The sequence below is a fragment of the Ipomoea triloba genome, chromosome 15 (genome assembly GCF_003576645.1).
Source record: "Ipomoea triloba cultivar NCNSP0323 chromosome 15, ASM357664v1".
NCBI lineage: Eukaryota > Viridiplantae > Streptophyta > Magnoliopsida > Solanales > Convolvulaceae > Ipomoea > Ipomoea triloba.
This window is the reverse complement of record NC_044930.1, coordinates 20,089,230-20,161,318: the sequence shown is the minus strand read 5'-3', so window position 1 is coordinate 20,161,318 and position 72,089 is coordinate 20,089,230. Positions and strand designations below refer to the sequence as shown.

Genomic DNA, 72,089 nt, shown 5'->3' with positions numbered 1-72,089 from the left:
TGAAGAAATAGGCAGTGGTGTAAACTGTAAACTTGTAAAGAATGGAATCTATGACGGTACACTCAAAGGAAGATATGAAACTGGAAATAAAATAAAATAAAATAAAACGAGAGGGAAAAGGGGCTGAGAACCCCTAGCCCTCTTAGGTTAGTAGTAGAGCTCTTGCACGCCTCTCACTCTCTCACCTGTGATTCTGTTAAAGTGTGGAATCTCAGCTGCTCCGATTCCTTGGCTACACTTTATTGCAATACTTTTTTTTTGGCGAATCAGAAACATAGTATTAATTCAAATCAATACATAATACATCACAAATGAAAGATGGAGGGTTCAAAAACCACTCTGAACAATCTGACATAAAAACAGACTGCCTAGCTAACAGATGGGCGGCCTGATTCGCAGATCGTTTGACAAAGACTAAACTACTCTGAGTGAACACACTCAATAAGTTTTTAATATCTTGCAGCAGTGGGTGAAAGGAAGAGCTTCCCATGTTTGCAAGCGTGACACAGCTACCTACGCCGACATGTGTATGTGTACAGGAACGGGTGCGAGAGCTACCCCCTGGTGCTTTGCCGGAAGCCCTTCATCCATCTCAATATATGGAAATTCCTCCTCTTCCTATTGATCAGAAGCATCCAGCAGCGCCACGCCAGTAGAAAGAGTTAAGCTACTAAGCTAAGCTGCTGTTGGGGAACTCGGTAGAAGCGATTTGCCGCTTCCGCCTTTCTTAGTGAAACTCTCTAAAATGTAGGAGTTGGATCCATTAGGTTCTTCGATTTATTCAGAAAAGAAACGAGAGACAAGAAAACATCTTTGATTACGATTAAAAGGAACAATCTCAAATAAACCAAGACCAAATTTCGGGTCATTTCTTGGTGAACATGATCTGCCATAATCTCTTCGATCCCTTTATTTATGTGCCAGAATAGAGAGAGAATTGGTAGGAAAGTGGCCATGACTTGGAGTGAATCGATCTCAATGATCACTCTATCCTTGTTAAAAGTTTTAAGCCAACTAAGAGATTCTCTGATTGCTATTGCCTCTGCCTTGAGGTGTAAGATCCTTTCCATTTGAAGCCTCTAGCAGCTACAAAGGAGTCTTGATTATTCCTAAGCACACATCCAAATCCCATGCAAACTTCCTGTTTATTAATTGCTGCATCAACATTTAATTTTAGGAAGCCATGATGAGGTTTAGTCCAATGTTCTTTTGTTCCCCCATCCATTCGAACATCTTGCATGTGTGTTGTAGCTTCCTTCCAATCTACATAGTATCTTTGTGCTCTCGTGACCATGGTAATTGCTGACTCTAAGGGTTTCCTCCATAAGATGTTATTCCTCAAACTCCATATGTTCCAACATACTATGTATATAATGCACAATTGGTTGCTTGTTATAGAATCTGCCACATTGTTAATCCAATCATGGAAGCTGTCCCAAGTTTCAGGTGGTGTTTGAATTCTGAGATAGTTCCAGCAAGCACTTGCATAATCAGTAATCACACTCAACAAACAAATGAAAAATGGATTCTCTTTCTCTATTGCACAAGAGGCACGTATCAATACAATTAATATGTTTCTTCCTCAGGTTATCTTTGGTAGGGAGACACATTGTGCATGCTTGCCAAACGAAAGTTTTAATCTTTGGAGGTACATTACTTTGCCAAACGCTACTCCACTTTTGGATTTCCTCCTCCCTTTGTTCGCCACTTAATACTCTATAGCAGCTCCTCACCGAAAAGTTTCCATTCTCTTCAGGGGCCCATATGGTTTTATCTTGCACTTGTTGTCTAGGTAATGACATTTTTATGATAAGATCAGCATCCCTGTTATTAAATATGCTTCGAATGGTGTCTACGTCCCAATGAAGTGTGTTGGGAACAATCAAACCTGCCACTTTAGAGTTTTCCATGAGAGGGTAAGGGTAGGATATCACTTTTGAGTTTGACTTGTTAGGCAACCAATTATCCCCCCAAATCTGAACTGAATCCCCATTCCCAATCCTCTACCTTGTATGTTTTCGGATAATGTCCTGTGTAGCCATCATACTGCTCCAGATAAAAGATGGGTTATAGTAAAGTCTTGCTTCTCGAAAAGATGAATTTGGATAATACCTTGCTTTGTATATTTTAGCTACTAGGGGCTCAGGATTTTGAGCTAATCCATGCATGTTTGCAAAGAAGAGCCAATTAAAATCTTGAAGATTTTTGAATCCAAGACCACCCCATTTCTTCGGTCTACAGAGTTGATTCCATGATTTCTAATTTATACCTCTAGTTTCACCCACTCCCTCTTTCCACCAATAAGAGTTCATAATGATTTCTATGTCTTTAACAAGACCCTTTGGCATTAAGAACACACCCATAGCATACGTAGGGAGAGCTTGAATGACTGTTTTCAAAAGAATCTCCCTTCCGCTCGAGAAATAAATCTATGATTCCAACCATGAATACGATTGACTATACGTTGTTTAATGAAGCTTAGAATCTCTTTCTTATTCCTGCCTATCATCATTGGGAAACCCATATAATTGCCATTACTCCCTCCAAGCTAGGTTCCTAGGATGTTCCCCATTGATTCCCTCATATCTCTAGAAATGTTTCCACTAAATGTTAATGTAGATTTTTCCAGATTTATGCATTGCCCTGAGGCCAATTCGTACTGCTGTAGGAGATGTCTGAGATTATATGCTTCATCCGGGCGAGCCTTGACGAAGATGAAGCTATCATCTAGAAAAAAATAAGTGACTAATAGGGGGGGAGGCATTTCTTGCCACTGAAATATCATGTAATTGACCCCTCTTTTCATAGTCTCTTATCATTGCACTAAGACCTTCCGCCACTATGATAAACAAATAAGGTGAGATCAGATCACCTTGCCTCAACCCCCTCTCTAGTTTGATAGGCCCTATCTCTTTTCCTTTCTTCAAAAATATATAATCCACTGAAGTTACACATTCCATCACTAGACGAACCCACCTTTCATCAAATCCCATTTTGAGCATAATATCATGAAGCAACTACACCTCTAATCTGTCATATGCTTTGCTAATATCTAGTTTCAGAGAATCATATCCAACTTTGCCTTGGGATTTCCTTTTCAAGTAATGTTGCATCTCAAATGCGATCATTATATTATCTGTTATTAGATTACCGGGAACAAAGGCACTTTGAGAGTCTGAGATTAGAGTCTGAGATTATACCATTTAGGAGAATTTTCAGTCTATTAGCTAATGCTTTGGCAAGAATTTTGTAGGCTACAAAGCATAGAGCTATTGGCCTTATTTCACCCATGGATTCTAGAGTAGTCTTTTTAGGAATCAATACAATTTGTGTTGTGTTTAATCCAGCAGGTAACTTGCCCGTGTCCATAAAATCATTACAAAAGTGGACGATATTCTCCCCCAAGTATCCCAGTAAGTTTGAAAGAAACCCGGGTTAAAACCGTCAAAACCCGGACTTTTATCAGGGTGCATTCCAAAGGCTGCTTTCTTGATCTCAATACTCGTAAATTTCCTCAGAGGATTTCTATTTTGAGTACTAGACACTTTATGGTGAATATAGTTTAGAACTAGGTTACAATTGCTAGCCTTACTGGAAAAAATCCGAGTAAAGTAGTCTCTTACTAGTGCATCAAGTTCTGGAACTTGTTCAATCCACTCTCCTCTCTGGTTACGAAGTCTTTGAATTTCATTGTTCCTCCTCCTCTATTTGACAGCATTGTGAAAGAATCTTGTGTAAGGAAAATGGGATTACAATAATTTATATTGCTAGACTTATAATTAAGGTAATTATATTTAGAAATTAAAAAATAAAATTTTAATTTTGTTTGATTAATATAGTGCATAAATATACATATGTATCTAAGCAGATTTCTAAATATTTATGAATAGACATTTATTTAATTTATAATTTTATTTTCTTAGTTATATTTCATATTGCCTTAATTATATCTAAGGAATCGCATATAGAAATTAAAAGAATTTAATTTTAAAATTTGAATTGGTGGTTAATATAGTCCCTAAGTATATGTAGGTATTTAGCTATATTTCTAAATGTTTATGAATTTTTCAACTATGACGGAGCATTTAGTTGGAGGGAATTGCAACTTCATTCTCATCTAATTCCAAAAGCAAGTAAATTCTTTTGTTTGGTTTGAGGAAAATTGCAATTCCACAGAATTTTAATTCCCTCATTTTCATGGAATTAGAATCTTATGCCCCTCTTGATATTCCAATTCCATGGTTTTATGGAGAAAAAAGATACCCTTGAGACAAAATTATCACTCTCTTTTTATTTTTTAACCTAAAATTGATGTCTAGTCTCTCACTCTTTATAATAGCGTAATGAACCCTTTCTATGATGTTTTTTGGATATTTGATTTAGTTTAGTTGCGTTTGTGGTTACTGCAAGTGTTGTTGATCTGTTGTGGCGAAGTTTTTTAATTGTGTTTAGTTTATGTTAGATCACTGGTGATTTTCCAAAGTGCATGTAATCTTATAATGTGTTGATGCATATAGACTGTCTGAAAGTGCACGTGATCTTGTATACTTGTGCAACAATTGTACAATCCATTTGCATATAGTTTTTCTTGAAAGTGCATGTAATATTGTGTATTAGTGCAACAAATGTACACCAGTAGCTATACATTTGTACATGTAGGACATAATGTTGCGTTAATTTAAATTACTTGTACACACAGGTGAAGTTGATTCTTATCGTTTGGATACTTCTCCTGGTTTGACAAAATATTACATCCCTATTTGTGAAGATTCAATTAAACCTTTTGTTGGGAAGGTTTTTCATGATTTAGATTCTAGTGTTGCATTTTATATTAAGTATGCATCGACTGTTGGGTTTCATGTTCGACACAGTACAGTGAAAAAAATCTAACGATGGTGTGATTGTTTGGAGGTATATTCTTTGTAGTCAAGAGGGGTTTAAGAATGTTATTTGTTGGGATAAATCTTTAACAGTAGAATCTAAGGGTGGTGTTGAGTGTTCTGTTAAAAAGAGGGGGAGATTTTCAAATAGGGTTGGGTGAGGGGGAGATTTTCAAATGGTATTTATGTTATCCACACGTTTGAAGAGCGTCAAAATCATTCACTGACATCATTAATGTCAAAACAATTTCTCAAGGCAAATAGGAAGATTAGAGTTGGTCATATGAAGTTTGTTGTTGATTGTGTAAAAGCGAATATTAGACCAATGCATGGTTTTCGGTTGTTCAAGGAGATGGTTGGTAGTTTCTCAAATGTTGATGCAACAAGTGTGGAATTTCAGAATATTAAAAGGGACATAAATTCATATGCTTCTAAGGTGGATGCTCAGATGATCATCACCAATTTCTTATAATAATAATAAAAAAAAAAGTATGCCCAACTCTTTTTTTTTTCTTGCATTTGATGTTGATGAGTATGATCAATTATCCAGAGTTTTTTGGGCTAATGCTGTTTCTATGAAGAATTTTACCCTTTTTGGTGATTTTGTGTCACTTCATGCTACATATCAAACAAACAAATTAGTTTTGTGTCTTAGTTGATAATTCTTAAATTCTGTTATGTTATTGGTCATGTTTTGTGTTAAAGTGCAAGTATGCATAGTTATAGGTGCATCAAGTTTACACCATATGTGCACGTACTGTCTGACAGAGTTGACCTTATTTTTTTCCAGGTATGATATGGTATTTGCACCATTCACTAGTCTTAATAACCATAAAAAGTCTATTACTTTTGGGGCTGGATTGTTGACGAAAGAGGATATAGTCATACTTAGCTTGTGGCTGTTTGAAACGTTCAAGGAAGCAATGGGTAGTGAGACAACCTTGTTTGTTACTGGCCAAAACCCAGCAATGAGGGTTGCATTTCCACAAGTGTTCAAGGAAGCTAAGCATAAGTTTTGTATGTGGCATATTATGTCCAAGGTAGGAGATAAGGTTGGTCTTTCATTGAGTAAAGTTAAGTCTTTTACAAGAAAGCTTAATTCTGTTGTGTGGAATCATTTTTTGGAACCAGCTGAATTTGATCATCAATGGAGTCTAGTTATGGAGGAATTTGGGTTGTTGGAGAATAATTGATTTGTCAAATTGTTTGATATTCGTCGATTTTGGGTTCCTGCATATTTTAGGAATGTCCCTATGAATGGTTTAATTAGGACTACTTCACGTTCTGAGAGTGAGAATAGTTTGTTTGGGTCGTTTACTACTCCGCAGTCCAATTTGGTTGAATTTTTTATGCATTTTGACCGTGCTATTAACTGTCAACCTCACTCTATTAATAAACTCAATAGTGATTGTGAGAGAAGTATTCTAGAGTTGAAGACGCCAATATCTATGGAGAAACATGCTACATATGTGTATACCGTGTCTAATTTTTACGAGGTCCAATCTGAGATTTGTGCAACATGTTTTAATTGTCTAATTGTTAATGTTCAGGAAGATCAAGGTTTTTTGTACTATGATATCAAAGACGGAGACAATCGAATGTTTAGTGTGGTTCATAATGTTGTTGAGGTCACTGCTTCATGTGGTTGTAAAGTGTTTGAAAGGGTGGGGCTGCTGTGTAAGCACATTTTTTGTAGTTTTTAAAGACTTGAATTTAGAGTCAATTCCATTGAGATATGTAGTTAAGCGGTGGACAAAGGATGCATCTTTGGGTTGTACTTTTGATATTGATGGTGTTGTTGTTGATAAACATATGTACCACTTTGAAAATTGAGGGACAACATTTACACTTGGGAAGGGCAATATATGTATCGTTTTAAAAATTGATGGGCAATATTTACACCACTAATAATTCAGATGTAACATTGATAATTGACATATTTTGGAGGGACATAAATTACAATTTTCCTTTAAAATTTTGTGATATTGTATAATACATTGTATATGCACATTATATTTATTAATACGTATTTAAGCAAATTATATAATATAATTTCCCTAATTATATTTTATATTGTTAAATTTATAATTAAGATAATTGCATTTAGAAATTAACAAATTTTATATTTTAATTTTGTATGATAAGTATAATGCATGTGTATGTGTGTATGTATGTATGTATTTAAGTGAATTTTTAAATTTTTATTACAAAGTAATACTCATTTAGTTAATTTTATAATTTCATTTTCTTAATTATATTTTATATTTTATTAATTAAAATTAAGAGAATTTCATTTAAAAATTAAAAGAATTAAATTTTTAAATGCATATGAATTAATGTAGTCGATAGCTATATTACGTATTTAGGCAGACTTCTAAATATAATTTTTTAATTAAGAGTATGAATTTAGGTCGACTTTAAAATATATTTTCTTAATGAGTAACCAATATAGCAATTAATGTGCATAATTAGCAATAATCACAATTCTATAAAATGTGTACATATTTTCATAATCAAAACTACTCTAGATCGTCCAATTCAAATAGTAACTAGGTAGGCACGCGAACCTAATGGAAAATTCAAAAAACGCTCTCGACTCCCAACGGTACTCGGAGGAATCCGATCAGCTTGAGCGAAGCACGCGGAAGAGAAAGGTGACTGATGATGCCGCCGGCACTGCGTCGACGGAGCCGACCGAGACTACGCCCCTGGAGCAGCTGTCGCCTGCGGAAGTGGAGGTTGTCTCTGAAACGCCACTGAATGATCCCACGGGTACGGCCATGCAGATCGAAGGCGATGGCGGGATTAATCACGAAGCAGTGGCTGACCATGCTACTGAGTCGCCACCGCAAGCGTCGATCATGGATGCCTTGCCTAGATCTTATCGTGATTCAGTGGTGGGCAGCGGCTCAGGAGCGGCTCCTTTTTTGCTGGCGAACCTATCAGACGACGAGGTTGAGGCCGATCCGATGGGGAATGAAGATCTGGGGCTAGAGGATTCCGATCCCCTTTGTCCTAGGATTCGATTCACTGCGAAGGAGAAGGATCAGATCAGGGCACCGTGGAGGCAATCTTTGATTATCAAAGTGATGGGTCGCCGTGTAGGTTATGCATATCTTCTGCATCGTTTGAACACGATGTGGCATCCAAAAGGACGTATGGAATTAATAGCGTTGGAGAATGACTACTTTCTGGTCCGTTTCGGGATGGTGGAGGATCTGGAATTCGCTAAATTTGAAAGCCATTGGATGATCTTAGATCACTACCTGATTATAAAGGATTGGGTGCCAAATTTTGACCCTTTTGAGGACGCAATCGAGAAGGTGTTGGTGTGGGTGCGATTTCCGAATATCCTAGTGGAATATTATAATCTCCTTTGCTTGAGGAGAATCGACAACAAACTTGGGAGAACCGTTCGCATAGATCACACGACAAGTTTGGTTTCTAGGGGGAAATTAGCAAGAGTTTGCGTTGAAATCGATATCACAAAGCCGCTTCTTCCAACTTTTACTTTGGAAGACAAGGTTTGGAAGGTGGCGTACGAGGGCATTCATCTGGTGTGTTTCTCTTGTGGACTTTATGGCCATCGCCTAGATTCTTGCCCTCACACTCCGGTGGAACAAGCGGGAAACGAAACAGACATGGGTCAAGAGGTGGCTGACTAGGGAGTGACTACGCCGCATAATGCGCATCAGGTCGTGAACACTTTTGCAGGTAGTGCTGCTGCACAGCGGACGAAACCTTATGGCTCCTGGATGATTGTAACGAGAAAAGACCGGCGCCAGACTGGGAGAGCTTCGGGTACTGGTAATCAGTCTGCACTTGCTGGTCGTAACACTCCCATAGGTGGAGCTACAGAAGATCGTGGAGCCTCAAGATCCCGTTATGCGCCTTTGGAGAATGCCGATGGCTCTAATACCGTCCCGGAGAGAGTGACCCACGATCAGCCGCAACGCCGAGCTGACAAGCAACCTGCTGTGGGCGGTTCGAATGTAGCGCGACAGCACTCGACGGCTCGCAGGGCAAATGTAATTGTTAATGAGCGACAAATAGCCAACGACAGGGCTACGGGCTGACCTGAGAACCACCTCGAGAGGGAGCCTGTGAACAGGCGTCAGAGTGCTGCCGTTTCGGGTTCCAGGCGTGCAGCTGAGGAGGATGAACACGTGGTTGTCCGAGGAGAGAACGGGGGTCAGGTTATAAATTCCACCAGGGTGAACAATGGGGAATCTCCAGAGATGAGTCCGGCTGCGTCGACAGATGCATCGTCAGAACATCATGCTGATCCTCCGGATGATTTGGATGTGGAAGGCAATGTTGTTATGGAGATAGAGGATCCTAACGGGGATAATCAGATGGAGGGTGGCATTGCCACTACCTCTGTTTGAGTCTTCGTTTCGTCTTTCGGTGTTTGTTTTTGTAGTCTTTCCCTTTTTTTCCTCTTGCTGTTTGTTTTTATGAATTGCATAGTTTGGAACTGTCAAGGCGCGTGTGGGCGGGCTTTCCACCGTGTCCTGAAAAACCTTATTCAGACTCACAAACCAACCATCTTGAGCCTTGTCGAACCTAAGGTGTCGGGTGCCCAAGCAGATTTGATCTGCAAGAATATGGGTTTCTCGGATTGGGTTCGGGTCGAGGCAGTAGGCTTCAGCGGAGGCATTTGGACCTTTTGGAATGCTCCGTTGCAGGTTTCGATTATTTCTACTCATCCTCAATTTGTTATTTTGCAGATTCGGAGCGATCAATGAAATCCTTGGTTCTATGCGGTGGTCTATGGCAGTCCGACTAATCTTCTACGTCACCGGTTGTGGGCTGAATTAACCATTCAAAAACACAATCTACACGGGCCTCTTTTAGTCGCCGGCGACTTTAACTCCGTCACACACCGGGATGATACTGATAATTACACCACTTTTTCGTCTCAACGTAGCGCTGAGTTTGTTGAATGGATCCATTCGGAAGGTCTCGTGGATATGGGGTATACGGGTCCCAAATTTACTTGGGTTAAAACCTTGACGAATGGTTCTGCAAAAAGTGCCCGTTTAGATAGAGCTCTATGCAACGTCGAATGGAGACAACTCTTTCCGGAAGCGGCTGTATCTCATCTTCCTCGGGTCGCCTCGGATCATACCCCGATTCTGATACGAGCAGCTGCTCGAGCTCGTACTGATAGGCCTTTCCCTTTTAGATTCCAAGCGGCCTGGTTCACGAATGCAGGGTTACATGAGATAGTTGAGACCGCTTGGAATCCTAATGTTGATTTTTGCACTAACATTGCTCGTATGGGTGTCACTCTTGCAGGATGGAACAGGAACGTGTTCGGCAATATTCATCACAAGAAAAAAGCAGTTTTGGCCCGATTGAATGGTGTTCAGCGTCGGCTCGAGACTTCTCCACATGGCGGTCTGCGTAAACTTGAGAGGAAAATCCTCGAAAACTACCACGATATCCTATACCAGGAGGAGCTTTTGTGGTTCCAAAGGTCTAGGGAGGAATGGATTTCTTTGGGTGAAAGAAACACGGCATACTATCACGCCGCCACAGCAATTCGCAGGGCGAGAAATACAGTTAATGCACTTCGAGATGAGGACGGCTCTTGGATTATGGACCAGGTCACGCTAAAATGCCATGTGCGGGCTTTCTATAAGGATCTTTTTTCCGGTGATACTCCGGTTTTACCACATGCGGCTTTAGGAGGGGCCTTCCCCACCCTTTCGTCGGAGGTTTGGGGACATTTCAATAGAACAGTAACGAAGGACGAGGTCCATTTTGCTCTAATGGCGATGGCACCGTTCAAAGCTCCGGGCCCGGATGGTTTCCATGCTGCGTTCTATCAACGACTGTGGGGTGTCGTGGGTGATAGTCTCTTCAATTTAGTCCAAATGGCTTTCACGAATGGGACTTTCCCCAAGGAGCTAAATGACACACTTTTAGTTTTTATTCCGAAGGTTCAGACACCGGAGACGATTAAGCAGTTCCGTCCGATCAGCTTATGCAATGTAAGCTATAAGCTTATTACGAAGACCATCACAAACAGGTTACCCTAAGTTAGTGGGACCTTTTTAAAGCTCGTTTGTACCAGGTAGACAAATCACTGATAATGTGGTTATCTATCAAGAGGTTATGCATTCCATGCGTACTAAACGGGGTCAACTTGGCTATATGGCGATCAAATTGGACTTTGAAAAAGCATACGATAGACTTTCTTGGAATTTTATTGAGTCCACTCTTCTGGAAGCTGGTTTTGATCGGCAATGGATTATTTTAATTATGAACTGTATTCGAACGCCTAGCATGTCTATTAATTGGAATGGGGAAAGACTCCAACATTTCAGTCCAGAAAGAGGGATTAGACAAGGGGACGCCATGTCACCTGCTATTTTTGTTCTCTGCCTTGAGAAATTAAGCCAGATAATTTCCTTGAAAGTTGACTCGGGGGAATGGAAAGGGCTTCGTTTGGCTCCCTCTTGTCCCACTCTATCCCACCTGTGTTTTGCAGATGACACAGTTCTTTTTACGGAGGCCTCTTTGGAGTAAGTGGAGATTGTAAAAGACGTCTTGCTTCAGTTTTGTGTGGTGTCTGGCCAAAAAATTAATTTTGCCAAGTTACAGGTTTTTTTCTCTAAGAATGTGGCTTCGGATCTTGCTAATGATATTGCCAATAATATGCAAATTGAACAGACTGCCGATTTAGGGAAATACCTTGGCGTAAGGTCTATCCATGGCCGAGTCACCTGCCATCACTTTTCTGATTTACTTGACAGAGTTAATGGAAGGTTGGAGGGCTGGAAAACCCGACTCTTGTCTATGGCTGGTCGTGTTACCCTGGCTAAGGCGGTTCTCAACGCCATTCCCTCATATGCGATGCAAACCTCCGTGCTGCCCACTGGAGTTTGTTTGGAGATGGAGAAGCGCACTAGAAAATTTATATGTGGAAATTATGGCTCTGATGCTCAATCCAAAATACATCTCGTTCGTTGGAACGTGGTTACGAACCCTATGCATGTCGGTGGTTTGGGTTTATACAGATTGCGGGAACTCAACACAACTTATATGGCAAAGCTTAGATACCGACTCCATACTGAACACGATAATCTCTAGGCACGAACGATTTTGAATAAATATACTAATTCCCGGAGACGACAGTCGACCAGCAACATCTCGAGTGTCTAGAGGGGTATCTTGTCAGCACAACCCATCATCGACAAGGGTTTGGTAAAACAGGTTCGCAATGGTCGAACTACTCAGTTTTGGATGGACAAATGGCTGATGCCTTTCCCTTTGCACGCTCATCTCCGGACTACGCTGAGTCTGCCAGAGTTGTATGCACCGGTGAACGCTTATTGGGAAGAAGGTCGTGGCTGGAAGTGGGAAAGGCTTTTAGGTCTCATTCCAGATGATCTCCTCAAGTTGCTCGCTGGTTTCGTGCTGTTGGATGATGATACCATGGAAGACGAGGTTGGCTGGGGGTTGGGGACATCAGGCGTCTTTTCTTTACGATCAGCTTATGAAGTCTCTACTGCTTCATCGCAACAGGATGGAACGACAATTTGGAAAAAGATTTGGGGGCTACGCGTCCCTCAACGGCTTTATTTTTTTGTTTGGCTTGCTATGCATGAAAAGATTTTGACAAATGTTGAGCGAGGAAGAAGACACCTCACGTCTAACACTGGTTGCATCTCTTATGCAGGTTTTGAAGAATCCTGCACCCACTTGTTCCGCCAGTGCAAGGAGGTTCGAGGGATTTGGGAAGCTGATCTCGGGGCACGGACGATTCACGCCCTACGCCGTCTTGATTGGGCGGATTGGATGAAGGCGCAGCTTACGGGAGACAGATCTATGGGTCTTACTGCCGACTGGCCAGAACGGTTTGCGATTAGATTATGGTGGATCTGGAAATGGCAAAATGCCAATATCTTTAAGAAGGCAACATGCTCTTTGCCTTTTAAGCTTGCATGGCTGAGACGACAAGAGGACGAGATTGCTGGTGCCTTTTCGAAACATGTACTACCGGTGGCAACCAGTATGAATTCTGTCGAGAGGTCGGGGACTTGGAGGATGCCGCCCGGAGGTTGGTTTAAGCTGAACGTGGATGGCAGTGTCGCCAACGCTACTAGTGCGACAGGCTGTGGAGGGGTGTTACGAGACGCAACCGGTTGCTGGGTCCAAGGCTTTGTTTATCATATTGGAAGGTGTTCGGTTGCGGAAGCTGAAGCTTGGGGAGTGCTTCAAGGACTTCGGATGGCGGCTCGTAAGGGAATCCCCAACCTCATTGTTGAGAGTGATTCAAAGGTGACTATCGACCAATTACGAGGTACAACTCCTTCTTTGGGTCAGAACAACAATGTTATCGCCCGTTGTATTACTGAGGCAAAAGGTTTTGGCGGTATTCGCTTTGTACACGCGTTTAGGGACCAAAACCGAATCGCAGATGCACTAGCCAAGATGGCTCTCTCAACTCAGAGCGGTTTCCACACTTGGTCTGAACCTCCTAGTGAGTTAGAGTCTTTAGTCCTTAATGACAAAGTGTCAGGGGGAGTGTACTGAGTGTTGCTTTATGGGTGTCCCCCTCCGTTTCTTGATCAAGAAAAAAAAAAAAAACTACTCTAGATATCATTTAAATAATAGGTGCATGTTTGATAAGTTCATCGTAGACTTTGTGGTTCAACGTATGGATTTATGATATGCTTTCAACCATGGTTGCAGTAGGCGCTAGGCGCTAGTCGGGCAGTAGACTAGCGTCTAGCGCCTAAGCGGTCTAGGCGGTGACCTATAAAAATAAAAAATTAATTCATATGTGTGGGTGTATGTCATATATTATATTATATATATTATACATATATCTCTTACTTATATAAATAAATAAATGTAAATATATATAAATATAATAATAAAATTAACAAGGTCGACTCGCTCGAGTTAACTCGGCTAACTCTGCCGAGTTGGGCGAGTTAACTCGGCCAAATTCGGCCCAGTAGGTCACCAACTCGGCCTAGTAGGCCGAGTTAGGCGCTAGGAGACCTCCTAGGCGGCCGGCTACCTAGGCGGACGCCTAGGGAGCAATTTGCCTCAGTCCTGGGGTCCCTAAACTATTGCGATTATACTACGAATGAATTGAACTAATCTGTACATACTTATTTTGTGTAAAAGTCCCATAATTAATTGTTTTGCTCGATTTATTCCTTTAACTATGAAAACTGTTACCTAAATTAATCTTCTATTAGATTTTATGTTAATCTCCATTTGACACTATGGTATTCTCGTCATTTCTGTTTGAGAACGCTGAATTAGTTATTTTATGTTAAGGTTAAAAGAAGTCAAAATCCCCAAATCCATAGGAGGTCCTCTTCGTCCTTCTTCGCAAGTCATAGCAAACAACAACATTTACACAAAGCCCTATCAAACAACGACATGGTTTTCAAAGGTGTTGAGGTTGAATCGAGTAGTCGAAGGCCTGGTAAGATTCTATTAGCTTTTCCTTCCCCTTCCCGTTAGTTATATACTCATGTGAAAAGAGTTGCGTTTTACTATGAAATGTAGTTTGAACATTATGAGTTGGGTCATACTTGTTTCATATTAAAGAAAGTGTATCTTGTTTTTTGTTTATAAGTTTAAGTTGTCTCCTGCATGGTAGGCACGCCAGTACAACTTGAGTACTAAGTAATGAAGTTTGCATATTGTATATGCATGGGACCAGTTGTGGATTTAACGATTTATACATATTAGGTCCACAAAGATAACTAAATAGTCAAATACAACACCAAACACCAAATACATACTTCAATTAAGATAACATCTTCTTTTCACTCCCCCCATCAACACCTAAACCACATAACTTACTAAAGAACATGGAAATACTTATTATAATTACTGTCACTATTACAAAGCTACTACCTTTTTTTTTTTGTTCTAACACTAATTTTCCCATCTTCTTCATGAACATTGTGTTTCTCATCAACTTCTTCACAGATTGTCAATTAACGCTTGAGCCTGACAATCTCTTCCTCATTTTTATTGATCATCCTTAGTAGTTCTAGTATAGTTGCTTTTGATCTTTCACACATCGGTGGATCAAACCACCTCACAGATCCACATAGTTGCATTCCCTATTCACAGACAAAAATTGAATTTTTTCATATAAACCAAATCACTGAGTTCTTCCCATTCAATAAAATAAAATAAAATAAAATACACATCGTTTCGCTTGAACACTCTCAATATCTTCTCCCCGAATTTTAGTTCGTCCATGAAGTTCGATGTAAAGTATTTGAACTCACGTCACAACGACACCTTTGGAAATTTGATGATGAAGAGTTAGACATTATTTCAGCTTTGGAAGATATACATAGGCGTCAACAGATTGAAAGGATGAGATACCCCTGAGTCAAATCTCAAGGAATCAGAACTTGTTTAAGTCATCATTGCAACCTATCAAGTCACCTTTGCAAAGCCTTCTAGAAGGAGGCACATGGGATCATTTCAGAGGCTGATAAGAAGAAGATAAATTTGTAATATGTTCTTTTTGGATCTATAGAACACTCGAGAAAAAGGACAAAAGTTGTTATGCAAGAAAAAAAAAAAGCGTACAACTACATCATTGTGGAATTTTTGGCAGCATGAACACCTGTCAAAATAGAGTGCAACGGGCATATTCCAATCAAGGTTGTTTTACCAACTTGCCTCCACCTCTATCCTATAAATAGAGGGCTCCGAAGCTGAGAAGAAAAAAAGCGAATGCATATATGAGATATATACGAGAAACAACATATGAGGTTGAATGTGAAACAGGTAGTAAAAAAAAAAACTTCTAAAAGTGAAGAAGGATGAGAAACAACAAGAAGGTTGTAAGTTGTCTCAAGCTGAAAATCTGAAGGAGGAACATCAAAGTTATACTTAGCACCTCTGAAGCTTCTAGTCCAATATTTAGAAACAAACAACCTCTATTGTAGTCATACTGTCGTGGCGACGATCTTGCTCAAGGAGATTTGGTGGACGATCCTTAGAGTGAAGATCAAGTGTTGAAGATTTGGTGGGCATAGCCAGGTCGAAGGAGCACCACATTCAATCACAATACTTGGTCGATGATCTATGGTTGGATCACTTTCTATTTGAGGCAAAAAAATACATGGTGGAAACTTCCTTAGAGTTTAAGGAAAAGATGTAGGCAGAGTTGCCGAAGCACTTAAACATCTCTTGTGTATTTACTTATCGCTTTACATTGCATATTTACTTGCTTTGTACTTTTGTGAAGTAGTTAATCACACATTGAGCACCCTTCAATGTTTAGAACTAAAAACAATACTATATTCACTTAACATTTCTACAACACATTTTCTCAACTTCATAGTTAAACATACTCTTGATAAAGGAAATTTTTTCAAAGCTTGTTCAAACCCCCCCCCCCTCTCTCCTGATTCATGGTGATAACCCTATGCATGACCTCACTTTGGTCCTCTTTATTAAGAAAGAAGTGTATAGGATTATGTTTGTGTGGTAAAAAACAAAATTGATTTGGCTTCTTATTCTGTATTTTTCGAGATATGCCCAATGTATTTAGTTCTTTCTTGTGCTTTGTTGTCCAACTTCTTTTTTGTTTGGTGGCTCTTTTCCATTTGCTTGCGTTTGAGTTTCTAGTGACTTCTTTTTGTTTCTTTTGGGTTGCCTTTGTAGCTTTTCCTTGCTTTGCTCTATGCTCTTTAAAAAAAAATTCTTGTCTTTTTGCTCGGGGGTATGCCCCATGTATTTGTAGTTCTATGTTCCCCGTCCTTTTCGTTCTTTTTTTATCCCTATTGTTATTTTTGGGGTTCTTGTCTTTTTGTTTTTCTCTCTTGCACTTTGTTGCCCACCTTTTTCGCTTGGTGGCTCTTTGTCGTTTCTCTCGTTCTATTGCTTTTGGACTAATTGGCTGGTTTTTGTTTCCTCCTTTTAGCCCAGTTGTTATTTTTTCTTCTTCTTGGTTTTTGTTTGTGGTTACTTTTGTCGTTGTTCCTTTGTTTTCAAAAAAAAATTGCTTTGTCTGTCTTTCTTCTGGGTATGCCCTATGTGTTTCTTTGCATGGTTGTTTCTTCTTGGTTGCCTTTTTCTTGCTTTTATCTTTTGTTTATCTCTTAATTTTAGAATTATGTTTTCCTTGATTTATAGCTTCATAACTCCTTTGTAACCAAGGTATGCCCCATTTATTTGTTTTCTGTGGTTCTTTTTGCTTTTGATTGCTTCATGTGACTCTTGATCTTTTTGTGAATGACAAGTTGTTTCTCTTGCATACTTAGTGTTGGAAACATTTGAAGACTAAGGTTTTCTTTTGTTTGCTCCCAACACTAATTATATAACCTATTTTTGTGGGTAGTTTGCAACCTTGTTCGCAAGCTGCTAATCACCAAAAACATGTCTGCACATAACTGCGTGAACGTGGACCCATGATCCCCTTTTCTCTAATTTGTGTGGCTATCTAAGGAGAAGTTTGTTATATTTGTAGTATATAAACAATCCTTTCCTTTGCTGAGAGACACAACAAGTCCTTCATGCATTATTCTTCCCCTTTCACGCTATTCTTTCCCTTCTGAGCTAATTATTATACATAGTAGGTTGTGACATGCTGCTCTGCTTGTGTGTGCCTGTCGAAAGCATAGATTCTCTGGTCTAAATGCTTTTAAGGTAGTGTTTCTAACACGACACACATTTCCTGCCCTCTTTCACACCTAAATCTCTCTCAGCACATAGCCTATATTAAACTTGTACTTAGTAGAGGTTCGTAACCTTGTTTGCGTCGCACATACACGAAACAAAAAATCCAACAATTAAAAGCATTTATCCAGTTATCAACCTATGGCGATGCCAGCGAAATCAAACACTGATGTCTCCATCGTCGAACCTTTGACTGGTGGACTCAATTACCGAAGGTGGTCAGCAAAAATAATCATGCTCTTGGAAGACAAAGATGTTGACTACGTAATCCATACTGATTACTCATCTCTTAGCCCAGCTACGCACTCCACGTCTACACAAACTCAAAAAGCAAACTGAGAAGGACGATACGCAGGACACAGCTGCTGACGCCACTCCTGATCCGAAGGCACCTGCACCAACGCTTTCAGCTAGATCATCACAGATTAGTGCAAAATTTGAAAAGGACAACAAGACTGCTCGAGCAATAATTCTGCAACGTATGTCAAATTCGTTATTTGACATGTTTTCTGGCCATAAGTCTGCCAAAACAATTTGGGACCTATTGCGCCAAAAATATGGCACTGACGATGCCTAAAGAAAGAAATATGCTGTGGGGCGATGGATGAATTTTAAAATGGTAGACTCGAAGTACATAGTTGAACAGGTACACGAATATGAAAACTTGGTTACTGACATGAATGCCGAAGGAGCTGAGGTAAACGATATCTTCTTGACTGATGCACTCATTGAGAAGTTACATGAGTCCTGGTTGGATTTCAAAAATAAAATGAAGCATGAGAGACAAAAATGCACCCTACAGCAGTTGGTCAACAGCCTAAACATAGAAGAGGAAAATGGCATAATGCTTAGGTTTGTTGCCTTCCTTGATAGTGTAAAAGCTAACGTTGTTGAAACAGGTGTTGGCGCTGAGAGGCCAAAACCTAGCGAGCAAAGGAATGGAAATAAAAGAAACTTCAAGAACAAAATCAATAATAATCAGCCAAGGAATGACAAGATTCAAAAGAAAGGCAAAGATGTTGGATGCTTCGTTTGTGGAAAAAAGGGCCATCGAGCTGCTAAGTGCTACTACCGCAAAGGAATTGAACAAAACAATCAAAAACCAACACTGGAGGACCCAAGAACCAAGCTCACCTGTTGGAAGACACGGAGAACACTGAAGTGGTAGCATCGGTGATAACTAAAGCCAACATAGTGGGAGACCCAAAAGAGTGGGTCGTGTACACAGGTGCGTCTCGCCACTTCTGCAACAACAAGGACATGTTCAAAGTGTTTGAACCTATCACCGAAGGAGAATGATGTAGTGAGAGCGGGGTGTGAAAATGGGTGTAAAGTCGAACCACGAGGATTGGATTTTATGGCACGTAAGGATTAATCACCTAGACTCTAGTCACCAAGGTCTTGAAACCCATAAGGATCCAAGCAACCATTTTAAGGATTAAAGTATAACAACTAAGAAGTAATTTTGGAATTATGGATATAAGGGAAAACAAGCCTAAACTAGGATTAAAATCTATTGGGAAGAATGGGTTAGATTAGGTGTATTACTCTATTGATGCATTAACACTTGAGTTGGGGGATGAACAATAACCCTAGGTTCTTGATGCTAGCACAAAAGAATCCAAGTTTCCACAAGGATTAGAACAAAGGTTGCCCCATTCCCATGGTGTATCAACCTAAGTTCTTGAAGAACAAAAGCTATTTAAGCCCCAAATCTACCCCTATTTCCATAGAAGAGAAAATGGGTTTGAGATTGTATTGGCTTAAGTCTTCCATCCAACTTCCATTGAAATGAAAGACTTTCCAAAGACAAGCAATAATCATTGCGCAACTAATCATTGAAAGATAAAATCAAAATCCAACTCAAACTCAAGAACCCTAAATGGGTGTTCATCCCCTTTATGCAATAATCATCTAACTAGCATCAATAAGAGCAATAAACACCAAATCTAACCCATATGAAAGACTACTCACTCATATTTAAGGTAAACATAGCAAGATTCAACAAGGAAAGCATAAATATGCAATAAATGTAAAAACACTTGAAGAAGAGGAAGTAAGAGTTTTACTATTAATGATGGAGAGATGTTGTTGGAATCCCTTCCAAAACCACCAAAAGATGCTTGCAAAGTGTTCTACAATGTCAATCTAAGCTATTCTAAGCTAAAAATGGCTAATGAAAATATTAGAGAGAGAGTCTAAACTAGCTAGGGTTCGGAGTCCCTAAAATTACAGCAGAAACGCGCTTAAACAGAACATCACAGACCAAAACGGGCAGGGACACGGCCGTGTCATGGGCCGTTTCGGTCTGTGACTTTTTTCGTTTCTGGGCCGGACTGAAACGGCCATGGACATGGCCGTGTCATGGGCCGTTTCCCTTCATTTTCCAGCTTTTTCTTTGTTTCTTGCTCCATTNAGTGGAATCCTAAGCTACCAAAAATTGATTTGAAGCCATCAAATGTGCTCCTTTTTCTACTTGTTGCGGATGAGTAGACCTTTAACACAAAATCACACAATCAAGTAACAAATTCCACTCAAGTGACAATACTTTACTATAAAAATAAATAGGAAGTGGGGCAAAAAGGCATTTAGAAATAGAGTTATCAACTCCCCCACACTATAACTTTTGCTTGTCCTCAAGCAAAGACTAAGGACAAGTCACTTTCCAAGCTACTAACATTATTCACACTTTCCTCCTGTACAACCAATCAAACCACAAACCAACGCATGACAATCCGTCCTTTTTCAAGAATCATTTAGGCCTTACAAATAAGTTTCCTTCCCAAGCCAATAACCAAGCGCCAAATTATTAGATTATGTGAGGACCCTGTGTGCACAAATGCTAAGTTGAGATTATGCAAAACATGGCTAAGATGAGATCCCATAGGCTTGCATTTCTTACTCCCACTAGGTCGATCTTTGGAATGCATGAAATGATCAAATAGGTCTTTATTCGGCTTATAACGGGGCTAAGGGTTAATAGTTAAACAAAGAAAGGGTATGGAGATAAACAAAAATGAGAGAGTTTCACACCTAAACATAAACTTATCTAAAAGAGAATTGACTAATATGAACAAGGAGCAAACTGTTCAGGAAAAAGAACAACACTCTAGATTTGGGGTTATGACTTTTTCAACAAAGATGGAGAACCTTAGCTTTTATTCAACCATTCCTTCTCTTTTCTTTTTCTTTTTCTCCTTTTTCTTTATTCTACTTTTTCTCCTTTTTCAGCTTTTTCAAAGATTCTTTTTCTACTTTTTTTTTTTTCAAAGACATGGCTTTCAAATCTTCAAAATATTCACAAGATACCCCCACACTAAAACAAAACTATCTGAAGTGATGNAGTGGAATCCTAAGCTACCAAAAATTGATTTGAAGCCATCAAATGTGCTCCTTTTTCTACTTGTTGCGGATGAGTAGACCTTTAACACAAAATCACACAATCAAGTAACAAATTCCACTCAAGTGACAATACTTTACTATAAAAATAAATAGGAAGTGGGGCAAAAAGGCATTTAGAAATAGAGTTATCAACTCCCCCACACTATAACTTTTGCTTGTCCTCAAGCAAAGACTAAGGACAAGTCACTTTCCAAGCTACTAACATTATTCACACTTTCCTCCTGTACAACCAATCAAACCACAAACCAACGCATGACAATCCGTCCTTTTTCAAGAATCATTTAGGCCTTACAAATAAGTTTCCTTCCCAAGCCAATAACCAAGCGCCAAATTATTAGATTATGTGAGGACCCTGTGTGCACAAATGCTAAGTTGAGATTATGCAAAACATGGCTAAGATGAGATCCCATAGGCTTGCATTTCTTACTCCCACTAGGTCGATCTTTGGAATGCATGAAATGATCAAATAGGTCTTTATTCGGCTTATAACGGGGCTAAGGGTTAATAGTTAAACAAAGAAAGGGTATGGAGATAAACAAAAATGAGAGAGTTTCACACCTAAACATAAACTTATCTAAAAGAGAATTGACTAATATGAACAAGGAGCAAACTGTTCAGGAAAAAGAACAACACTCTAGATTTGGGGTTATGACTTTTTCAACAAAGATGGAGAACCTTAGCTTTTATTCAACCATTCCTTCTCTTTTCTTTTTCTTTTTCTCCTTTTTCTTTATTCTACTTTTTCTCCTTTTTCAGCTTTTTCAAAGATTCTTTTTCTACTTTTTTTTTTTTCAAAGACATGGCTTTCAAATCTTCAAAATATTCACAAGATACCCCCACACTAAAACAAAACTATCTGAAGTGATGCTAATGGCAAAGAGCTCCATAAGAGNATTTCGAGTTGGGGAAAGGTTAAATAGCAGGCCGAAACGTGGAGGGACACGGCCGTGTCACCCCCCGTTTCCGCGCTGCTTCTTTGCGCTGAAACGTTCTGGAAAGGGCGAAAATGAAACGGGGGTGGACACGGCCGTGTCACCCCCCGTTTCCCCGAAGCCTATTTCTTCAAAACCTCACTGGAAAGGATCAAAAATGAAACGGGGGTGGACACGGCCGTGTCACCCCCCGTTTCCCCGAGCCTTATTTCTTTGGAAGCTCACTGGAACGGGCGGAAAATGAAACGGGGGTGGACACGGCCGTGTCACCCCCCGTTTCCCCGAGGTTTGTTTTTCAAAATTTCATTTTCTCCAACACTTAGCCTCATTTTCGTTCTCAATTCGGACCATATCAATCCCAAATCACTCCACACCAACCCAAAACATGAATGTATCAATTCTCACCACCNAAGCAACTGTTACCGGAATCTCACATAAGCCTTCACTAGCTAAGCACAACACACAGGATCAAAATTATTCATTTATTTACAAGCAAACAAAGTTATTGGCAAGGGACTAAATCAATCATAAGCTTAGCTTCAAATCATCCATCAAAAGTAAGATAGCACAAGTACCGTCATACAACCACCAACCAACAAAAAGGAAGTGTTCATAAGNTGTCACCCCCCGTTTCCCCGAGGCTTGTTTTTCAAAATTTCACTTTCTCCAACACTTAGCCTCATTTTCGTTCTCAATTCGGACCATATCAAGTCACCCCCCGTTTCCCCGAGCCTTATTTCTTTGGAAGCTCACTGGAACGGGCGGAAAATGAAACGGGGGTGGACACGGCCGTGTCACCCCCCGTTTCCCCGAGGCTTGTTTTTCAAAATTTCATTTTCTCCAACACTTAGCCTCATTTTCGTTCTCAATTCGGACCATATCAATCCCAAATCACTCCACACCAACCCAAAACATGAATGTATCAATTCTCACCACCGCAACACTCTCATAAGCAATACTCTAAAACCTTTTAAAACACCGGAAGGACGGCAAAAAGTATGTGCCTAAACACTTAGGATCAAACTCTAACTCTAAAACGCAAAAAGAAAGCAAGTAAAGGCATGGAATGAAAATGCAAGAGAGTTAAAGTGCAANAAGTTAACCAATATGTACTGAGTCATCCAAGCAAAAGTTCATTTAAACACAAAATATATTTCAAGAGTTCCAAAATTTAAATTTTCAAGCAAAAGTTGGTCCCCCCCAACACTAGAATATGGACATCGTCCGCGATGGACTAGCAACGAAGCACAAATTATGGGAGAGACCAAAAGGACCAACAAGTAGAGAAATATAAACAAGAANTGTCACCCCCCGTTTCCCCGAGGCTTGTTTTTCAAAATTTCATTTTCTCCAACACTTAGCCTCATTTTCGTTCTCAATTCGGACCATATCAATCCCAAATCACTCCATTTCGTTCTCAATTCGGACCATATCAATCCCAAATCACTCCACACCAACCCAAAACCGGACCATATCAATCCCAAATCACTCCACACCAACCCAAAACATGAATGTATCAATTCTCACCACCTCCACACCAACCCAAAACATGAATGTATCAATTCTCACCACCGCAACACTCTCATAAGCAATACTCTAAAACCTTTTAAAACACCGGAAGGACGGCAAAAAGTATGTGCCTAAACACTTAGGATCAAACTCTAACTCTAAAAAGTATGTGCCTAAACACTTAGGATCAAACTCTAACTCTAAAACGCAAAAAGAAAGCAAGTAAAGGCATGGAATGAAATCTAAAACGCAAAAAGAAAGCAAGTAAAGGCATGGAATGAAAATGCAAGAGAGTTAAAGTGCAAGAAGGTAAAATAACATGGGGTGCCTCCCATGAAGCGCTAAGTTTAATGTCGCTAGCTCGACTCGACCTTATGTTTCTCAAGAGTTTAATGTCGCTAGCTCGACTCGACCTTATGTTTCTCAAGAAGTGTATGTGGGAATAAAGAGATCCCACACGGCATGAGCTTCTTTCTCCATTGATTCAGGGCAATTGAATAGCTTCAACCTTTGTCCATTGACCATGATATGGTCNTTAGGGTAACTTTGCTTCTGGAAGAGGAATGCGAATACCCAAACGAGATAAATGTTCACCTTTCGTACCATCCCATAAAGACACAGCATGTCGAGAGTTTGAGCCACGCCGGTGGAATTTTGACGACCACAGATGGAGCGAGAGAGAACGCCGGTGGAATTTTGACGACCACAGATGGAGCGAGAGAGAGCGTATTGAATCAACTTAACTGGCTTCGAGAAAAGTGAGGACTTGCTTGAAGATGCGTCATATCTTGTGTTGGTCCCACTCAACTCGGTCCAAAATTCTTGCATATTGGGCACCTCTAACTCTCTCTCCTCCAACTCCTCCTCCGAGAGCCCTTGCATAGCATCAATCTCTAAATACCGGCTCAGGTCGTCAGGGCTAAACTGGAACACAATAGACCCCACAGTGAAACAAATGCATTTAGTGGACATGAGGTCTATTGTCTTCGGGATTTGGAGGGTCGTCATCACCTCCAATACCAAATCGGGATAGATTTCATCTTCAAAGTCAACTAGGAGGTATTTCCATTCTTTCTCGCCAAGGAAGGCCTCAACCTCCTCCCTAATCCCAAATTCCTCTAATGTGTCAAGCTTGATTACATAGGGAGGGACGACCGGCTTTTGCATGTAGACTTGATAACGTTCACGGTGCTCGGCCGAATTAAACCGGAGGGTCCCCGACCCTCGAACCTGAGGAACTTTTGGGGCGGGTTTCTTGGCAATTGATTTGTTTCTAGTCATCTTTGACATGGAGGAAAACAAGAAAAATTGAAGACGTAGGTGTTCCTTGGTGAAATGGAGCTTTAGCAATGGATGAGAAAACCAGAGAATGGGGTGTTGGGGGTGGAATGTCGGCTAGGGTTGTGAAATTTCGAGTTGGGGAAAGGTTAAATAGCAGGCCGAAACGTGGGGGGACACGGCCGTGTCACCCCCCGTTTCCGCGCTGCTTCTTTGCGCTGAAACGTTCTGGAAAGGGCGAAAATGAAACGGGGGTGGACACGGCCGTGTCACCCCCAGTTTCCCGAAGCCTATTTCTTCAAAACCTCACTGGAAAGGATCAAAAATGAAACGGGGGTGGACACGGCCGTGTCACCCCCCGTTTCCCCGAGGCTTATTTCTTTGGAAGCTCACTGGAACGGGCGGAAAATGAAACGGGGGTGGACACGGCCGTGTCACCCCCCGTTTCCCCGAGGTTTGTTTTTCAAAATTTCATTTTCTCCAACACTTAGCCTCATTTTCGTTCTCAATTCGGACCATATCAATCCCAAATCACTCCACACCAACCCAAAACATGAATGTATCAATTCTCACCACCCCAACACTCTCATAAGCAATACTCTAAAACCTTTTAAAACACCGGAAGGACGGCAAAAAGTATGTGCCTAAACACTTAGGATCAAACTCTAACTCTAAAACGCAAAAAGAAAGCAAGTAAAGGCATGGAATGAAAATGCAAGAGAGTTAAAGTGCAAGAAGGTAAAATAACATGGGGTGCCTCCCATGAAGCGCTAAGTTTAATGTCGCTAGCTCGACTCGACCTTATGTTTCTCAAGAAGTGTATGTGGGAATAAAGAGATCCCACACGGCATGAGCTTCTTTCTCCATTGATTCAGGGCAATTGAATAGCTTCAACCTTTGTCCATTGACCATGATATGGTCTCCGGATTTTCCAATTATTGCAACGGCGCCCGATGGGTAATGTTCTACCACTTGGAAAGGGCCCGACCACCTTGATTTGAGCTTCCCGGGGAACAACTTGAGTCTTGAATTGTAAAGTAGCACTTGATCCCCGGGTTCAAAGTTTCTTCTCAGGGTTCTTTTGTCATGGAAGTACTTGGTTCTCTCCTTGTAGATCTTCGCGTTTTCATACGCGTCCATTCTAAACTCTTCCAGCTCATTCAACCTCAACAACCGCTTCTCCCTTGCTAAGTTTTCATCCAAATTTAACTTTGAGATCGCCCAATAAGCCTTGTGTTCGTATTCAACGGGCAAGTGACATGATTTTCCGAACACAAGCTTAAAAGGAGACACCCCAATAGGTGTCTTGAAAGCGGTTCTAAGTGCCCATAGTGCATCATCAAGCTTGAGAGACCAATCTTTCCTTGTAGGACCGACCACCTTTTCCAAAATTGATTTGATTTCACGGTTTGCCAGCTCCACTTGCCCACATGTTTGAGAATGGTAGGGCGTAGAGAGTCGGTGGTGGATCCCATACTTTTGTAGGACCTTCTCCAAGAGCATGTTACAAAAATGAGTTCCATTGTCGGTTATGAAGGCCCTCGGCATGCCAAATCTTGAGAAAATGTTCTTCTTAACAAACTTAAGCACGGTCTTTGCATCATTCCTAGGGGTTGCCACTGCTTCTATCCACTTTGAGACGTAATCCACCGCCACCAAGATGTATTCATTACCAAAGGAGGAAGGGAAAGGACCCATGAAGTCCATCCCCCAAACATCAAAGATTTCAACTTCAAGGATTCCTTTTTGGGGCATCTCATGCCTTCTCCCAATTGCTCCGGTTCTTTGACAGTTGTCACAAGTACGCACAAACTCCTTGGATGTAGCAAATAGACTCGGCCAATACAAACCCGATTGTAGAATCTTCAAAGCAGTCCTGTCAGCACTCATATGCCCCCCATAAGGTGAGGAGTGGCAATGAGTCATCACACTCACGAACTCTTCTTCCGGAACACATCTCCTTACAATGCCGTCTACACATCTCTTGAACAACAGGGGCTCATCCCAAAAGTAGTCTCTAACATCATGCAAGAATCTCTTCCTCTTGTTGTAACTGAAGTCCTTAGGAACGTAGCCGCTCACAAGATAATTCACAATGTCGGCGAACCACGGCACATAATCCTTTCCAAGCTTGGTTAGGATAAAGAGAGTCTCTCCTCTAAAAGTGTCATCAATGGGTAGCTCATCACTTCTTCGGCCCTCTAATCTTGACAAATGGTCCGCCACGACATTCTCGGTGCCCTTCTTATCTCGGATCTCCAAATCAAACTCTTGTAGAAGTAGGACCCAACGAATCAATCTTGGTTTAGCATCTTTCTTTTGGAACAAGTATCTCAAGGCGGCGTGGTCGGTGTGCACTATCACTTTGCTCCCAATCAAATATGATCTAAACTTATCCATAGCAAACACCACCGCTAGGAGCTCTTTCTCGGTTGTTGCATAATTGACTTGAGCTTCATCCAACGTGTGGCTAGCATAGTGGATCACATGGTAGTTCCTTCCTCTCTTTTGACACAAAACCGCCCCAACCGCATAGTCGCTTGCGTCGCACATCAACTCAAAAGGTAAGGTCCAGTCGGGGGGTTGAATGATTGGGGCATTACACAGGGTTTCCTTCAATCTCTCAAATGCAACCACACAAGAATCATCAAAGTGGAACGGAATATCCTTGGCAAGTAAGTGTGTGAGGGGCTTGGCATGCTTTGAAAAATCTTTTATGAACCGTCTATAGAACCCGGCATGCCCAAGGAAACTCCTTACTCCTTTCACAGTGCTTGGTGGTGGCAACTTAGCAATTACTTCTATTTTCGCCGGGTCCACTTCGATTCCTCTTTCGGACACCTTGTGCCCTAGAACGATACCCTCCGTGGCCATGAAGTGGCACTTTTCCCAATTGAGCACGAGATTGACCTCTTGGCACCGGCATAAGACTTTGTCAAGGTTGGCTAAGCATTCATCGAATGACCTTCCATAGACGGAGAAGTCATCCATGAACACTTCCATTATCTCCTCCACAAGCTCGGAGAAGATTGCCATCATGCATCTTTGGAAGGTTGCCGGCGCGTTACACAAGCCAAATGACATCCTTTTGAATGCATAGGTTCCATATTGACATGTGAACGTGGTCTTTTCTTGATCATCTGGGTGGATTGAAATCTGGAAATACCCTGAAAAACCATCTAGGAAGCAAAAATATTTGTTGCAAGACATTCTTTCAAGCAATTGGTCAATGAAGGGGAGAGGGTAGTGGTCCTTCCTAGTAGACTTGTTAAGCTTTCTATAATCAATGCACATTCGGTGCCCGGTAACAAGTCTAGTAGGGATCAAATCATTATTTTCATTCTCAATGACCGTCATTCCGCCCTTTTTCGGTACAACATGAATGGGACTAACCCATTTGCTATCCGAAATAGGGTAGATGACGTCGGCTTCAAGCAATTTTATTATTTCCTTTTTGACCACATCTTTGAGATTGGGGTTCAACCTCCTAAGAGGTTCCACGGTGGGCTTGGCATCGTCCTCAAGATAGATTCTATGCAAACAATACTTCGGGTCAATGCCAATTAGATCCCCAATCTCATACCCAATCACCCTTCTATGTCTTTTTAGCACATCAAGCAATTTCTTTATTTCATCATTTTTCAAAGAAGCATTAACTATCACGGGAAATGAAAAGTTAGAGTCAAGAAATTCATACCGAAGGTTGGGAGGCAAGGGCTTGAGTTCTACCTTGGGAGGTGGCTCCTCCCCAATTGGATCGCATGTGGCATATAGCTCCTCCACTTCGTCCTCCAAGGTGCATGGTTCTCCAATGTCCTCCTCCTCAATGCATAGCTCTCCCATTTCCTCCCATTGGGCCATTCTTGCTTCATTAACGCACCCTTCTATCATCTCCACCATATTGCATTCATCCACATAAGAAGGTTGGTGCTTGGCCATTTTGAATATATCGAACTCAATCTTATGTTCGGCCACTTCCATCACGAGCTTGCCTCTCTTCACATCTATGATGGCCCCGGCGGTGGCTAAGAAAGGCCTACCAAGGATAATGGGGACCTTGGTATCCTCCTCAATGTCTAGAATCACGAAATCTCCCGGAATGAAATATTGGTCAATCATGACCGGGATATCCTCTAGAACACCAACCGGGCGCTTGATTGAACGGTCCGCCATTTGGAGAGTCATTGTAGTAGGCTTAGGTTCACCGAGGTTGAGTCTCTTGCAAAGGGAATACGGCATGAGGCTCACACTAGCTCCAAGATCACATAAAGCACGACCTACCACAAATCCTCCCACAATGCATGGAATAGCAAAGCTCCCGGGATCTTTCAACTTCGGTGGCAAATGTTTTTGGAGAACGGCACATGTCAAAGCTCCTTCACTCATATCAACCACCGCACTCTTTTCCAACTTCTTCTTGTTACTCAAAATGTCCTTCAAGAATTTTTTGTAAGAAGGAATTTGAGTAACAGCATCAACAAAGGGCATGGATATTTCAAGCTTGTCCAACATCATCTTGAATTTGTTCTCTCTCTCGGTATCTTTTGACTTCCACAACCTTTGTGGAAATGGCAAGAGGTTACATGGGATAACCGAGTCATGTGTTTGCTTGCCCTTTGGTGCACCCTTCTTGTTCTCATTGCTTTCAACTTGCATAGGAGCCTTCCCTTTTGCTTTGTCTCTTTGAATGATAGGCTCCTCCTCATTGTTACTCTCAAGAGTGTCTTGTATTTCCACTTCTTCCTTCTCTTGTTCACTCTCATTTTTCTCATTATCTTTCTCAAGTTCTTTGTCATTGGTTGGGTATGGTGGATCCTTCAAAGCCTTCCCACTCCTAGTGGTAATTGCATTCACATGATTTCTTGGATTCTCGGTGTTAGCCGGTAGCTTACCACTAGAAGAGGAAGCTTGGGTTGAGCCTTGGGTACCTCCACTTTGTTGTTGAGTCCGAATACTTTCCACCTCGGTTTGCAACTTGCTCATTTGGTTCATTATCATTGTCATAAAAGTCTTCATATCCGGATCTTGGGAAGAGTTAGAAGTCCCTTGGTGATTTTGATTGTTACCATACCCTTGGCCACCTTGATTGTTCCATTGACCTTGGCCTTGATTGCCCCTCCAATTATTTCCTTGATTTCCACCCCTATTGCCTTGATTTCCTTGAAAACCCGGGGGTGGATTTCTTCCTTGGTTGTTCCATGAAGTCCCGTATTGATTTCCAAATTGATTCCCAACTTGATTCCTTTGTTGACCATATCCTTGGAAACCTTGTCCTTGAGGCCTAGAGAACCCTATTGCATCCACTTGTTCCATATTTGAGAATGACCCTTGGCCACTTGGATCCAATAATTGACAAGATTGAGAGGAGTGACTTCCTCCACAAATGACACAATAAGCAACTATAGCCATACCTTGAGGTCCCGGTGAATTGCATGGTGATTGTGGCAAAGAATAAGAACTTGGCATACTAGGACCTTGAGGTGTCGATTGGGTAACCGCTTGCACACTTTGCTTAGGAGCTTGCATCATTTGTTTGAGCATATGTTGGATAGAGTCCAATTGAGCTTGCATAGCCATCTTGTCTTCCACTTCGAACATTCCGGCCGGCTTTTCTTTCTTGGGGGGTTCACTTCTTTCATTATACCAAAATTCAGTGTTGGAAGTGATTCTCTCTATCAATTGTTCTCCATAATCCGGCCCCATATCCATGAAGATTCCTCCAAAGGATGATGTGTCGAGAATGGTTTTAGACTTGTCCATTAGGCCCTCATAGAAAGATGATATGAAGTCTCCCGGAGTAAGCAAATTCTTGGGGCATTGTCTCCTCAAATCCTTGAACCTTTTCCACGCCTCATGAAGATTTTCATTTCCAAATTGTTGAAAGTTTTGAATAAGTTTCTTCAATTTTGCAGCCTTGGAAGGAGGACAATACTCTTGCATAAAGGCCTTGTATAATTGCTCCCATGTCACAAAGTGGTTGGCCGAGAAAGAGTTTAGCCAACTTAATGCTTGGTCCCTTAATGAGAAGGGAAATAACCTCAACTTGATAGCATCGGCAGGTATTCCATTCATCTTGATTGTGTTGCAAATCCTATCAAAATGTACAACATGGGCTTTTGGATCCTCAACTCTTGCACCCCCAAATTGATTGGCTTGAACCATTTGAATAAGGGATGTCTTTAATTCGAAGTTGTTGGCATCTACCCCCGGGTATACAATGCAATCTTCCTCTTCAAATTCCGGGGCTAGATGGGCCGCCATTGGTGGTTGCACTCCTTGTGGGAACATAGGTGGGATCCCTTGTGGAAAGTTTTGAGCAAATTGTTGAAAGGGGTTTGGATTCATTTGGTTTAGAAGATGTTGCATCCAAATCCCTTGCCCTTGTTGTTGTTGCCCATAACCTTGGGGTATGCCACCTTGATAGAAAGGGAATTGAGCTTGTGGCACCCCCATTGCTCCTCCGAAATAGGGATTTACATTCGGATTCGCCATTTGTTGCACCGGTACTTGAATGGGAGGTACCGGTGCTTGAGGTGCATTAGGTTGCCCTCCTTGAGCTTCCTCATTATGTTCCCCTTGCCTCGGGTTTTGTATGGTGCTTGTTCCATTTGGAGAGCTTTGTCCCGGGTTGCTTGTGTCTCCGGTTTCCATTTCAACCTCAAAATTTTCAAACTCCTTGAGCCACCCGAGCAAAATCCGTTTGTCCCTTCTTATGTCCCTCAATAGCTCTTGGTTTAGGGGAAGCAAGTTCACTCTCCCTTTCGACCTTGTGTGCATAAACTAAGAGGAACACCTATCAACAAACACCAAACAAAACACTTGGAAACAACTTGGTTATGGGTTAGTACAAACAAAAACAAAAACAAAAACAAAAGCTTGATCTCCTAAAGGTTTGCTAACCTTAATGCTAGAAAAATAAAGGCAAAGACCCTATACCACCAAATTGCCAATCCCCGGCAACGGCGCCAAAATTTGATGTAGTGAGAGCGGGGTGTGAAAATGGGTGTAAAGTCGAACCACGAGGATTGGATTTTATGGCACGTAAGGATTAATCACCTAGACTCTAGTCACCAAGGTCTTGAAACCCATAAGGATCCAAGCAACCATTTTAAGGATTAAAGTATAACAACAAAGAAGTAATTTTGGAATTATGGATATAAGGGAAAACAAGCCTAAACTAGGATTAAAATCTATTGGGAAGAATGGGTTAGATTAGGTGTATTACTCTATTGATGCAGTAACACTTGAGTTGGGGGATGAACAATAACCCTAGGTTCTTGATGCTAGCACAAAAGAATCCAAGTTTCCACAAGGATTAGAACAAAGGTTGCCCCATTCCCATGGTGTATCAACCTAAGTTCTTGAAGAACAAAAGCTATTTAAGCCCCAAATCTACCCCTATTTCCATAGAAGAGAAAATGGGTTTGAGATTGTATTGGCTTAAGTCTTCCATCCAACTTCCATTGAAATGAAAGACTTTCCAAAGACAAGCAATAATCATTGCGCAACTAATCATTGAAAGATAAAATCAAAATCCAACTCAAACTCAAGAACCCTAAATGGGTGTTCATCCCCTTTATGCAATAATCATCTAACTAGCATCAATAAGAGCAATAAACACCAAATCTAACCCATATGAAAGACTACTCACTCATATTTAAGGTAAACATAGCAAGATTCAACAAGGAAAGCATAAATATGCAATAAATGTAAAAACACTTGAAGAAGAGGAAGTAAGAGTTTTACTATTAATGATGGAGAGATGTTGTTGGAATCCCTTCCAAAACCACCAAAAGATGCTTGCAAAGTGTTCTACAATGTCAATCTAAGCTATTCTAAGCTAAAAATGGCTAATGAAAATATTAGAGAGAGAGTCTAAACTAGCTAGGGTTCGGAGTCCCTAAAATTACAGCAGAAACGCGCTTAAACAGAACATCACAGACCAAAACGGGCAGGGACACGGCCGTGTCATGGGCCGTTTCGGTCTGTGACTTTTTTCGTTTCTGGGCCGGACTGAAACGGCCATGGACATGGCCGTGTCATGGGCCGTTTCCCTTCATTTTCCAGCTTTTTCTTTGTTTCTTGCTCCATTGTGCGCTTCGCTGCTCTTCTCCCTCCTTGAGTGGAATCCTAAGCTACCAAAAATTGATTCGAAGCCATCAAATGTGCTCCTTTTTCTACTTGTTGCGGATGAGTAGACCTTTAACACAAAATCACACAATCAAGTAACAAATTCCACTCAAGTGACAATACTTTACTATAAAAATAAATAGGAAGTGGGGCAAAAAGGCATTTAGAAATAGAGTTATCAGAGAACAAATATTCATGGGAAACTCCAGCATCTCCCAGGTAAGTGGTAGAGTGACAGTAGAACTTATGTTATATTCTGGGAAGCAGTTGATGCTTAAAAATGTGTTATACGTCCCTTCCCTTCGTAGAAACTTAATTTCCGGAGCCTTGTTAAACAGGGTCGGGATTAAGATGGTGTTTGAGTCTGACCGCCTGGTCATGACTCGTTATGGGAAATTTCTTGGGAAGGGATACTTGCGTGAAGGGCTATTTGTGTTAGGCGTTACTGTAATTAGGCTTTTTCCTCGTGAGGGTCATACTACGACCTCTATTTATGACTTTCTTCCAAATTGGCCTATTATAGGCAATAATAATAATGGTTCTCCTTCTGCTTATATCTCTGTCTCTGTTAACATCTGGCATGGTAGATTAGGACATATTGGTACAAAGTGCTTAAATAGACTGAAATGTATGAATTTGTTACCAAACTTGTCTAGCGATTCGTACACTCAATGTGAAACATGCGCCGAAGCCAAATTTGCTAGAAAATATTTCTCCTATGTAAATCATCATACCACGTCTGTGTTTGAACTGATTCATTCTGACTTAGCAGATTTTAAAAATACTGAAAGTAGAGATGGGAAACGTTACTATATTACGTTTATTGATGATTTCTCTCGTTATACAAAATTATATCTTTTAAGATCAAAAGATGAAGCAGTGCAAAAATTTATGGTTTTCAAAGTAGAAGTAGAAAACCAATTGGATAAAAAGATAAAAAGGCTTCGATCAGACATAGGAGGAGAATATGAAGCGAATTCTCTCAAAAGGCTGTGTGAGTCTTCAGGTATAATACATGATGTAACTGCTCCTTACACACCCCAACAAAATGGTATAGCAAAAAGAAAGAATAGAACTCTTAAAAAGATGATTAATGCAATGTTAATCAGCTCAGGTGCTCCAGACTCCTTGTGGGGGGAAGCTGTTATTACAGCTAACCACATCTTAAATAGAGTTCCCCATAAAGGGTTTGACAAAACCCCCTATGAATTTTGGAGAGAGCATACCCCTAACATAAAATACTTTAAAGTATGGGGCTGCTTAGCAAAGGTAGGACTACCGTCCTTCAAAAGGCCCAATTTGGGACCTAAAACAATAAATGTCATTTTTGTTGGGTATGCTGAGAACAGTGTAGCTTACAGATTTATGTGTCTAGAGAATCGCTCCATGTGTGAATCTAGAGATGCTATCTTCTTTGAACATTTATTTCCCTTAAAGAATTCTAATGACTTATGTGTTGACAGACTTCAAAGCAATGATCATATTGTATTCCCAAGTAGTACAAATGATACTGATGAGTGTAGAAGAAGCAAAAGGCCCAGAATTGAGAAAGACTTTGGCTCTGACTTTATAACATATTTAATAGAGTTGAAAGACTTAAATGAGCTATGTGATCAGCTCATTTGTCAACTAGTTTTAGAAGAAGAACCAAAGACCTTTGAAGAAGCCATGCGTTCTGTCGATTTTACCTTATGGAAGGAAGCAGTCAAAAGTGAGTTAGACTCAATACAGTCAAACCTCACTTGGGAATTGGTGAATCTACCCAAAGGGTGTAAACCGATCGGCTGTAAATGGATCTTTAAAAGGATGTTGAGGCTAGATGTCTCAATTGAAAGGTTTAAAGCCAGGCTAGTAGCCAAAGGCTACACTTAGAAGTTTGGTGAAGATTACTTTTATACATATTCACCAGTAACAAAAGTTACTACCATACGCGTACTCTTTGCTTTAGCCTCTTTACACAGGTTAATAGTCTACCAAATGGACGTGAAAACAACATTTTTGAATGGTGATTTAGAAGAAGAAATACATATGGAACAACCTCCTGGATGCATAGAACTCGGCCAGGAAGGAAAGGTATGTAGACTTAAGAAATCTCTTTACGGCTTAAAACAAACCCCCAAGCAGTGGTATGAAAAGTTTCATAAAACTTTATTAGACCTAGGTTACTCGGCTAACCGGTCGGATGCCTGCTTATACACTAAAGAGATAGAGTCTAAAGTTGTGATTATATGCCTCTATGTAGATGATATGCTTATTTTCAGCTCAAATATTGAAATAATAAATGAGGCTAAGAGATCACTCTATGGGAAATTTGATATGAAGGATCTGGGGGAAGCCGATGTGATAATCGGGATAAAAGTTACTAAAACTGAGAAAGGGTATCTTCTATCCCAAAGTCACTATACGGAAAAACTTCTAAGGAAGTTCGACAGTTATGATGTAACCCCGGCCAAAACCCCGTATGATCCTAGTATCAAACTGTCAAAGAATGCTGAGGCTAGTGTGTCTCAAGAAAACTATGCAAAAATAATTGGGAGTCTAAGGTTCCTAATGAACTATACTAGACCTGATATTGCATTTGTAGTGAACAAGCTCAGTCGTTACACACACAACCCAAGTGCTCCACATTGGGATGCATTGAGAAGAGTACTTCAGTATCTCAGAGGTACAGTAGATTGGGGACTTAACTATACAGGGTACCCAGTTGTGATGGAAGGGTTCTGTGATGTGAACTGGGTGAATGACAATGTTGATGTAAACTCAACCAGCGGATATGTGTTCACCATGTGTGGTGCCGTTGTATCGTGGAAATCAACTAAACAATCATGTATTGCTAGATCAACTATGGAAGCAGAGTTCATAGCGTTAATCTAGCAAGCCAAGAGGTTGAGTGGCTGCGAAATTTACTGGCAGACGTGCCATTGTGGTGGAGTCCAACTCCTACTGTGCCTATACATTGTGACTCACAGACCGCGATCTGTGTTGCACAAAACAGTGTCTACAATGGAAAAAGAAAACACATAAGAGTCAGACATGAGTCTGTAAGGCAGCTAATGCTAAACGGGGTGATCACAATGGAGTTTGTGAGATCTGAGAGGAATATAGCAAATCCTCTCACAAAAGGCCTAAATCGAAAGGCCATCCTTGAAACTTCAAGGGAGATGGGATTAAATCCCAACGAGGTAAGGAATTCATGATGGACACCACTTCTATGGTCAAACGAAGTCATGGAAAGACTTACACTTATACTGTGAGTATATACTCTGTAGCCTAAATGGGTGGTCTATGTCTAGATAGACTTGACAGAGTTAAAAGTCTATACTGAGATAGACTAGACAAGGAATATTGAAGTCAAAGTATTTGACTGTGCAAAGCTTGAGTTAAACTGCACATTTAAGTTCAAAATTTAGCTAACCGGCGAGTTCAAGAAGCAATTCACTCATGGGTAGTAAATTACTTATTTATATTGCATGTCAGTTCAAGTCTCTGACTCTGACACGACAATTAACTCTTGCAATTGATTAGCTCAGATGTCCTTCTATCCAGCCTTTACCTTCAAATGTGTGGGGGGTTGTTGGAAACATTTGAAGACTAAGGTTTTCTTTTGTTTTCTCCCAACACTAATTATATAACCTATTTTTGTGGGTAGTTTGCAACCTTGTCCGCAAGCTGCTAATCACCAAAAACGTGTCTGCATATGGCTGCGTGAACGTGGACCCATGATCCCCTTTTCTCTAATTTGTGTGGCTATCTAAGGAGAAGTTTGTTATATTTGTAGTATATAAATATACCTTTTTGAGTTATCATTGCTATCCGGAAAGGTATACCCATTGCTATCCGGAAAGGTACACGTTCTACTCGTAACCCTCATCCTATATATACCTTTTTGAGTTATCATCGTGTATTTTCCCCTTACTTTGCCTTTCTTTCTCACCTTTCTTCTGTGTCTATACCTAAATCCGCTCATGAAGCCCTCTCGGATCTGGGTTGGCGCCAAGCCATGCTAGCAATAATGGAGGCCCTACAGTCTAGTAGCACATGGGAGTTGGTTTCCCTCCCTCCTGGTAAAGTTGTTGTTGGTTATAGGTGGATTTATACTGTGAAGGTGGGTCATGATGGCAAGATTGGTCGACTTAAGGCACGACTGGTGGCAAAAGGCTACACTCAAATTTTTGGTTTGGATTACAATGATACTTTTTCTCTTGTAGCTAAAATTGCATCAGTTCGGTTACTAATATCTTTGGCAGCCATAAATCATTGGGGCTTACATCAGTTGGATATCAAGAATGCGTTTCTACATGGCGATCTTCAAGATAAGGTTTATATGGAGCAACCACCTGGGTTTATTGCTCAAGGGGTGTCTGGTATGTTTGGTATAGTATGTAAACTTCGTCACTCCTTATATGGCTTAAAAAAATCTCCACGGGCTTGGTTTGGGAGATTTAGCTCTGTGGTGTGTGCGTTTGGTATGACTAGAAGTGAAGTTGATCTTTCTGTTTTCTATCGTCATTCTAATGGGAAATGCATATACCTCGTAGTGTATGTGGATGACATTGTTATTACATGGAGTGATCAAGAGGGCATATCTCAATTGAAAGAGTATCTTTTCATTTGATTCCAGACCAAGGATTTGGGCAAGCTAAAGTATTTTCTTGGAATTGAAGTGGCCTAGTCTAGCAGTGGTATAGTTATTTCTCAAAGAAAGTATGCCTTGGATATTTTAGAAGAAACTGGTATGTTGGATTGTAGACCTGTGGATAATCCAATGGATCTAAATGTGAAACTTCTACCAAAACAGGGGGAGCCATTGCCTGACCGAGAACGATACAAGAGGTTAATTGGAAAATTGAATTATCTTACAATCACACGACCATATATCTCTTTTGCAGTGAGTGTTTTGAGTCACTTTCTTGAGAACCCTTGTGATACCCATTGGGATCCTGCTGTTCGGGTTCTAAGGTATATCAAGAGATCACTAGGGCAAGGTTTGTTATATGAAGATAGAGGACATGCTCAGGTTGTTGGATATTCTGATGCAAATTGGGTTGGTTGTCCCTTTGACAGGCGTTCTACTTCGGGTTATTGTGTACTCATTGGTGGTAATCTCATATCTTGGAAAAGTAAGAAGCAAGATGTTGTTGCCAGGTCCAGTGCTAAAGCTGAATATCAGGACATGGCCCTTGCCACGTGTGAGCTCATGTGGCTGAAGCATTTACACATTGCCTCAAATCCTGTTTATCATGAGAGGACTAAACACATCGAGGTTGATTGTCACTTCATCAGGGAGAAGATTGTGTCAGGGTGCATTAAAACCAAATTTGCAAAATTCTGCAGATCAGTTAGCTGATGTCCTAACAAAATCTCTTAGAGCTCCTAGAGTTGAGTATATTTGTAACAAGGTTGGAGCATATGATTTATACTCTTTAGCTTGAGGGGGAGTGTTGAAACCCTAAGCCCTTTTAGGAATGGGCCCATTAGTTTAATAGTCTATTCCTTTATAAATAGGAGATATCTATATAGTTTTTAGTAGACAATACAATGAATCCCTTTATTCTTCACAATTTGGAACTGTCAAGGTGTTGCATCTAATGCATTTAGGTGCACCCTTAAGCAATTTTGTTGAGATTATTCTCCAGATATCCTATGCTTGCTCGAGCCAAAGGTGTCGGGGAACCAAGCCAATATCATTTGTGCTAGTTTAGGATTTGATGAATGGGTTCGAGTGGAAGCAGTTGGGTTCTCCAGAGTCATCTGGACTTTCTGGAAACCCCCACTAACTATAGAAATATTGAATACTCGCCCACAGTTTGTTAATCTGCAGGTGGAAGAAGTGAACTCACCATTATGGGTGTTCTCGGTGGTTTATGGTAATCACAACTTGTCTTTGAGGAAAAAAATTATTTTCTGGCCTTTCTGCTAATGATTTCAAATCACAATCATGCTGGTTAGCTTGTGGAGACTTCAACTCAATAACGTCCATGGATGGAGTTCCACAGAATGATATAACTCAGCATGATGCTCAAATTTTAGGGAATGGATTTTTCGCGAAGGGCTAGTGGATTTAGGCTATGTCGGATCAAAATATACTTGGATGAGGGGAATTAATACTCAGACGTTCAAGGGGGCTATATTAGATCGAGCACTAAGCAATGTGGAATGGAAACTTAGATTTCCGAATACGTGTGTCCAGCATCTTCCGATGATCAACTCTGATCATACACCCTTGTTGATAACTTGTAACCCATCATACAAAGTAGAGGGGTATAAGAAGTTTAGATACAATATGGCTTGGTCCACTCACATGGAGTTCTTCAATTGTGTTCAACAGTCATGGAGTCCAAACAAGGATCTAGAAACCAACAAAACAGCAGTGGTAGAGTCGTTAATGGCCTGGAATAGAAAAACATTTGGTAATGCAAATTTTAGGGAATGGATTTTTCATGAAGGGCTAGTGGATTTAGGCTATGTCGGATCAAAATATACTTGGATGAGGGGAATTAATACTTAAACATTCAAGGGAGCTAGATTAGATCGAGCACTAAGCAATGTGGAATGGAAACTTAGATTTCCGAATGCATCTGTCCAGCATCTTCCGACGATCAACTCTGATCATACACTCTTGTTGATAACCTGTAATCCATCATACAAAGCGGAGGGGTATAAGAAGTTTAGATACAATATGGCTTGGTCCACTCACAAGGAGTTCCTCAATTGTACTCAACAATCATGAAGTCCGAACAAGGATCTAAAGCCAACAAAACAACAGTGGAAGAGTCGTTAATGGCCTGGAATAGAGAAACATTTGGTAATGTGTTTCATAGGAAAAAACGTTTACTTGCTAGAATCAAGGGTGTCCAACAATACCTCGCACAACAGGCCACAACAAATCTTATAAAATTGGATAGGAAACTGAGAAATGAGTTAGAAGCAACCTTACAACAAGACGAATTGATTTGGTACTAACGCTCGAGGGAAGAGTGGATCACTTCTGGGGATTGCAACATACGCTTCTATCACATGGCCACTTCGGTGAAAAATAATAAAGCGAAAGTCGAGTCACTATGTTTTGATGATGGTAATTAGATCAATGATGGAGCTCAGTTGTTAAACCATGTTCAATCCTATTTCGAAGATTTCTTCTCGGAGGATCATAGAGTCATATCACATAATTTGTTACAAGGATGCTACCATGCATTAAGTGCACAAGACTGGCAGGAGGTGAACCGGCATTTTTAACAAGAGGAGATAAAAAGAACATTATTTGATATGAGTCCTTGCAAAGCCCTGGGGCGAGACGGTTTTAGTGTCGATTTCTATCAAAAAACATGGGATGTTTTCAGTGGTAGCCTAACCGAGTTCGCCATGAATTTCTTTAAGGAAGGTAGACTACCCCCAGGCTACAATGACACAATTCTCATGCTTCTACCAAAAATTCCATCACTTGAATCCATCAAACAATTTCGCCCGATAGGATTATGCAATGTTACCTACAAGCTACTAACTAAGACTATGGCAATGCGTTTAAGAGAACTTTCAAAGAAACTTGTCGGCCCCCATCAGACCAGCTTCGTTCCAGGCAGATAATTTCAGACAACATAATCATATTTCAAGAGGTTTTAAGCTCGATGAGATCTAGGAAAGCTGCAGCTAGCTGGATGATCATGAAGGTGGATTTAGAAAAAGCATATGATATACTAGATTGGAACTTTATTGAGGACTCTCTATTAGACATTGGTTTTAATTAAATTTGGAGAAGGAACATAATGAAATGCATCACTTCTTCAAGACTAGCTGTGAACTGGAACGGCAACATTTCATACTGGTTTCAACCTAAAAGGGGAATTAGACAGGGAGATCTTATCTCACCTTTGTTATTTGTTTTATGCATAGAAAAACTTAGTCATATTATCAATGATTCTGTAAATAATGGCAGATGGAACGGAATTAGTTTAAGTAAACAAGGCCCTCACCTCTCTCACCTTTTCTTTGCAAATGACATGGTGCTCTTCGGGGAAGCTACAATCGAGTAAGCCGAAGAGATGATAAGGTGCCTAAGGTTGTTCTGCGAACATTCTAGTCAGAAGGTTAATGTTCAAAAATCCTCCTTGTTTTTCTCCAGGAACACAAATGTGAAACGACAACAAAGAATAGTGACCTTAACCGGGATTCCTAGAGTTGAAGATTTGGGAAAGTATCTAGGAATCCCCTCAATCCATGGGAGAATGAAGAAGGTTTCATATGCTAGACTTATTGAGAGCATCCATAAGAAATTAGAAGGCTGGAAATCGAAGACCCCATCATTGGCTGGCAGGCAAGTCCTTGCCTAATCCATTTTTGTTTCCATTCTATACTATACCATGCAGACTACATTACTGCCTATAAGAGTGATTAAGACAATAGAGAAGCTTATTCGTAGTTTCCTATAAGGAAGCTCAGCTGAGAACAGAAAGAATCACCTAGTTAACTAGGAAACAATTACTATGAACAAGGACAGTGGAAGCTTGGGAGTTCGCAGACTCGAAGAAATGAATAAAGCTTTTCTAGCCAAGCTTGGATGGAGGCTGATGCAAAATGAAGATAGCCAATGGACTCAAGTTCTGAAATCGAAATATAATGTATCGTCGGTGGACTGCTCCTCTTGGCAACCAAAGGCAAATATGTCCAATGTTTGGAAGGGGATACTAAAATCTATCCCTATTTTCTAGAAAAGGTCCCTGGTCAAAAACGGAAAAAATCACTTTATTCTAGTATGATCATTGATTGGGACCTTGCCCTTTATACAACCTTGCTATTGCAGAAATCCCTTCGATAGAACTATTTAATATAGTGGCATACTATTAGGACAGAGATAGCAGATGGAATTGGAGAAAACTTCAAAACATTCTCCTGGCATCTTCGCTTAATGAATTAGCAGCCATCATTATTCGTGAAGATATGGAATCGGAAGACATCATTGGCTGGAGAAATGAAGCGTCGGGCTCCTTTTCGGTTAGTTCTGCTTACAACCTGGTAACTGAGTATACAAGATTAGTTGACGCAGCTAAATGGAATGCCATTTAGAAATTGAAGCTTCCAAGCCGCATTAAGACTTTCGTATGGCTGGCCCAGCATGAGAAAATCATGACTAACAGCATGAGGGTAAGAAGATTGCGATAAGTGATGGTTATGCAGAGATAAAGTTGAAGACATTGACCATGTATTACATAAGTGTCCGGCAACAGATGAAATCTTGGAGTAACATTCTTCCTACACTACACATGAAATTGGAAAGGTTGCAGTTTCGTGACTGGTTGGACAATGGAATTGCCTTTAAAAGCAATGGTGACAATCCAGAGAATGCCAACATTTTGTTTGCAATAACTATTCGGTGGGTTTGGAAGTGGAGGAATGAGGCTATATCCAACAACTTTTTACAACCAATCCACTCCAAAGTCCAGTGGATCCAAACTCAAGCAGAAAAAATAATGGTAGCATTTGCCAGAGCAAAAGGCCAACAAGGTACAACTTAAGGGAATAGTTGGGAAAGATTTAATTGAGAAAGACCAAAAGAAGGGAGGCTCTGTTAACTACACGGTTAACAAGGCTGGTTGCGGAGAAGTCATAACGGACTCTATGGGCGAGTGGGTAGGTGGATTCGTCAATAATATTGGGTCATGCTCTCCTTTGCAAGCCGAAGCATGGGCCTTATTGAGAAGCATCCAGCTAACAACGCACATGGGTTTCAAGAAAGTTATCTTGGAAGGGGACTCTTCCGAAATTGTCAATGGAATGTTGAGTAGCCAGCTCTAACCAATGTAAATGCAGTGACCTACAACATCTTGAAAGCTTGTAGACAGGAGCTGCAGTATCTAGAGGCCTGATGTGCCTCGAGAGGTCAATGCAGTAGCGGATCGATTGGCTAGAGTCTCTAAAGAATATCCTAGAGGAATGCATATTTTGATCGAAACTCTATTCTCAGCTTGCTAGAAAACGATAGGGTCGACTATCCGGCATGGCGCCTTATGTATAATATCAACTAGCTACTGGATGTATTTTTTGGGTTTCCCCCTCAATAAATAAAAAAGACTACAATTGATCCATTAATTAAAAAATTAATTTCCAAACGTATTTGGTATTTTTGGCGTGAATTAAAAATATTATCAAATCGCATACAAGATTTGCATTTGAGAATATGTGAAACACACTTGCAACATGCATTTCTGATAAGGCGAGTTTGTAAAACGGAAATGCCAAAGTAGTTTCTCCTAGATTTATCTAACTTCAAAAAATTGTTTGTTTTTGTCCACAACATTTGTAAACCTTCCCATTTCAGTCAATTTCCCCAAAGTACATATCATGGACCCACACGCTATTTTTTTTTTAAAGCCACAAGCTAAAGTTCAGTAGTACCAGTGTCTCAGTATGAATTACTAGTACAATTGTACTAACATATCCCACTAATATATGTAGGAATGAGAAATGAAAGATAAAATTACCTTTGCCTCCCTACTCTTGAGAAAGCAAAGGGGTTAGAGAGCATAATAGCATGTGTATCTAATCCTTCAATCCAAATCCATGCTGCTACCCTTTTCTGGTCTTCCCTGAGTAGAAGTATCACTGTTAGCACCAGTATTATCATCCTGATTATCGGTATCACAAACCACAATAGTCTCTGTAGGAGGTGTTTCTGCTACCGCAACTTTGTCATCTGCATTGCTCCCCTCTACCCCGAGGTTCGCTTCTGAATCACTACTCTCTGATTGAGGATCTGAATCTTCTACTACTTTGTCATCATTTTCTTCCCCACCAGCAGCAACTAAATTGTCTCCTTGAGGAATTGACGATAAATTTGATTCTCCAGCTTCTGGTTTTGTATCTTCTGGGCATATGAACCTCTCTAAATTGGGAGAAGTCTGTTGCGATGACGAAAGTATTTGATTCATCTCGTGACTTATGTTCTGAAACAGATGAAGGTTCTTTTTCATCCCAGCACTTGCCGTTTGATTTGCAGCATATTCGGCTATTGAATCTTCAACATTTTCAGAAAGCACCTTGCACATCTTTAGACGGAAAAATATTAGTTTTTCTATAAAGTAGCTTCCATTTGTTACATTGACATGATTTTTTTAGAAAACAAAAATTCTAGCTTGTAATCTATCGACTGCATAATTTAGCATATAATGAAATCAAATTTCAACTGTGCAAGTGAAGGATTTAACCTCATTATAAAGCTGAGCCACACCCAAACGATCTGGTTTAGTATCGCAAGCAGCTTCTGAAGCTTCCTGTGGGGCTGCATGAATCAAATTTTCATGTTAAAAAAAAAAAAAAACACACACACACACACACACACAGAGTAAATTACAACCACAAAAATATTGAGCTCCACAAAAGATCCCTATTCTTCTAATGTGATATATATTTCATCCTGACAAGCTAAGTGTAACAGACTAAACCATGTGACAGACTAAACATAATAAGTAGATGAGGGATACAAAAGTAGTGGATGCATCCATAAAACAGTAAAATGAAAAGCCTCATGCAATGAGTGAATCCTTTCCTTTATTAGTCAATGTACTGTTGCCTCTTATCAATGTTCTTATTTGGCTAAGCTGGGCATTCTTTAAGTCTAACCACCCCCTCTAAGGATTTCCTTATCCACACCAAAATGATGACAGATCTGCTTACTGTTGATTTAGTAAGGCAAACATATGCACATCATTATCACCTACTCAGAATATTACCAAACAGAGCAAATAAATCCGTCTGCAATAATCCTTACAAGACCACAATAAGAGGATAAAGGCCCATCATTCGGACATCATGATATGCATGTGCGCATACTTCAAATTATTCAGCTCATTTTGTGAAAGGTGCTCCAAATTATTCATTAACCCAATTCAATATATTGTGTAATCTTGAGGACAAGCCCACTATTAGTGTGCTGGCATGAATTCCTCACCAGTAAATGCTAAAAAAACAAATGAAGAGGCACTGGGCAACACTTACAAATCCCAATAATTTTTGGCAAATGATCAAAAACTTCATTATCAGAATCTACATTTCGGCTTGGTGCATCCAAAACCTTGGGTTCGAACTCTGTCTCATCACTAGGCAATTCACTTGACCTCTCATCACCCTGTAAAATTTGAAAATAAATAAATAAACAAATAATTTTTTTAAAAAGGGCAAGTGAAAACAGATACCCATGTGTGAGCTACAGAGCTGAATGGAAAAAGAGAAGTCATACAACCAACACAAGCTGATTCAATAAGGCTCAAATTGGATTTAGTTGAATGGCATCCTTGTTATGACACTTCCAAATGGTATGACTCTTTAGTAATCTATTTATTTGAAATTGAACTGCTAGACTGTACAGCAGTTGGGGAATATTTATGATAATGGTAAAAGAACACTTGGTCAAAGCACAAGGAGTAGCTCATGTATAATTGTGCAAAGATCAAATTTAGGGATAAAGCCATTGTGTTAAGCACACAAAGTTCAAAACCAAATTTATTGACAAAGTTACAGGATTGAACTTTATCTAATTCAAAGGCTTTTGCTTTTAACCTCATTGAAAGGGAAAATATGAAGATGCAGCTTTTAACAAAACTGACAATCTACACCCAGAAAAAGATGCCACATTGCCTCAGGAGTTAGGACAAGTTATAACCGGGAACTTACATAGGCTTCTTTAGTGTATTCCGCATTAAGAGCTTTCTCTAGAAGCAGCACCCTTTTCTTAACAAACTCAACCAGTCTTCTTTGAATTTCTCTAAAATGATATAAAAAAGTAGAATCTTGGAAAAGCTGTGTTCGGCTTGAAGGATCACTTGATCCAGTAACAGTAGCACCAACTTCAGCTCCAAGATCATTTCCACCACTACGTCCTTGTACTTGATTAATAGTACTTCCGGCATTGGATGTATTTTCACCATTAGGTGCTTGGGAAACTCCTAATAGAGGTACTTGTGCTTCGGAAACTCCTGATACAGGTACTTGTGTCTGGGAAACTCCTGATAGAGGTACCTGTGCTTGGGAAACTCCTGATAGAGGTACCTGTGCTTGGGAAACTCCTGATAAAGGTACTTGTGCCTGGGAAACCCCTGAACCAGGAACTTGTGGTTGAGAGGTTCCAGGTGTAATAACCTGCTGTTGAGAAGCCCCTGGCACAGGCAAAGTTATCATGGGGATATTTAGCTCCTTGCAAATCACTTCTTGGATCTTCAACTCCTTGTCATCAACTATGGATTGCCATTTTCCATAACCATGCCTTCATGTGGAATAACATAAAAAGGAAAAATCAAAGTAAGCATAGAACCTCAATGAGATACTATAGTCCAACTAATATTTGCACTTTGGAGTGTCACCAAGAGCAATAACAACCAAGAATGCACAACACAACAACCTACATAATAGCCGCTTTAAGACTTACTGAAGCAGAAACTAGTAGAATTTAGAGAAATGATAGAATCATGGTTGACATATGGCAGTCATGGAATCCAAACTGTTGTTGAGTGGAGTTTGGGATGCACTAAGGTTTAGAAGTCAATTTATTACTAGCCCCATGTTTCAGTTTCCTTCATAAGCCAATGAAGCAAATGCACCCAATTTGTGCAAGCAGAATTTTGTCTTAGATCAGGAATCAGGAATCAGGAATCATGTGAAGCACGTAGTATAGAACAGAATGTAAGACAAATCAAAGGAAACTACTTGGCTCAAGTAGATAGCCTTTCATTTCTTAACACATTAACCTTTTAGGTACTTTTGGAAGTGAGGACCCACTTATTATGAGTATTCAGTAGCAGGTTGTCATATCCTAAGTTTTCCCAAAAGACAATCTGAACATTAGCTCTCAACACTCTCTCCATCTAAATTATTAAAAAAACTACAAAATTTATTACATGAAAGTGATGAGAATGTATTAGTATCATGAAAAAAATGGCAATAGGAGGAGCCCATACTTGAGTACTGCTCGCAGAAGCAATAAGTCATGCTCCTCCTTCCATAGTCTTCCACCCTTGAGTCCAGGAAAGCGAGATAGAATGTCCTCTGTGAAAAGTGGACAACCTGGTTTTTCTGATAAAGCCTTGACCTGAAACTCAGCCAACTAGTTTGTTACTCTGATGCAAACTACTGTATAAAAAGTAAAAATACAGAAAAATTTATGTTGAAAATGATGGCCAGAGGCTCAGAGCCACTGCTATGAGTGCTATCCATGCTAGAATCAAGGTTTGCTTCAATGTGAAAAAACCAGCATAACCAGGTCAATTGCAGTAAAAGGGCACATTTGCAGGAGGCAAGAAATAGATTCATGTCTATTATCAATATAGAATGCACAAACAACAAAAGCATGAGAGCCCAAATCTAGTTTCAAATCAGCTCAACTATTATATCATTCCAGACTGGATTGACCACACTGGTCTTGGGATTACTTGCCCTTCTTTCAACAAATACTCAAAATGATTAATGAATTGAATAGTTTTACAACATTTAACTTAAGATTTTCCTACTGCTCTCGACAGCTTTTCAGTTCTTTGCAATGCATGATGCTCATCCTAACACTGTCCCAAAAACCAAGAAAAAAAAATACACATACACACTTTATGACTGAAAAATATGTGTGATCATGTGGTGATGGAACTATGGAGATGCACTACTAGTGCAGAAAAGCAACACCGAAAAACTAATTTAATACTTAATCAGTAATGAAATGCTATGGCTACATCAGAGATCAGGATAAGCAATAGAAATAAACAACATTCTAGTGAGTTATATTCTCTTTCTGCTAAATGTAGACTTACTTTGTCTCTTACAAGAAGTAATTCTGCAATCCTTACAAGTACATCTGGTATTCTCAAACCTTCTTTCGGAACACCGTCTGCATGCAGCAATGAAATTTAGAGATTACAAGCTCAAGTTCATTTAAAGGACTAACTACAAAGAGATAACAAATGAAAAAAAAATTAAATCAAAATGATAACCTGAAAAGGTGGGAGAGTCAGTAAGTTCCTCAGCAATGTGAGACAAAAATAGGCGCCCATAACTGTTATCATGACACATAATAAGACTCAGTTAATGCATATAATCTTTTTAGTCAAAACTAGATAACTATAAAGTAAGTTGGAGATAGACATATATAATCAGTGTAACAGAGAGCACTAAGATTCTGTCAGTAAAACAAATATTAAGGGAAAAAAAAAAAAAAAAACATAAAAAACATTCCATTATCCCAGTATAGTACAGAAGAAATATTACATATTCTTTTGAAGTGTATATGACATATGCAACATCAACACTTGTTGAAACATATATAGCATGTGTCAGGTTATACCTTTGGTTTTCCAGCATGTGGTAGTTTAGATCTTTGGCCTTTGGTGTTCTTGCATGTGTGTTTATACGTGTATATTTTCCTATGTACAATGCCCTTTTTATAAATGAAAATATACTTTCATCCTCCTGTAAGTCTACATGGTATCAGAGCCTATGTGTCCTAGGCCATTTTTCAATTTTCAGGACAGAACTTGCTTAATTGTAACACACACTTTCCACACTTTCCAAAGGATTACAAAATGTGCAAACTTAAAATATAAAGTAGTCACATACTTTTTAATTTCTTCATAAGTTTTCTGCTTAAGGCGTGGTGTGAATTCGGCCCAGTCAAACTCTCCAACACCAAATCTGCAAAATAAAGGGGAAGTTGTCAGGCATGAAAATGTATATGGAAAGACATTTTGAACTAATGCTGTCATTTCATGATGGGGATAGATATAATAATTTAACTACCCCATGTTTCAAGTGTGCAAGGACAGATATGAGAAAGTGAAACACAAACATATGTTAGCAGGACCAAGAAAAAATGCATGAGATGAAACACATGCAAGATCTAACCTCATTAAAATCTGGACAAATGCTGTCCTTTGGTTCTGATTAAATCCCAGTACTCTAAATGATCGCCCTTCACCTTCCATCAAAGGAAGTGGTTCCGAGGGGTCCACTGTTCAAGGTTGACAAACAGTGTTGCTTTAGATGTCATATTAATCAGATTCATATAAATGTAAAACAACTAACACGAAGCCATTTTATACCACGTGCTCTCTTCCTAATAGGTTTTTTAATGGCTGCTGCTCCAGTTGAAGCTGTCTCACCATCAGTTGAATCAGCTTCATAGTTATCATCTTCTCCGTCAGAGCTCACATCTTCCAGACCGGCAAGGTCATCTTCCTCAACTGATACCATCTAGAAAGAACATGAAATGGAAATTATAATTACGATAGAAACACATGATAAAATAGAAACCAAAGTAGTAAAAGAGAATTGAGTAGTTACAAACAGGATCAGAAGAAACTACAGCATTTAAGCCCACCTCCATCAAAAGAAAAATAGATAAATAAATAAAATAAAATAAAATAAAAAACATTAAGCAAGTTCAAAGAGAGGTGAAATATTAAAAAATGTGCTTTACAAACATTTTATTGTGTCTAGTCCATTTTTTTTTTTTTTCATGACATTAGAAAACTATCATGTTCATCATACTACATCTCCCAACCAGAAGTGAAGAGAGTTCATATGCGGTTTGGTAATTTGTTTTTTAATTGCAATTCTGGACGAGTATTAAATATTTGAAAGAACAGGTGCCCATAGATTGATTGAAAAAACAAACCTGTTTACGACTTCTCTTCCCCTTGCCCATAGTGTTAAATTCTTCAACTTTATGAACTTCATATCTGTCTCGTAGCAATTCCTCCCAGAAGTTTGCTTTTTCTGAATTGTTTGTAGCTGTTTTATCCTCTAAGGGCGTTGTTGGAACTTCCTCTTCAGCTTTTGCTGCTTCTTCATCAATGTATTTAAAGTTTGCAACCTAAAGCATTCATGATGGTTTAGCTTTCTCAAAATTGACTAATCAAATCAAAGAAAAAAGTTAAAGGTGAGTTTAAAATGTCCAACTCAAGAAACACTTGAACAATCATTTTTAAGGGTCACCTTAGCACCAGTTCAACATAGTACAAGGAAGAATTAGGTCCACATCTGAGCCAGAATTACAAAACCAAGCATATTTTTATTTTTGAGCCATGTGGATGCAGTGGAACATCAATCCATGCTTAAAGCAGGCCAAATAAAAAACACACACACACACCTCCGATGCTATTAATCCAACAGAAAGTGAAAAGTGAATAGCAATAGCAAAGCCACACCACGTCATATTCCTGTTCTTTACTTCTTTCCACTGGATTATGACAAACAAGCACACAGGGTTTTAGCATATCATTGATATAGAAAATCTTAGAAAGATTTTTTTTTTTTGGGTAGAGGAGAGGCAAAGTATGGAAATGCCTCTCATGGAGGCATCAATGATAGACTTTCGTGTCCCAATGAAAGGATGTTGAGGTGTGATATATATAGCCTTGTACGACCAAATCGCTCAACAGAAAACTTTGGCTGCTGTCACCATGCAAATTGGCAATATCTCTAATTTGGTTTCTTGAATTCACAAATGATAATAATTTGGGTTGTATCAACAACCAAACCAAAGCAAAGCAAATTCCTTTGCCACAGAAAGTATAAGAACCAAATCAAAGTTCAATTCTGCTTCAGTTTCATATTTTTGGCAGAACGGCACCTAAAACATCAGGTGGGGGCAGTTTCAGACAGGCCATATGCCCAAACCAATTTGGCAGGGGAAGCAAGGAAACAAATACCAGTCAGTGTGGCAAATTCAGCGAATAAAACAAAGGTATATATGAAATAAACCTTAAAGGCCTTCAAAAAAGTATCTTCTTCTTCTTCATCCAAGACAGTTTCCTCATCTCCAGCTTGTTCACGGTTCAGTAATCTGAGGTTGAAACAATTAAATTGCCAAAATGATAATTTCATATTTTATAAAGAGAAGGTAAATTAAATAGAACTTGAAGTGAAGAAATTTTTTAGATAAACCAATACCATACAAAACAAGGAAAGAAAGAAAATGTACCTATCTATAGCAGCATCATCATAATGAATTTGTCTGGATTTTCCTGTTTCATCATTGTCATCAGCAAATAACTCCTTTGACCCATACCTAATGATATCGTCAAGTTCTTCCTGCATTAAGATTTAGATAGCCACAATTGATTTAAGAAAATGCAGTTGATCACAGAAATACCCATCACAAAAGGAATTACTGATCGGCTAAATACTCAAGAGACAAAAATATTAACAAATCAGAAACTCAATGCGAAGGAATAGTGACTAGAAGAAATACAATAAATTTAAAAGGACTATCATTGAGGATTAACAAATATTTGGGGGCAAATGATACTGTTAATAACTGTATGGATAAAGGCAGTTCCAATGATTAAAAAGCACATAAAACTAAATAATAATGGAATAAAACCAATCACAGAACACAGAGCATTCACTTGACACTAAGAAAAAGGTATTAATTTACCATTTCTGTTTAACTTTGAGAAATAAATCAAGGCACTCTGCTTAAATACTAAAATACTTGTAGGATTTTTAATTTGTTTTGCTCTAAATATTACCCTTCATAATGTACTATTGTCATTACTTACAGAGAGGAATCAACCCACCGGCCACCGCACCCCCCACCAAAAAAAAAAAACAAACAAACAAACAAACAAAAGTATTAATAGTAGTTTATATGAATGAATCCAGAGAGAATGACTCATACAGAAGGTTTATAGCTCAAATACATAAATTGGATGGTCAATCTAATGTTTTGAGATAATCTGTTCCCAATCATACATTGGTAAAAACTTGAATGAAAAAGAATTTGTTTAAAGCAATCAAGTTCTATTACCTGGTTGATATTTTGAGCCTTGAGCCTCCCAACAACTAGATGTTCTAAAACCATTTTCTTCTTAGTCATCTGCATCATCCTTTCTTCGATAGTTCCTCTTAGTATGAGTCTATATATCATTACCTGGATGATCATAAATAAGCAAATAAATCCAGAAACCTAAAACAAGGCATCAAAAAGTCTGAACAGAATGGTAAGCTCATAAGCAAATATTTAACCTTGCTTGTTTGACCAAGCCTATGAGCCCTAGCCATTGCCTGTAGATCAGCATGAGGATTCCAATCACTGAAAAAGAGCCCCATTGATTAATAGATACGTCAACAAAACAATCAAACCATAAACAAGTTTTCTATAACAGATGAGGCACATCAAAGCCATAAAGACCTACAAGGATCCATATACCCATCTAATGTTAAGTCCTCTTCAGTATTGACCACCACTTCACATTGATTCCTAAAAATGCTAACACAAAATAATTCTAGTATTCTTAATTACTATACTTGGAAAAAGCTGAACTATGATAAGATATCAACCATCATTAGGAATGAAAGACCTAGTGTCCAAGGCTCATGCATCTTGCAGGATCTGGGAAAGGAAAATTATTGGAACCATGCCTTTCTTTAATAGGCTTCAAGTAAAAATAACCAGGTTAAGGAATTAAACCAGTGAAATATCTTGGCAAGGCTCACTTCTACCTCTGATGAAAAACAAGTCTCATTATTTTACTGCTTTTGGACATACGTTGAATAAAATGAAGTGTTGGTCTGTCTAGTAATACTTTGCTAAGACGCATCTAGAAGCTTCTAGCAGAAACTCATTTTGGCTGGATTCTTAGCATCTCATTAAGTACACACAGGACTCCATTTTAGTATGTGTACATATTGCAGCTAGATCAACCAACTGCCTCTTTCATGAAACTCATATAACTTTACCCTTGTTCAAGACATCAATATAATGGAATGAGATTTCATAGAAGTTCCCTAAATGAAGTTGCACTGGAAATGAAATGCACTTTTTATTGAAAAAATCATGAACCCCAGCTCAAAACTCCCACTCCCATACTGGCCCTGTGCCTGTCATTGATAACTAACAATGTTCAGGAACAGGTGATTTAAGTTTTCTCCTTGCACAAAAGAAGAATTATGTATAACAATAAAGGTTAAGGTCACACGAACTTGTATTCAACAAATTGCTTAGGAGGAACACAAGCACACTTAAAAAGAAGCATTACAGATAAATATTTTTTTAGCACCCATCACTCTCGATTCGCTGCTGGTGATAGGCAATACTCAACCTTTCTTCATAAGAAAGAATTTACTAAACAAGAAATCTGGTAGTTCCTAAAGGCAATTAAAGGAAGCAACAGTGACATGAGAAGCACAAATTTTCCATTTCTTCATGTCAACAGTCTTTCATATATGTTACTCCCTAATTCCTTATATTCTCCTACTTTTTAGGGCAATTCATTTAATCATCTATAAGCACACAACTCATTTCTGGCATGGATCAAGAAGCTCACACCATTAAAGAGATTAATGTCTTAAGCGACAGTAGAAATGAGCATTCACATGTGGCCCACACTACAAATTCATACACAAGTACCAGAGAACATGACTTTATCAAGTCCACTATATCAATCAAAGGGAAAAGAGAAAAAGTAAAAAAGAAAAATGCAATATAAATCCTAAAGTACCTGTCATATATAATCACTGTATCAGCAGTAGCAAGGTTAATTCCTAAACCCCCAGCCCTAGTTGACAGCAGAAAACAGAATCTGGAAGAATTCTTAGCATTAAATCTATCAATTCGAATTTGTCTTTCAGCTCCACCAACTTTTCCATCGATGCGTTCATATTGCCACTTCTGATCAGAGAAAAAAGCAGCCATTAAGATCAATTTTCCAGATATTCAAATGAACAGTAAATAACAAATTCAAATTCTAGATAATCAAATGAAAGTGTTAATACCCTAAAGTTGCAGTAATCTTCTAGCAAGTCCAACATATGCTGAAATTGTGTATATATCAACACTCTGTGCCCTTGCTCTTTAAGCTTCACCATCATCTTATCAAGAAGTTGCAACTTGCCAGAAGATTCAAGCAGCTGCCTGTTATACAAATGCAAGTGACAGAAAGATAAATTAAGTTGAATAGAAAAAGCATGGCAAACTAACAGGAAAATTTCTCCAGTTTTCTGTGGAGAATTGGAGAACAGAAAACATAAAACATGTTTACTAGCATTTTGAAAATAGGAAACAATTTTCCAGTTTTCTAAAAAACTGGAAAACTATTAAAAGCTGTTTTCTAAATAGAAACAGAATCATATATCATCTATTTGGCTATATATATGTCACTATAACCACACTCTTACCATTATCTACTTACATAATTATTCATTACTATGATTACATTCATTATCATCTTTTTTTACTTATCACCATTTTCTATCTTTTCTACTTGCATTACTTATTTAAACATAACTTATTTGCTTATGCTTAAAGTTAGAAATCATTCACATTATTAACTCAATTGATTATTGGTTCGAATATTTTTAGTTATGGTATATCGTAATACAAGTTTGGTCCAAATATCGGATATTGAAATTTCACATATATCTATATTAAAATTCAAAGTAAAAATTATATATTTATATACATGTCATTCAAATGAAAATATCCAAAAATATTTTAAATATTAGCTCAAAAAATATTAATATTATCTAAACTAAATTTTAGGTGAACTTAATAGGTTATTGGTTCGGATATATTTTTAGTAATGTTATACAGAAATAAATTTGGTTCGGATATCAAATGTAAAAATCTTACATATATTGGACTTAAAAGTAAAAACTACATTTATTCTATTTAAACCAAATATTAAAATACTTTAAATATAAGGTCTAAAAATCACTCGAAATTATATTTGTGTTAATTTTTTAGCGTTAATCTAAAAAAAATAAATTTGAAAAAATAAGTGTTAGTAAACAAGTTTTCTAAACAAAAAACAGAGACTGAAAACTGAAAAATTAGAAAATAGAAAACAGAAAACAGTTTCGGTTAGTAAACGGACCCTTAAGGTTAATCATTGGGGTGTTCAACCTGTACGACCAAACCATAAGTGCCACAATAATTACAAATTACATATAGTTTTTGCTGAGCATTCTGATGCTTGCAAAAGAAAATTTACTTTTTATGTGAGAAGTAATATCTAGCATCTCCTAAGCCTCTCAACAAGATAATAAAAAATTAGAAATGAATTTTACTTACTTGTGAAACTCTTTATTATCCTCTGGTTCAACACCTTCTAGCATAAAAGGGTGACAGCAGAGCTTGCGTAGTTCCATAACCACATTTATAAGAGAAATCTAATGGCAGAAACAATGACCATCATTACATGTGAAACATAGCAGTACAAGGGCATTTCTCATAAAAGAACATGTAACTTACTTGTGCACCACCCTTGCGAGTAAGTATCTGATAATTACGGGTTAGAATTGCTTTGTAATATTCTTTCTGCATAGTACTCAATTCCACACGTAAAATTAGCTCCTTTTTAGGAGGTAGTTCCTTCATGACATCTTTTTTTACCCCTGCAATTTATCACATAGTGCTTAGCCAGCTACTTAAGAAGACATTTTAACAATAAAACATGAATCTTATTAAGAACAAAGGTTGATACAACTTTGAAAGAAAGATGTACCCTAAAAGAGGAAACAACTACAAATAAGAAATCTTGAAATAAAGCCAGCCAATTTCCATGAATATCCTCAAGACCCTTATCAGAGAAGAAGCAAAAACAAAAGCATCTTTTATTTTACTGTAATACTGAGTACTTCAGTAAGACCTTCCTCAGAGTGACACTGCTCCTCAGTCATGCATATATTCAAAAACATAATTATAGAACTTGGAAATTTGTTTCAGGAACTTGAAAAATGACCCGAATACATTTTTTTGTGATTATATAGCAAAAGCCTACTAAGATCTAGAAAGATTTTCCAGTACAGTCAATCAGTCATACATTTCCTTCAGAAGCTATCTTAATTCTTAAGGAATAATCCCTAAAAGGATACATGAGAGTCTCCTGAAACAAAAATCAAGAATAGCTACAAATTATCCAAACTAGCAAAAAAAATTACAATATCCTCGTTGTTTGCAAGGAAGAAGTCTTTGGAGTATTCTAAGGTGAGATTAATGGAGGTAAAGGGTTTAGGAATTGTGGAGGCTATTGATCACTAAATTATACTGCACCAACAGCACTAAAATGAAAGAGGGTAATGAGCAGATCATTCAACAGAGTGGTGTGGAAACAAGAAAAATACAAATCTTGTACTTCTCCAGGCCTTACTAGCGTTAAAAAGCAGCTTTAACTTTATGCATCATCCTCAGACATGAAGAGAATAGAATCTGATATATTAAAAAGAATGTAGTACTCAAAAATTTTCACTGTATAACCATATATAAACATATAAAAAAATTTTTAAAAAAATAGAAACCTAAAGAATTAAATAACAGATTTTTTATAACATGAAATCTCGTTACATTTACCTACTAATGATTTTTTTTTGTACAACAATAAATAAAACACTTGTTTTATCTCATGCTAAATTACAGATGCAACCCATTTAAACTTTATCCAAAACTAGATGCCAATTATATCAGAAGGAGAATCCAAAGACACACTTAACAAACCAGTGTAGAAGTTAAACAAAATTATGTGTATTTGAATTTTGATAGGAAGCTTAACCCATATAAGTCAAAATTCTAAAATATCAAATGAGAAGCATGAGATGGAGTTTCAGAGTTGTACTTCTGAGCAGATGTGGTGCCAACATCCTGTGAAGCCTTGAGATCTGCTCTTCTTGACTAATATCCTTGAACTCCTCTTGGAATTCCTCCAAGCTTCCAAACTGCAAAGATTAATGTAAAATATATCACATTTACACTGGCCAGTCTACAATTAAATTACTTTTTTTACTTCGTTAGGAGTTGCTTCTCAAAAACTGAGGCGGGCACTGACCTTCCCAGCATCAAGGAAGTGCATAAGCATGAAAAGTTCATCCAGATTGTTCTGAAATTATAAAAAAAAAATAATAATAAATAATAAATAAAAAGTAGGCTTTGATAAGTAAAAGATAATGCAAACACTATAAAATACAAATGTCTCAAACTTGCAAACACAACTGAAGTCTAAGTATCAAATAGAACCATGACTATGCCCAGGCGTCATTCTTAAAAAGAAAAGATAGCAAGAGCTTGAATGCATATAGCAGCATATCCAAACAAGAGGCACATAATTTTGCACAGTTGAAAGAGTTACACAATAAAGAACTTGCTAGATAACAACACTAAAGGATCTGACTTGTAATGAGTGCAAGGATACGGCAATACTGACTTGCAAATCAAGAAAATTAGCAGGCACCTAGAAATAATTTCACATTACAGCCAGTGCTCCAGCTTGATGCTTACTAACACTGTCACAAGCTTTAGCACAAATTGCGAAATGATAGAATTCCAATTCCAAATTCAGTGCACCATCACACTTTGTATTTGTTAAGTAAATTCAACTGCTAGAATGAAGATAGATGAATTTTAAGAGTCAAAACTCTCCAATCAATTCGAAAGGTTGATATCCAAAGCTCAAATGCTAATAGCATAATCCAGCAAAAGAAGTGTACTAGACTTATGTTTCAAATGAGTTCACAGAACAAAAAGATTTTTAGTAGGAATAGAAAAATTGAGGCAAGGACATAAGTAAATAAAAAAGAAAAAGGCTTTCGACTGTCATTACTAAAGATATGTCCAAAAGTCCCATTATTTTCCATCACAGTGTACTCAAGGATGTTACTCTATCGTATAAAATGTATTTGTCCTCAAATCTCAGTATTACTCATCAAACTCTCCCAAAATGTTGTTTCAAAAACAATATAGGATTCTAGGTGAAATTTTTCAAAATGAAAAAAAATTATTTACAGAAAAGCAATGAATTACAGACTAACACTATAACCAGCTACACCATGACACCATGTGTTGAATATGTTCACAAACCTGGAGAGGTGTTCCAGTTAAGAGGACACGATGCCTGCTGGAGTACTGCTGCAATGATGAAAATAATTTTGAATCCTTGTTCTTCAAACGATGGCCTTCGTCGACAACCTAAATACAGATGTTGGCACCTTACTACAGCTTAATACACAAATTAACAGCAAATCGCAGGGTGCCAAAAGATATTTACCATGGATTCCCACTTTATTGGTTTCAGAGATGCAGTGTCTAAGTTAATCATTTCATATGATGTAAGAAGAACATCAAATTTTATCCTGTCTTGCTTGCTTTCACCAAGAACTTGACCAGATTTCTTCTTCTTGCTCTTCTTGTGATTTTTGGGAAAGTAAAATTCGTAATCCCTTATAACAGTACGCGCATTGGATGAACCAACATACATAACCTACACCAGTGGCTTCTGTTAAGAAGATGTATATAAAATTATCTATAAATAACAAAAAGGCATTTTAGCACTTTGGGTCCATGTCACTGCAAACTCCACTTTTAGTCCTCACTTTCCAGGACGTTGTAACATCAGCCTTCATTTTTCTCTTAAAATTTTATTTTAAAAAAAAAAATCTCTTAAGGCGATGACCATCTTTGAAGTAGCATTCATAAAATTCAAGATTGTCATATACTTGTGAAATGAGATTTCATGACCATTCATTTCCAGAAGCCCTCTAGTAAGAATTAGAACTCGACAAAGAAAGCCTGAAATAGCAATAAAAACTTACAGACTACCCACAAAAAAGTAAGATAAATTAAAAAAGAGCAAACGTAAAACAAAATACTGTACAAATTTTACTTAATGTAGTGACAAAAAATAATATTATTGTTTCCCTACAGTGCACATCCCACTCTTTACCACCGCAAACACCATTACCATCAGCCAAAACATGGAACACCACACCAAGTGTAACAGCCATATCTTGCACTTGAAAAAATTATAAATCACATTGTTTACTACTTCACTTGACCCAAATGTTTGGAAAACAGTTACGTACATTTGAGGTGTAAAACTCCAGAAGAAAATATAACCCATCTTCTCCAAAACACCTATCATCCAGCCTCCCCTCCCGACCTCACTTCTCTCACAACAGCCTCCCTATCCTGCCGGAAACCTCCAGCAGCAGCAACATAATCCCCAAGCCAGTAACTAACAACTTTGGTGCCCAGATCTAGATGATCTCAACCACCCCCACAACCTCCTCCACTCACCAGTCCATACCTCCAACTATCAACAGACAACAGCAGAAATCACTTTGGCAACAATTTTTTCCAGTGGGTAAATTAAATAAGCAAGGTCAAATTCTATTTCCAAAAGTTGGCATTTGATTTGCTTACTCGGCACAAGAGAAATATAACAGATGCTTTCCCAAGAATCAACGATTTCAAATGATACTTGTGTTGGGTCCATGGTGGGTATTTTGGGCTTTGATTTTAGGGTTTTGATTAGGAGGACATTTGGTCTTTTGACAAATTTTACATTTATTTCCATTCTGGATTTAAAAAAACAAGAAAACAACAAAACAATTTTAATGTGTAGAATATCTTTTAGGTTTTTAATGTTAAGTGAATGAGGCTTGAAAGTATGCTTTTTTCATATTCTGGAACATAAAACACAGTTTTTGATGCCTCATGAAAATTCAAAATGACATGACTTTTAAATGCCTTTTTAAATGGCCATCACCAAGTTGAATAGAGAGACTCAATATCTTCTCATTTCCTATATTAACAGTAGAGTTTCACAATAACAGGTGGACTAAAATGAACAAATAAAAAAGAATCGAAATATATTAATACTTACTACATTCATCTGAGGAGCCCATAAAGCAAATTCACGTTCCCAATTCCTCAAGGTTGACAGAGGAGCAACAACTAAGTGAGGGGAAACATTCTCCTCAAAAAGAGAAGCTAAGAATGCAATACTCTGTATAGTTTTGCCTGCATCCTTACAAGTTAATCACACAAGAATATTCCAAATAATGTTATTTAACAAAATCAAGAATTTGATAAAGAGAAATACAAAAGAGTTAATTCCAGCAACGATCCTCCGACTATGTTGATTTTCCAAAATTAGTCCTCGACTTTTAATTTGGACAATTTAGGTCCCTTGACTTTCAAATTCTTTCCAATATTGGTCCTTTCGTCAAATTTTGGTTAAGTTGAGGTCAAATGAAGGGGTAAAATTGTCCGTTCACCTGTTTANGAAGGGGTAAAATTGTCCGTTCACCTGTTTAGTGTATTATTACTCGCATTTTTCTTGTCCTATACGTTGTATATATGAATATAATCTCAACTGAAGTCTCAATCGAAGCCATATAATCTCAGTCGAAGTCTTTCGACTGAGATTATATTCATATATATAGCATATAGGACATGAAAAATACAAGTAATAATACACTATACAGGTGAACGGACAATGTTACCCCTTCATTTGACCTCAACTTAACCAAAATTTGACGAAAGGACCAACATTGGAAAGAATTTGAAAGTCAAGGGACTTAAATTGTCCAAATTAAAAGTAGGGGACTAATTTTGGAAAATCAACATAGTCGGAGGACCATTGATGGAATTAACTCAATACAAAATAAACTCACCAAGACCCATCTCATCTGCAAGTATCACATGTGTTTGTTTGGACCAAGAAAACCGTAAGAAGTTGAGCCCTTCAAGCTGATAAGGGTGCAGGGAACCTTGCATTCCATCCCATTGATGAAGCTTTAGAAAAGTATACGCACAGAAAATAAAATCCAAAAAGCACCAAGGAGATTGTGACTACCTCCAGAAAGAAACTCAGGACTGCATTCATACTGCTGAAATTCTTTTTGTTTCTTTTTTGATTCTGTGGTATCTTGAGGGCTGCTTTTTTGCTTGCGTCTGGATTGGATTTTGTTAAATCTTTCAATTTCTTGCTGAAAAGAACAAATGTCTGACTCAAGTTCCCAGGAGCATTCATCATACTGGAGTTCCTTCCACTTCACATAGTACTCCTTATCCTCACCATCTCCTCTGTTAAATAGCAGAACATTATACCCCTTAGCATTTGGAGAAAAACTATGTATAATAATTAATAAATACTCCGTATATCCTATAACCAGTATACCACACTAAAGGTAGGAAGAATATGAATAGAAAATAGAATAAGGAGCTTCTATCATTTGCCAAAAGTATTTCATAGGCACAGCATGTACTATCAGCAAGATTGGACTTGATCATTGATTGCAAAAACCAATTTACCTGGCTCAGACAAACAAGTGATAAATTTGCATTAACTAACATCATTGTCAGCCACACACTTAAATCCAAACAATTAGTTTCCAGCAACCAGCCCAGCCCCTATTCAAGCACCGATATCCATCAGATACAGTGCTAATCTTTATACAAGGAAAAGAAAAGAAGAGTAATGAGACAAGGAAAAGAGGATACTGAAACCTCAGAGATAGTAGGACCACCACTCAACCAAATACTTCTGATGGAAATAATTCAATATTTTCTCTTACAATACTATCTTAATGAGCCCCCCTCCCCCCCAAAAAAACACACACATACACACACACAAAATAAGCAAGACTTTAATAACAGCATAAACACAGAGACATCCCTTGAACAAAACTTTCACCATGCACTACTAAATGTCTAGATCCCAATTTCTAGGATCCTACTGAATTTTACTTAACCTATTCCTAATCCTAAACTTCACCCAATTTCTGTGGGAANTGGTTAAGTTGAGGTCAAATGAAGGGGTAAAATTGTCCGTTCACCTGTTTAGTGTATTATTACTCGCATTTTTCTTGTCCTATACGTTGTATATATGAATATAATCTCAACTGAAGTCTCAATCGAAGCCATATAATCTCAGTCGAAGTCTTTCGACTGAGATTATATTCATATATATAGCATATAGGACATGAAAAATACAAGTAATAATACACTATACAGGTGAACGGACAATGTTACCCCTTCATTTGACCTCAACTTAACCAAAATTTGACGAAAGGACCAACATTGGAAAGAATTTGAAAGTCAAGGGACTTAAATTGTCCAAATTAAAAGTAGGGGACTAATTTTGGAAAATCAACATAGTCGGAGGACCATTGATGGAATTAACTCAATACAAAATAAACTCACCAAGACCCATCTCATCTGCAAGTATCACATGTGTTTGTTTGGACCAAGAAAACCGTAAGAAGTTGAGCCCTTCAAGCTGATAAGGGTGCAGGGAACCTTGCATTCCATCCCATTGATGAAGCTTTAGAAAAGTATACGCACAGAAAATAAAATCCAAAAAGCACCAAGGAGATTGTGACTACCTCCAGAAAGAAACTCAGGACTGCATTCATACTGCTGAAATTCTTTTTGTTTCTTTTTTGATTCTGTGGTATCTTGAGGGCTGCTTTTTTGCTTGCGTCTGGATTGGATTTTGTTAAATCTTTCAATTTCTTGCTGAAAAGAACAAATGTCTGACTCAAGTTCCCAGGAGCATTCATCATACTGGAGTTCCTTCCACTTCACATAGTACTCCTTATCCTCACCATCTCCTCTGTTAAATAGCAGAACATTATACCCCTTAGCATTTGGAGAAAAACTATGTATAATAATTAATAAATACTCCGTATATCCTATAACCAGTATACCACACTAAAGGTAGGAAGAATATGAATAGAAAATAGAATAAGGAGCTTCTATCATTTGCCAAAAGTATTTCATAGGCACAGCATGTACTATCAGCAAGATTGGACTTGATCATTGATTGCAAAAACCAATTTACCTGGCTCAGACAAACAAGTGATAAATTTGCATTAACTAACATCATTGTCAGCCACACACTTAAATCCAAACAATTAGTTTCCAGCAACCAGCCCAGCCCCTATTCAAGCACCGATATCCATCAGATACAGTGCTAATCTTTATACAAGGAAAAGAAAAGAAGAGTAATGAGACAAGGAAAAGAGGATACTGAAACCTCAGAGATAGTAGGACCACCACTCAACCAAATACTTCTGATGGAAATAATTCAATATTTTCTCTTACAATACTATCTTAATGAGCCCCCCTCCCCCCCAAAAAAACACACACATACACACACACAAAATAAGCAAGACTTTAATAACAGCATAAACACAGAGACATCCCTTGAACAAAACTTTCACCATGCACTACTAAATGTCTAGATCCCAATTTCTAGGATCCTACTGAATTTTACTTAACCTATTCCTAATCCTAAACTTCACCCAATTTCTGTGGGAATTCCTACTCCTAAACTTTTTCAATCATCTCTAAAAATCAAAGTCCTCCCTCACATTTTCCCTATCTTAAATTTTCTGAAGAATCCTTAACTTTCAATCAATAAATATTGCAACCGTAAGTGAAATCTTCCATAAGTATGTATCTCCCATAAGAGATCTGAATTACTACAATCCAAAAGTGCATCACAGTAATTTTCCCCAAATATCGGTCTTGTGACCTTTTTTCCAGATTCCTGATAATCTCATCCCTCTTATTTCACCACATTCAAGTTTGCTCCCTTCTTTTCTCAAGTTTGTCCTTGCTTCCCTATAAATATATCTTACTTCCTTTTAGTGTCAAACTGCTCATGCTTCATATATTTATCTTTACCCAGTCTTTCTGAAACTGTTATTTCTCCTGCTCACATAACCCACACAACCCAATGACCCAATCTGCGAAGACTTCATTAACAATAATTCCCACTAAAATGCACAATTTAATAATACCTTAATACCAGTATTTAAGCCTGAAGTCGCATACACTTCTCTCCAATCCATTTTGTCAACTATGAGCAGAGAATATTTAACACTCATTTTAGCCATGGTATCTACAACTTTAAAATCTCCAGGTCCAATCACTTTATCGAACACTACAAATGAGAAACTTCAGCTGAAAATTATCGAAGCTTGAGAAAATGATCTCTACCTATCAACTCTATGCTCAAAATCAAAATAGAATACTACAGTAGCAAAATACAATTTCAATCAAAGATCAAAGCACCCTAAACATACAATATGCAGACTGTAAATTTCTTCCACATATACCTTCAGTCCAACTCAGTCACAAACTTAAAGGTATCCCAAGTAATCAAAAGCTTTATAGTAAAATAAACAACACTGCAAGAACTATCTCTGCTAATGGTTAATAAAACCTGCAAGCAAGGATGCGGTCAACAGTAGTCCATTCTGAACGTATAGCAACATAATCTTCTGTGTCAGTCATCGATGACATTTGACGATGGAAGTTGTTCACTTTTGTCTTTAGACGAGGAAGAGTCTTGTAAGCTTTGACAAACTCATTCTCCGGCACCCTGAAATAGTATATAGCATTATAGCATATAAGAAACTGTTGCCTTGTCTAATTTAACAAAGTAAATCATGAACGCTAAAGATCTATGAGAATCAACATTGGAGAAGTGGCATAAAATTTAAGCTAACAGCAGAAATGTGACATTACTATTCAACTTAGAAGACTGTCAATCTATACATTCCATATAGAGAGGGAAAAAAAAACAGATCAAAAAAAGCTAAGCACTGTCATAATGGAGATGTACCAAGAACTATGAAGATAAGAGAATCCTTTCCACTTAACAAGATACTGTTTCACAAATATTTGCTTTGATCCCAGTTTTGAAGCATCACTATCATCAGCAATAGTTGGGCGTGTTTCACAATCCAATATTTTCTCAATATCATTGAGAGGGCTCACCTATGAACAGAGAAAATAATAGAGAAATGGGGGAAAAAATTATTAAACAACTTCTGACTATCACTGTAATTTCAAAAAAAAAAAACAAAAAACAAAAAACAATTAGTAGGGAAACAGGAGCGTACACATTCAGGGCACCTCCAGCTGCTAGGAAAAGGGGCTTTCATGGGTTGAAGCAAACACTTTGGATGATATGCATAAGTACATGTTTCACAGTTCAAGAGATTCTCATCTCCACCACAAGCTTGACAACAATCAACTTTCTATCAATAGGAAAACCAATAAAAAAAATGAAATGAAAGATAAAAACTGATAGGAAAATACATATAATCCTAAAATAACATTTAAGAAGGAAGTAATCTCTAAATGATATTTTAAATTTTATGTGAAATCCTTGGGTGATTGTTTTGCACAGAAAACAAATGGGACAGACATTTAAATGGTTAAAATCCAAAATAGTTAATCTACCAACAAAGTTTCTGAAAGTCCAATTGCAGAAGCAAATACACACATATATCACACAGGACCATGCGGGCAGCACAGCTTTTACTGCCAATTTAGCAAAATGGAAATCTTGAAAAAGAAACATCCTAGCTCCCAGGAAACTTCTAAACCAATCCTGTCATCCTATGCCATTATTAGAAATGACCAAATATATATATATATATATTTTAAGAAACTAAAAAAAAACAAACAAAGTCAACACTCTGAGGAATATCTTAAGGACTTACCTAGCACACTCAGTAGGATGTATCACACATAATGGGACAGGAAAGTAGAAGTTATTTGACCCACTTTGAGATGTTTGAAATGCTAGAACCTAAAAAGCTGACACCCCATTGAAAATATCCCAAACTAAGGAATTATTTACTTTTCTTTTGGTACTACCCTAATGACTACAACCCAATGGGAATCAAACATAAATGAGGACCATAATTATGAAATATTACCTAGGAATAAAATGACACCAAAAATAATAGATAGAATTGTATTAAATAAGGTTGAAAGCTAAACAACTAGTTTCCATTTTCATCAGAAACATCATGAAGTTTAGTAAACCTAATTGATATTAGTAATAAGCTCCTAACAGATAGAATCAGATCTAATCAGATCTTATATAGGATCCCTAAACTTACCAACAGATGGTTTGTGAGAATTCCCACTCAACACTAATTACATCATCTGTGATAACATCTGGTAGCCTTCTGATGTTCAAGGGGAAGCTAAGGACAAACCAAATCGAAACTTAAAAGAACTTAATTGTACCCTGGTTAGCAGTAAGCAGGTTGAACCAACATGAGATCCTAACAGATAGAATCAGATTTAATCAGAACTTATATAGGATCCCTAAACTTACCAACAGACGGTTTGTGAGAATTCCCATTGAACACTAATTACATGATCTGCGATAAGATCTGGTAGAAGATACTCGTCAAGGCAAATGCTTTATTTGACCAGACCCAAGAAACAAGAATGGCATAGAAAATCGAAATTACAGAAGACACTAAATATGATATTTATTAATTATGAAGACCAATGCCATGAACCTAGACATAACTAGTCCCAAAGCAAGTGAATATCTGTAGCCACGTGAAAAATAATAAAGGCTTATATGAAAGTAACATACTACTTCTATTGTAGTCTCCTGTGCCAATCAATTACCGAGAATATAAAAGGCCCAACTTGAATAGCAACCAAGTGTGGAATTAAAACAGCACTTCAACAGTAATCTAGTGCAACACAATTCAATTATTTAACACATCAACAGTTGCTATACTTGTACTCTAGAAAGTTGATAATAACAAGTCTTTTTGGTATGTACACATTTTAAAGTTGGAAAATTGGTAGCTTAGTAAGTTGTCAATTACAAACTCGGTTGCTATGGAGCACAATTTGGTACATAATATTTATGTTTACTATTTTGTAGTTTACAGAGCTTGTATCATAATGTTTTGGTTAATTTCAAAAAAATCAAAATCAAAATAGGGAATGTTTTTGAAAATAAAAGGACTTTTAAAGCTTTTTTTTTTAAAAAGAGTAAGAAGTTCATGCATCATCTCCTATTGCAAATCATTCATCACCCAAGTTGGCCCACCACCATTAGCCTACAAATCTTTACCTCCCACAACCAATCTTTCTAAAGCGAAAAAGCACATCAGAGATACAAAGTCGGGCTTTGCCTAAAACGAAAGCACAAAGTGATCCTTTTCCTAAAAATAACAATTACTCCATAAGTGATGCAAAATGACATATAGAATGTTTTAATGCAGATTTGTTAGATATAAAGAAACTACTAGATAGTTCTTTGGCAATTAAAGAAGTCTTATTTGTTAGATATAAAGAAACTACTAGATAGTTATTTGGCATATTACTTAGTTTAGTTATTTGGTTTATTATTCTTAGTCTTCGAATTAGTTTAGGCAATTTAGTTATTTGGAAACTACCAAATTATTAACTAGGAATCCTTGCAATCAACCCTATAAAAGGACCATTCTTTGGAAGAATGGACAAATAGAAATTCAACCCTAAAATCAACCCTATAAAAGGACCATTCTTTGGAAGAATGGACAAATAGAAATTCAACCCTAAATTAAGGGACAAGGGAGTTTTGGGTCTCAAGCCAACCCAACATTTTCTTTTCCTTCCCCAACTATGTTTCCTTGATATTTTCTTTTATGTTTTCTTGCCCATGATGTAAGCATATATCATTGGTTCTGTTGACAGCATTAAGGGCATCACTCAATCCAAGTTTGAAGCTCTCCAAAAATTAGTTGGTGTACAACTGTACAAGAATGCAAAATGTGGATATTTTCTTTTTAAAACATATTTTACTTGATATGACTTCTGGTTGATAGTTCTTTTATTGAAAACATAGAATAAGTTGCAACTAAAATACAAACACCCTACAGCATAATCCACTCACTACAAGATCCAAGCATCTGTCCATTCAGAGATTGAAATCATTTGATTATGAGACAACAGACAAACAGAAATATTAATTAATTGCGCCAAAAATAGGACAATATCCACGCATAACAAGCAATATTTTTCTACATTTTCATTTCAAAATGTCATTGTCATGTCTCTATCCACTTCCATGTATAAGTTTAAAGTTCTCATCCAAGTGTTGATTTTGAACTTTAATCCTATAGGGCTATAGGTGTTTTACCACCAAATTATCAAAACCTTCTCAGGTAAGCCAATAATTAAACCTGACTATTTGTTTGGCATCATTTCCTCTGAAGTAATTCTTCTTTTGCCTACTGATGTCATTTGGTCAACATATTTTCTCACTCCCATTCCCACCACCCAGCTCAGTAAAACTGATATTCATTTCAAAATGTCATTGTCATGTCTCTATCAACTTCCATGTATAAGTTTAAAGTTCTCATCCAAGTGTTGATTTTGAACTTTAATCCTATAGGGCTATAGGTGTTTTACCACCAAATAATCAAAACCTTCTCAGGTAAGCCAATAATTAAACCTGACTATTTGTTTGGCATCATTTCCTCTGAAGTAATTCTTCTTTTGCCTACTGATGTCATTTTTTCCTCTGAAGTAATTCTTCTTTTGCCTACTGATGTCATTTGGTCAACATATTTTCTCACTCCCATGCCTACTGATGTCATTTGGTCAACATATTTTCTCACTCCCACTCCCACCACCCAGCTCAGTAAAACTGATATTCTTTCCCATACATCTCAAACAAGGGAACACTAGCAGTAACACCAGCCCCACATACCATCTGTGAGATAACACTCTGCTTAAATTATTTAAATCAAGCCTAAACGCATGTGACATGTACCTCATCAGAATGTCATGGTCAAAAAATCAAATAAACACAAGCCATCAAAAAGAAAAAATTTAAAACCCAACTACTTGGGTCAAAAGCAAAATAGCAAATAGCCTAGACTGCTCAATTGAAGTTTCTCTGATCCATAAGTTGGACAAGTAATTAGCAGCCTCTTGATTGTTACTTCTGACCATTGTAGGAACTAGGGATCAATTTAGCATCATCTTAGATTCACATTTGTTTTCAATATACTTCAGGAAAAGATTTTTTTCAGCATCAAGAATCAAGAATGTAAATAAAGCTATGTTTGTGGAATTCTATTGTAACTTTGTATGTTTTTTCAAGTGATCAAATTCATGTTACCATCGCCTTGAACTAACAGTAAAGCTAGTTAATTACACAACAGCAAATACAGAGTATTTTAAAGAAACCTTTATTCTCCATATAATTATCAAGCTAACATTAAGTGGTTTATAAAAAAGTTACTCTGAATTCACACACCTAATGATCAAAGACTATTACTATAGTATTTAGTGAAGCTTGGGAAGTATAATGTCCAGGATAATGCTAGAATAAAACTAGAGAGTAGTTGAGACTTGGGATTACATAGTGCCATATTGGAAGGCCACCTAAATCTAATTCCAAGTAGTAACCATAGTTAGGTAAAGTGCATATATACACATCATAATACAGTTAAAATTTCAAACATAAACTAGTCTTTTCTTGAAAAGACCCATCAAATTATATGTTTCAGAAAAAAATAAATAAATTGTGTTCAACAAACAGATAAATGGAAAAGTTGCAGTCTTTTATGATCCAAGAGTGATATAGTAATGCCATATTGGATTACAGACAAAATACTCTTCCATTTAAATGAGCAGTTTATTCTAGTTCTTTTGAAAGGGATTCTCTAACCATGGACAACAGTGAACTTTCTTACTGCCAATTCCACACTGATGTCAATTTCAACTACATTCCAATTCCAATGTGAAAAAGGGCAATTACATAAACTGCTAATTTGTCCATTGCTATAGTAAAACACCTTCTCACAACCTAAACTACTTAGGTTTTCACAGAAGTCCAGTTTGTAATGCAAACAACCAATATTTCAATAGCCAACCAAGCCCGTTAAGCTCACATTTGATCAACCTGTTCACATCCTAGACACAGCTGAAGCTAAAATTCCTAAAACTCCACTTCATTTTAGCTCTCACATCATGAGCAGTACAGAGTTCCAAGTTCACAGTAAGAGAAAACATATTTAAGGAAAAAAACAAAAAAAAAAAAAGGAATTGTTAACCAAAGTAAAGCACAGATTACCACTGAACTATTTTCAAGTCACACAGGTCATTTTGTGTTGGTCAGTGTAAGTGTGGGGCAGAGTGGGTAAAAACAAAAGAACAAAAAAATGCAAAAGTACAGAGAAATGAGCAATGTGAACATCAGGAAAAAAAAAAATCGCTTTTTTCGGAAATCTAGCAATTTACCGCATCCGGTCTGTCAAATCTCTCAACTGTCTCCTGTGAAGGGCCAGATTTGCCACGCCTAATATCAGCGTCATCGTCGGAATCGTCTAAATTGTAAACAGGCCTTCGATCCGACCGAACGCGAAGCCTTTCCACCAAACTAGCCATTTCCCTGCACCATATCATCAAACAAAAGAAGCATAAATACATACACTGCGTAAAATAAATACAAAAGGAAGAGTTATAATAAGCACTAGTTACGAATCCACGGACTTCAGTAGAAGAACATTATTAGGTTGGGACGTAATTGAGCTAAAATTTAAGTGTGAAACGTGAATGTGAGTTAGGGCTTTTGGGCAACTGATTCCCGGAATCGTATATTATGCAAAAGAGGTCCGACAGACCTGAAGTCACTCTATATACGCGGCGGAGAAAGACAGAGCTGGGAAATCGGCCGCTCTCTCCGTTGAGGGTTTGATTCTGTAATTCAGAACATATTCATAGCTGCAAGTAAAGTGGCAATAGAGAGCGAATTTTCATTCCAAGGGATTTCTTTGCACGAGTGTATATATATGCACTGACGAGTGCAACCGACCCCACCGGTCCGCTGCTTACATTTCCTAAACATCACAAAAAGCACCCATACATCTCAAAAATTACGGTAAATGACAGAAATGACACTGCATGATAATCTATTGACAAAAATGTGAAGTAAATTAATTGTTGACAAGAATGTGAAGAACTAATTTGGGAGTTGCATTTTAGTGCAGAGAAGCATTTCTCAGTTGCGTTTTGTTTTTTTTTTTTTAATCAAACTACGGTATCCGAACGCATGTGACAATTGCGTTTTTCGTATCTCATACATTAAACGCATCCGGCATTTGCATTTTAGTCATACGGTAATAAGCCCCTCGGAGATGCGTTCCACGTATTATACGAGGAACGCATCTACGAGATGCATTTTAATCGCCGGTGTGGCGAATCTCCGGTACCGTCGCCGGTACCAGAGGAACGCATCCGAGAGACGCGTTGCAAAACTCGAAACAAAAGACCGCATTTCACAGTTGCGTTTTACTCAAAGAAATATTTACAAATATTCCACCAAAAAATGTGTAAACGTTTGCAATTACTCCACTTTCATATTTATAGTTTTAGTATGAAGTTTCGAGTTGTTAATTGAATAGTTTAAACATTATTTTTTGAATTAGATAAGTATTTGAGCAGGTGGAGGTAGAACGCAAGTAGTATTTGCGTTGTACTGTTTCACAGACGTGACCGCGCCCGTCAATGATGTGAGCGGTCACATACTTAGTGACAATTGCGTTTTTACTGCTAACAGTTGAACACAAACAGCAGATGCGTTGTACTGTAGTGTTTGCCAGCTACCCCCAATGTGTATATATATCGCATGACCGTGAAATACGTTAGAGCTTAGCATTTCAAAACACGAGTACATTACTCCAATTTGTTTACGGATATTTTGAACCAATATGGATGTATTTATAGATTTTATAGTAGAAAATAGTTTGAACACTCTTCGGAAAGAAATGATGCGTTACTATGCAATAACCGTTGGTAGGAGAAAAATTGTATATGCAATTATATCGTGTAGAGGATCAAATGAATATTTATGTTATCCAGCGCAGGGATGGGTTAATTACTTACAAATGCTAGGCTTAAATCCGCCAGAAGCAACATTATTTGCAAACAAGATAGATGCCCAACAATACACTACGGTCATCTTACAACGTCTACAACAAATTAATTATCCTTCACTAGTGTATTTGTATTTGCTACTATTTTGTTTAGATCTTATCATGTATAACTAGGTAACTACCAATGTTACAGTGTTACCATCATTTATGTTGTTGTTGATATTTTTTTTAATTCATTTAAATAGCGTGCAGCAATCAAATACATTTGCCGGATATATTTGAATGCACCATTACATGGTTCGCTATTCAAATTGATCTGAATTTGGTAATTATCTTAACAGTCTAAGTTTAGTATGTTATATATTTAAATTGTATAATAATTATTTATTATACTATTTTTAGGATATGATAATTCCAGATTGTATGCATCGTCATCTAATGCAGCATTTGACTACTAAAGCAATTTTGTGGCACTACGCGGTCGCAATTGAAGTTTCCGTCGAAAATATGCACTTTACAGATGGAATATTTGATTTCATGGTTGAAAATCATTTATTCCCCGGAGACATTGTGCTATTTCGACATACATGTTTTTTCACTTTTGAAACTTTCTTCTACAAGGGCCACTCCTACACACCGCGTAGAAAATTTAATCAATATGGGGAAAAATAAGTCCACGTCGATTTGAATTAGGTACCGTAACAATTTTATTTATTTAAATTATATGTTAAAGTTCGAAATTAATACATTAAATTTAATTTGTTTACACATTAGAACAAATTATGGTGACGGCAAGATCTGCAATACCACCAATATTTCAGTTTGC

The 72,089-nt window shown here is 38.2% G+C and overlaps 3 protein-coding genes and 1 long non-coding RNA gene across 6 annotated transcripts in view; 1 reads left to right on the top strand and 3 right to left on the bottom strand.

Moving 5' to 3' along the window:
- LOC116007561 (two-component response regulator ARR12-like) overlaps positions 1–189 on the bottom strand; it is a 5,112-nt gene extending 4,923 nt beyond the window's left edge. For all 3 annotated transcript variants that reach the window (XM_031248274.1, XM_031248277.1, XM_031248275.1), the window contains exon 1: positions 1–189. This exon is cut by the window's left edge. The gene's annotated coding sequence lies outside the window, so the exon portion shown is untranslated.
- A 7,261-nt stretch (positions 190–7,450) lies between these two features.
- On the top strand, positions 7,451–8,545 carry LOC116005840. The gene has a single exon (XM_031246077.1). It carries the CDS (start codon positions 7,451–7,453, stop codon positions 8,543–8,545), a length of 1,095 nt encoding a protein of 364 aa, XP_031101937.1.
- Positions 8,546–43,027: 34,482 nt separating this feature from the next.
- Positions 43,028–69,776, bottom strand: LOC116005512 (CHD3-type chromatin-remodeling factor PICKLE). Its single transcript, XM_031245718.1, has 30 exons — positions 69,630–69,776; positions 64,475–64,612; positions 64,195–64,349; positions 63,793–63,951; positions 61,946–62,175; positions 61,764–61,859; positions 59,440–59,576; positions 57,823–58,035; positions 57,636–57,743; positions 56,608–56,658; positions 56,398–56,497; positions 55,038–55,180; positions 54,858–54,955; positions 53,561–53,699; positions 53,287–53,456; positions 51,812–51,878; positions 51,594–51,716; positions 50,766–50,875; positions 50,546–50,627; positions 49,458–49,655; positions 48,883–49,033; positions 48,686–48,791; positions 48,401–48,475; positions 47,779–47,840; positions 47,599–47,675; positions 46,759–46,889; positions 45,479–46,067; positions 44,804–44,933; positions 44,014–44,087; positions 43,028–43,854 (listed from the first exon to the last, which is right to left on the bottom strand). Exons 1-30 carry the CDS (start codon positions 69,774–69,776, stop codon positions 43,357–43,359), a joined length of 4,557 nt encoding a protein of 1,518 aa, XP_031101578.1. The 3' UTR covers positions 43,028–43,356.
- Positions 60,232–60,665, bottom strand: LOC116005513. The gene is made up of 2 exons (XR_004094982.1): positions 60,415–60,665; positions 60,232–60,328 (listed from the first exon to the last, which is right to left on the bottom strand). It is a non-coding gene; the product is annotated as an uncharacterized LOC116005513 (long non-coding RNA).
- Positions 69,777–72,089: the final 2,313 nt, after the last annotated feature.

What these genes read in the sequence shown, in the direction of transcription:
- LOC116005840 (XM_031246077.1), top strand. Translation starts at nt 7,451, where the DNA reads ATGGAAAATTCAAAAAACGCTCTCGACTCCCAACGGTACTCGGAGGAA.
- LOC116005512 (XM_031245718.1), bottom strand. Translation starts at nt 69,776, where the DNA reads ATGGCTAGTTTGGTGGAAAGGCTTCGCGTTCGGTCGGATCGAAGGCCT. An exon ending in TCTTATCTTCATAGTTCTTG is followed by an intron (nt 63,952 to 64,194) that starts GTACATCTCCAT and finishes ATACTATTTCAG; the next exon opens with GGTGCCGGAGAATGAGTTTG. An exon ending in TGCAGATGAGATGGGTCTTG is followed by an intron (nt 59,577 to 61,763) that starts GTGAGTTTATTT and finishes GTAAGGATGCAG; the next exon opens with GCAAAACTATACAGAGTATT.